Below are 70,002 nucleotides of genomic sequence, written 5' to 3' on the forward strand. Positions count from 1 at the left end.
AGACATTTCCCTGACCTGTGATACGGTGGCCGAGTGGTAGGCTCGTTTCCCACGGTGCGGAGCTTGGTCCTGGGAAGGAGAAGGAGAAGGTTGCTGTTTGCAGAGAGAAGATTTCGTGAGGAGGTTTGAGGGGTTAGCAGTTCCTTGAGGTGGTGGGGCAGGGCCTTTACTGTGGATGCACTGATGAGCTAGTAGGGATATTGATATTCGTATCTCTAAAATAACTGACAGTAACTAAATGCATAAATGTGAGTAACAAGTAAACATTACATTAGAGTCATTAAGCTGACCCTTTTATCCAAAGCGACTTACATTAATTGCATTTAATGTAGGAAAAGCCAATGTACTACTACTTGCCAGAACTCACAAGTGCACTCCCTGCCTCTATCTGGGCCCAGGCACACTCACGCACACAGACACACACCAGTGTTTGCCATGTCTCTCCTATGATGTTTTTAGCCTTTCTCACTCTGAAAATGTAATTTAATGTAATTTATTGCTTTATAAATGCTCTTAGCCGTTAGACAAACATACTCCAGGAGCTTGCTCGATCGCCCAGTTGGTGTTCTGACATCAAATTCCGACGTACGTTTAAAAATCCTAGGGTGCCAGTGAACATTGGCATGTTGTAAACATCCAACACAACTGTGAATTATGTCTTTATTGATATAAAGGGAACACAATGTTAACATCCTCCCGACCTTTCTGGACAGTGCGATTCTACCCAGTTATAACCATTCATATTGCTCAAACTTTCAAGACACCGTGGAATACAGTGAGGTGAACCAGCAGTTAAACCAGACTTGTACAAGGCGGGGAGCTGAGTCAGTGCTGACGTGTACAGATGTTCACCAGGGAGTTGAGTCAGTGCTGACAGGTACAGATGTTCACCAGGGGGTTGAGTCAGTGCTGACAGGTACAGATGTTCACCAGGGAGTTGAGTCAGTGCTGACGGGTACAGATGTTCACCAGGGAGTTGAGTCAGTGCTGACGGGTACAGATGTTCACCAGGGAGTTGAGTCAGTGCTGACGGATACAGATGTTCACCAGGGGGTTGAGTCAGTGCTGACAGATACAGATGTTCACCAGGGAGTTGAGTCAGTGCTGACGGATACAGATGTTCACCAGGGGGTTGAGTCAGTGCTGACGGATACAGATGTTCACCACGGCTGCACTATCGTCAAACACATCTTAAGGCAGCCACTCAGACAGGCAGAAAGACAGATTTCTACACCAAACAGCATCAAATGAATCAGGAATAAAATGCAGTGTTTGTGATTGATTACATTACATAAGCAAGGTCATGCTATAATAAAACTAAGAAGTCAAGACTTTTTTCCTGATTGTGGTGCAAACCAAACAAGTGCTACATTGAACAAACACAGATAGGCTACAAAGTGATACTGAAAAACAATGTGAAACTGGCTTCTACCTGATAGATTGAATGGAGGGGTGGCATCCTTCTACCTGGTAGATTGAATGGAGGGGTGGCATCCTTCTACCTGATAGATTGAATGGAGGGGTGGCATCCTTCTACCTGGTAGATTGAATGGAGGGGTGGCATCCTTCTACCTGATAGATTGAATGGAGGGGTGGCATCCTTCTACCTGATATATTGAATGGAGGGGTGGCATCCTTCTACCTGGTAGATTTAATGGAGGGGTGGCATACTTCTACCTGGTAGATTTAATGGAGGGGTGGCATCCTTCTACCTGATAGATTGAATGGAGGGGTGGCATCCTTCTACCTGGTAGATTTAATGGAGGGGTGGCATCCTCGGCAGGCCAACGCTTTACGTTCACAGTGTCATGTAAGAATATGCTACGGTCCTGGAAGCAGGTGGATGTGGTGTGTTCTTCTAGCTATGTGGCGATAATAAATTGTTAAAATGTGAGGGAGACCGTTGCTCTATGGTGGACTGAGATAGTCAAGTGTGATCTGTTGCACATCCAGTCGACTATGTGGAATGGTAAAGTGACACTGGTTTTTAGAAACAACCAATTACAATGAATAGTTTGATGTTTAGAGTGGTGCTAGATTAATGATCGTCAAGGCAGCTAATTTGCCATCATCCACTATCAGAAATATTGCCACACGTTACACAATGAAAAACGGAGTTACAGGACATGAACTGATATATTAGACAAGCAGGTATCAGAATCTAAAGATCTTCACAGGAGCACCCGAGGGTTGGTCTGGATTAACGGGAATCGTCTGGGGCGCCAATCTTCTCCAGGCTGGGCTCCATTCCCCAGATCTCCCGGGCGTACTGGGCGATGGTGCGATCGCTGGAGAATTTACCACAGCCGGCGATATTATGGATCACCTTCTTCGTCCATTCTTTAGTGTTCTGTCGAGGTGGAAACGGAGGGAGAGGTTGAGTGAGATGATACAAGCAAAACAAACGCTCGTTTTGTAGAATTGAGGGGAAATTGAGAACCGACTGTAATCTGGCACTAGATTATTTTTTTCCGCCCCGACACCGACCTTGTAGAGAGCGCTGACTTCATCCTGGCTTTTGATGTAGTCTTCGTAGTCAGCAAACACCTTAAACCTGCATTGCAAAAAATCAACGTGTCAGGAAAGGTGTGTGTGTGTGTGTGTGTGTGTGTGTGTGTGTGTGTGTGTGTGTTAGCATTTCAGTTCAGTAGTGACGGCAGTTGTCGTTTACCTGTCGTGGTGCATCAGCATGTTGACAATGTCCTTGAAGAGGTCAGGTTGGTCGGGGCTGAAGAATCCTCCAGCTATCTGGTCAACGGCCTGCTTCAGCTCAGGGATGCGGCTGTAGTAGGCATTTGCGTCATATCTGGGAAAGGTCAAGGGTCAAAGTCATTTATATAGCACATTTAACAACCCGAGTTGCACCAAAGTGCTTTGCAATATAGAAACAGACAATTACAAAATACAATATAAGAAAAATACAATATAAGAAAGAGTAAAGATAAGCTTCCTTTGGTAGACACTGACGCTCCTCAAACTACTCATCCTCAAACATCCTCAAAGGTCTTAACTGTCGGGGCGCCTCGGTAGCTCACCGGGTAAGGCGTGCCCCATATGAAGACTAGTTCTTTGCGTGACTGTCCTATCCCATTAATGCTGAAAAGCCCTAAAAAATATCTTTCAAAAAAAAGTCTTAGCTGTCATCCATCTATCTACTGTATCCATACCTTCCTTCGTATTGATAGACACCTTTTTGATCCCGTGAGAAAACAAGTAGAGGTGTAAAACCTGACTTCGTTAATCCAAAAATGTATTAGCTCCAACCAGGTACTAAACCAGCCGATTTCACGGATTCGCCCCCTACCTGGCTAGAGCGTTGTGCTAGTTAGAATCAACTGCTTTGGTGGAGCAAAATTCACAATCAAGAATAAGTAATCGAGTATAATCGAGGATATATTTGCCGTCCGATCGCGTGCCGTCCCATCGACCTCCTCACCCTTTCTGGTCCATCGCCTCCACGTCCTCCACCCTCATGCCGAAGATGAAGAGGTTCTCCTCGCCCGCCTCCTCCGCCATCTCCACGTTGGCGCCGTCCATGGTGCCGATGGTGAGGGCGCCGTTCAGCATGAACTTCATGTTGCCGGTGCCGGACGCCTCGGTGCCGGCCGTTGAGATCTGCTCTGAGAGGTCGGCCGCGGGAATGACTGTAGGAGGGGTGGAGGGAGGGAGGGAGGGAGGGAGGGAGAGGGAGAGAGAGGGAGAGAGAGAGGGGGGGAGGGAGGGAGAGAGAGAGAGAGAGAGGGGGAGAGAGAGAGAGAGAGAGAGAGGGAGGGAGGGAGAGAGAGAGGGAGAGAGAGACTATGAGGAGGAGTAGGGAAGACGGAGGTAAAGAGGGGGATGGATGGATGGATGGATGGATGGCACGGCACCATCACAGAAACGAGAGTTGGATGGGCCACCCTCCCAGATGCAAACCTTTCTCAGCCAGAGTGACCTTGTAGTTCTCCAGGAAGATGACTTTGAGGCGGTCTCCCACCTCGGGGTCATAGTTCACGATGTCTCCGATGGCTGTGATCAGTTTGATGATCATCTTAGCCGTGTGGTAACCAGGGGCAGCCTGAGAGAAAAAGAATTGAGTGACACAAAGCATGTGGTAGGTTAAATCTCGACTAGGATTTCTGCAATGCAATAGAGTTTAGTTTAAATAGGCTAAATTAAAGGTGCAGTGTATCGTTTTTGGCGGCATCTAGTGGTGAGGTTGCAGATTGCAACCAACTGAATACAATTACATGGTGCAACATGGCGCGCTGTGGAAGAGCACCCACTATGTAGATATAAAGGGCTCATTCAAAGGAAACAAAATCACAAAAATTGTGTTTTCATGGAATTATACACTAATTAAAACATACAAACATATTCCATTTCTGCCAAGTCCGTTAATTGTATTCAGTTGGCTGCAATCTGCAACCTCACCACTAGATGCCGCCAAATATTGCACACTGCAATACTTAAAAACTTAACGTAGACCAAAAATACTCATCACCTTTCCTCCAATCATGATAGTCCTGGGGGTCCATGACTTTTTTGGGTCCTTCTTCATGCCTGATTAGGGGGGGAAAACGACTCCAGGTTGACTTTTCTGATATAATGAATAATCATGTCTCAAACAGATGAGAGGGTAGATGAGGGGATGAGAGGAACACTCACGGTTGTAGAGAGTGATGATGTGGAGGCAGTTGAGTAGCTGTCTCTTGTACTCGTGGATCCTCTTCACTTGGATGTCAAACATGGAGTTGGGGTTGATCTTCAGCTTGTACTGCTCCTCAAGATGGACCGCAAACTTCAACTTGTTCTCCTGTTGTCAAGTAGAGATAAGCAGAAGTTGTGATCTAGGCTTATGAAAAGAAGAAGTTGAAAAGTACAAGTAGTACATGCAAGAACTAGACATTTTATGAAATGGAAATGTCCAATGTGTTCGCCTACCTGTTTGACGTTAGCAATATCACGGATGAACGAGTCATCGTCCACAAACTTGAGCAGCTTCTTTAGCTGGTCCAGATCACGTATGTAATCCTCACCGATTCTCTGAATAAAAATAAAAAATACTAATAATCATCACTTACTTACTACTCAAACACAACTGAGACGACATGGGTTCTTCACTCCACGTCGGCGGTATTTTGGGATGATTTTGGGATGACGCACCTCTGCGATGACGTCAGCCAGGCCGGGGTTGCACATGACCAGCCAGCGGCGAGGCGTGATGCCGTTGGTCTTGTTCTGGAACTTGTCGGGGTCGGCCTCGTAAAAGTCCTTGAAGCTGCGGACACAGATCACGCATCAGATTCCCCTCATCATTCCATCCCACATGTTAATGGTAAATGTTATATAGTCTTATATAGCGCTTTTCCACCTTAGCGGCACTCAAAGCGCTTTACAATGGCCTCTCATTCACCCATTCACACACCAATGGCGGTAGCTGCCATGCAAGGTGCTAACCTGCTCATTGGGAGCAATTTGGGGTTAGGTGTCTTGCTCAAGGACACTTCGACATGTGGACAGTCGGAGCTGGGATTCGAACCACTGACCCTTCGATCACTGAACGACCCGCTCTACCAACTGAGCTACAGCCGCCCCAACATGTCACCCGTATCTTGGACGTTTAACAACTAAGCTTGAATTGATTGAGGAGCAGTTTGTGCACATGTCTAGCCTTGTGAGACCATCCCGATTTCGCAAGCTCACATTCTGTTTCTCTCACATTCAAATCAGTCTGGACACTCCCCATAGAGATCCGTTTGTGCCAGATCAAAAAACAATCTTGTCAATCAGCGTTCTATGAGGAAATAGAAGCGGCTACACTGGGCGGGTTTAGGCGCGACGACAGCGAGGAGCGGTTGAAGTTAGCGACTGGATGAACCATCTGTCAATCACATCAACTGCCAAGTATTTTTGAAAGTGCCCGCGCTTTTCCAAACAGTTTCCAATGGAGAGTTCCCAGATGGTTACAGTATGTGAATCAAATAATAATTCCATTATTTTGTCCCGACTCCGCTGTTATTATTTCAATCCATATCAGGGTCAAGTGCTGAAGTAAATAAATGTAATTAGTAAATAATGTTCCGAAGCAATGAAATCGTGATTTTCCTCACATGGAAGCCTTGATGATGTCAGAGTGGATGCGCGCCACGCCGTTGACGGCGTGGGATCCCACGATGCAGAGGTGGGCCATGTTGATCTTCTTCTGGTCGCCTTCCTCGACCAGGGACATGCGGCGGAGACGGTCGTCATCGCCGGGGTAGAGCTTAGCGATACGCTGGGCGAGGAAGTAACAAAAAAGGGGAAAAAAGTTTTAAAACGTGACCACGGTGTTAGAAAGAGAGAGAGAGAGAGGTTAGAAAGAGAGAGAGAGATGAAGTTTATTGTCCTCAATGAGGAAATGCTTTTCCCAGTTCACATTTATTAAAAAGTGAAAAAAACATAACCACACATACTCCGTGTACATGCATAGAGATACACAAAACAATAACTAAGTGGCAAGTTTCAATTCTAGGGCCCTTACTTTTCCGTCTGTACATGTTACCCCTACGCGATGTCATGACAAGGAACAACATTAGTTACCATAGCTACGCTGGTGACCCCCAGCTCTACGTTTCTGTGACACCCCCTGACTACAGCTCAACTGACCGTTTGATAAACAGAGGGTCCTCCCTACCTCCAGGTGGCGCCGGTTGATCTCATAGATGATCTCCAGGTGACGGGGAAGAAGGTTCTGGAACAGGTCGATGGGCCAGCGCTCCAGCGCCTCCGGGAGGACCGTGTGGTTCGTGTAGGCGCAGGTGCGCACACAGATGTCCCACGCCTGACGGAGAGGAGAGAGGGAGAGGAGAGATGGAGAGATGGAGAGGAGAGATGGAGAGGAGAGACGGAGAGGAGAGATGGAGAGAAGAGATGGAGAAGAGATGGAAAGGAGAGATGGAGAGGAGAGATGGAGAGAAGAGATGGAGAAGAGATGGAGAGGAGAGATGGAGAGGAGAGATGGAGAGGAGAGGTGGAGAGGAGAGATGGAGAGGAGAGATGGAGAGGAGAGATGGAGAGGGGAGATGGAGAGGAGAGGTGGAGAGGAGAGATGGAGAGGAGAGAAGGAAAGGAGAGATGGAGAGGAGAGACGGAGAGGAGAGATGGAGAGGAGAGATGGAGAGGAGAGATGGAAAGGAGAGATGGAGAGGAGAGATGGAGAGGAGAGATGGAGAGGAGAGATGGAAAGGAGAGATGGAGAGGAGAGATGGAAAGGAGAGATGGAGAGGAGAGATGGAAAGGAGAGATGGAGAGGAGAGATGGAGAGGAGAGAAGAGATGGAGGGTGAGGACATTTGATTTCTATACCACCTTTCACTGAACAGAGGTCAAAGTGCAAATCATCAAATTATTAAAAACAATGGTAAAAAAAAACAGTAACACATAAAAACAAGGACATAAAGGCGCATGAAAAGACATAGGAGGCTAGACAAAGGCCTGTCTGAAAAGATGGGTCTTTAAAAGATGTGTGGTGATAAAAGGGGGGTAACCTGGTAAATGGACTGCACTTATATAGCGCTTTTATCCAAAGCACTTTACAGTACATACAGTGCACTCATTCACCCACATTCACACACTCACACACTCATTCACCCACATTCACACACTCACACACTCATTCACCCACATTCACACACTCACACACTCATTCACCCACATTCACACACTCACACACTCATTCACCCACATTCACACACTCATTCACCCACATTCACCCACATTCACACACTCACACACTCATTCACCCACATTCACCCACATTCACACACTCACACACTCATTCACCCACATTCACACACTCACACACTCATTCACACACATTCACACACTCATTCACCCACATTCACACACTCATTCACCCACATTCACACACTCACACACTCATTCACCCACATTCCCCCACTCACACACACATTCACACACCAGTGGAAGCAGCTGCCATGCAAGGTGCTAGCCTGCTCGTTGGGAGCAATTTGGGGTTCAGCGACTTGCCCAATGACAGGAGGAGCCGGGATTCGAACCGCCGACCCTACAATCGCCGGACGACCCACTCTACCTCCCGAGCCACAGCCCTGCCAAACGTTTACCCCACGACAGCGCAGCGTGAGGGTGTAGGATGGTGAACGGCTCTCCTGCTACCTTCTCCCACGTCAGCTTCTCCACGTCGATCAGGATCCTCATGAGCTCGGGGATAGCCATGGCGGGGTGGGTGTCGTTCAGCTGGATGGCCACCTGGAGACGGGGATGACGGTTGGAGTTGCAAATACAAAACAATCTAGAAACGGCGCTCGGAGAGCACAGACCGCCACTCGTGAACGCGTTTCGTAGCTCTGTGCACGAGATTGCTTGCCAGCATGTTCGGTATTGCTGTATTTGTTAGGTCAAGAGTTTAATGCCAGTCCAAACCATGTTTCCTATACTGTGACCTTCCAATGTCAAGATATTTTGGCCCAAAAAAGTCCAAAATATGAATGGGGATAATTGGCCGGCCGTGTTTGGGTGGATTGTGGACCCGCCACCGTGATTCTGATCCAATCCAAAATATTATGAATGGGTTCTAAGTTGGACCATGCTACACCCCTCCTCCAAGTTTCATAGAAATCAGTCGTAGTCGTCAGTAATCAGACATGAAAGTCAGTTGTTTTTGTGTAATCCTGCTAAAGAACAAACCAACGCAACGCACGCTACCAAAAACATTACCTCTCGGCAGCTCCTCGCTGGGGCGGAGGTAAACATGCACAAGCTGTACTAGCATCTGGTTGAAAGTCATACTGCTCTGCTAATGTTCTGGGCTGAGTTTCCCAGAGGCATCGTAGCGCTACGTTCATCGTAGCGCTATGATGAACGCCGTAGCTTACGATGAACGTAGCGCTACGATGCCTCTGGGAAACTCAGCCCTGAGCAGTAAAAGGTGACTTGCCTTGTCCGGGAGAGTGGTCAGGTCCATGCGCACCACCTCGGTGGAGCCGAACTTGGAGGACTTGAAGCGCCGGATGATGTCCTGGAGCGTGGCGGCCACCACGAAGTACTCCTGCTTCAGGCGTAGCTCCTTACCCTCGAAGAACTGGGAGTCGCAAAGAATGAAGAATTAAACTTGATTAACTGTGATTCTCACCTGTGTATTTAGGGGAAACGCATCCGTTCAAGTACTGTAATTGGATGGTAGAATTCAAGGTGTAACTCGAAAGAAATGTCAACAATTCCCCTCACGTTGTCGTTGGGGTAGAGAACACGGGAGATGTTCTCAGCCAAGTTTCTGTCCAGTACAGCTTGAATGTAGCCACCCACATTGACTGCGGGGAAAGACAAAATTATTGGTCCTATTAGCAAGGTCCTTCGATTTGTGATACCGTTCCCAACTTCCATCACGTGGATCTCATTGTTGAATTAAATCACTGACAATGCTATAAGAAACGTCTGTGTCTTGCGGCGTTTTCACCGGTTTATCGGTCAAGCACTCACAGTCTTTCAGGTTGAATTCGCAGGGCGCCTTGGCAGACCACAGTCGCATGGTGTTGACAATGTTGTTTCTGTAGCCGGGTACGGGCGTGTCGTAGGGGAGAGCCAAGACCACCTATCGTCCAATAGGGTAAGAAAAGCTCAGTTGTATTCAATACAGTATTGAAAAATGGTAAATGGACTGCACTTATATAGCGCTTTTCCACCTTAGCGGCACTCAAAGCGCTTTACAATGGCCTCTCATTCACACACACATTCACACACCAATGGCGGTAGCTGCCATGCAAGGTGCTAACCTGCTCATTGGGAGCAATTTGGGGTTAGGTGTCTTGCTCAAGGACACTTCGACATGTGGACAGTCGGAGCTGGGATTCGAACCGCTGACCCTTCGATCACTGAACGACCCGCTCTACCAACTGAGCTACAGCCGCCCCCGAAAAAGACAGTTGCTTCTCCATTAGGTGTCGGGATCTGTTGTGTCGTCTGAGGGCGTCTACCTGTGTGTCCACCCATTTCACCCCGTCAGGGTGGTGCTCTGTCCGGCCGTAGAAGTGGACGGGACGCATGTACTCTGGGCGGGCCTTCTCCCAGGGGTTGCCATAGCGCAGCCAATCATCAGCCTCCTCCACCTGGGGGCGGATTGGCGTTCACAGAAACACATTTTTGCAATGAAGAGGAAAAGCCCACCATAGGCTAGGCTCTCTCAGTGATGGGAGAATATTATAATGTGATGGGAGATAGAATATTATAATGTGATGGGAGATAGAATATTAATAGAATAAAAAGACGAACTGCACCCTCTGTCTCCAGGTGCAAAAATTGGTTTAATATGATGACGTTTCTGCCGTTTTGTCTACGACCGAAACATCGTCATATTAAACCACTTCGTGTGCAGTTTCTCTTTTTATTATATTCACGGAAATACAAACAAAAAGTACTGTTTTATATACAGGGCGGTATTCCAGAGAGCGAGTTTTAGTGAAAACTGAGGGGTTTTTTTGTGCCAGTTTTAGTGAAAACTGAGGGGTTTTTGTGCCAGTTTTAGTGAAAACTGAGGGGGGTTTTTGTGCCAGTTTTAGTGAAAACTGAGGGGGGTTTTTGTGCCAGTTTTAGTGAACCCTGTGACTGAATTGAATCAATGGGTTTTCACTAAGCCCGCCCTGGTTAACATGTCATAAAACACGTCATACAAGCATGTGAACTGGAACCGCATGAACTTTGCTAGTCCAACTACCTGCCAGCCATTGACAATCTTCTGGTTGAAGATACCAAACTCGTAGCGGATCCCGTAGCCGTAAGCAGCCAGACCCAGAGATGCCATGGAGTCCAGGAAGCAGGCTAGGGAACAGGAGGGGGAAGGTTTATGAGGTGACACAAGGCTGTGAAGAACACCACTCTGCTTCACTGTCATTAGACAATTTCTAAGGAGGCGGGAGCAGCTCGCTGGACGAATGAGGAGCCAGGAACTCACCGGCCAGGCGTCCCAGACCGCCGTTGCCCAGTCCGGCGTCCTCCTCGATGTCCTGCAGCTCCTCCATGTCCAGACCCAGCTGGAGAAAAACAATTATACCATGGAAGATTGATATATTTATTATATTAAGTTGGAGATAAATATAACACAAACCGTATTGGACACACAAGTTTGCCCAGTAGTTATTCTGTACCGATGTTTAGCGAGTCCCTCACCTGGTATGTGGCCTCGTCACAAGCGTTCTCCAGGGCCAGGTTCACCATCGTGTTCTGGAGCGTGCGACCCATGTAAAATTCTAAAGAGAGGTAGTACACACGCTGGAGAGAGAGAGAGAGAGAGAGAGAGAGGGAGAGAGAGAGAGGGGGAGAGAGAGGGAGAGAGAGAGAGAGAGAGAGAGGGAGAGAAAGAGAGAGAGAGGAGAAAGTTAGATCAAAGAGAGTTGTCTATCAAAAGATCATTCTTCTTACATCAATCATCAACAAACAGAGATCTTTCTTAGTTTCTATATTTCGTGATGCCCCCAAGTTAAACGAGTGCACATGTAAGCATGCTTCCCCCAGCCATTATGCATGTCCTTAGGGTAACAAGCCCCCTGCCTCCCACTGACCGAGTTCAAGCTCAATGTCTCCATCTAGTGGTCAAACAAGCCCATGCACCTGTACGGTCTTAAGTCCTATAATGAATGTTGAAATACAGACATATCTAGAGCTACTAACACCTCAAGCTCTGCTCTCTGCAGATGTAGAAAGTACATGGTTGCCCGAGTAAACTAGTCTAAGACTATACTGAGAAAGCAGGAATAGTTTTAAAAAAATATCTAAATGTAGTTGTCAATGTCAATTCATAGCGTGCCTGCATGTGGTTGCCACAGGAAACAGAACATTGTCTTCTCTACTGAAAGGCAACAGGTGCTGCCAACAACAACAAGAGTGCTACTATTGGCGGAGACATTCTCACCCTGCAGAAGCAGCTCTGGGTTGAGCTCAACACCACAAGCCTGAATGAATACAGCCGGCTCAGCAGATATTAAATATATTGTCCCGACCCGACACTGAATTTTAGTAATTGCTGTTAAGTGTTATGAAATGCACTTATCTATTGCTAAATACTGTTGTCATTGTTCTCATATGAAATCTGATTCGACCTTGCCAAGTGACGAAGGCATGTTGTGGGCAGTATTAATAGCCGTTCTAGTGATCCCTTTCAAAGGTTAGACGGCTACTGCGGAGGGGGCAGCCATTGTTGGGGTTATGAGTTGAACACCACATACTCAAACCAAAGACGTATACGAACGGGCCGAACGGGCCCAGGGGCCCAAGACCTCAGGGGGCCCTTGGCATTTCTTGTTACAGGGACACCGATAGAAATTTTGGGTGAGATTACTTATACGAACATAAAAAAAACATTAATATTTTGACTTTATAGGGGCTCAGGTCTTTTAAAAAAAGAGAAGCTTGTATGGGCTACATATCTTCTATAACCTACTCGTTAATCTAATGGGTGGGAATGTAGGCTACCTTCCCATAGATAAATGAGTAGGCTATAAAACTAGTCTATAGAGGGCACTATTAAAGTTTGTGAACTCGAGACAGATCACACAGGTGCAGGTCACGGAGGATCAATGTTAACACACCGATCTGCATACTGTAAATATTATTTGGCCCACTACTTGGATGGAAAAACACGCTTTTTATAGGCTTGGCATCTGAACACAGTCATAAAACCTAATGTCAGCCAAAGCTTTAAAAGAGGGACATGAGACACGCAACTTTGAAATCAGATCTTTTTTTATTAAGGTTGACTGTCTGTCTTCATGTAGTGTCCCGATAACGGTAGAGCTTTAATACAAAACGTTATTGTTATGAATTCAGCTTAGCTATGCTAGTAATTATCAGTGAAAGGAGTAATCTAATGAGACATGACAGGCCCTCATCTGCTGGAACGCTGTTCATACACTGTGTTCTTTCCAAGTGCCCGGATGTGCTCACAGGCGCAGCACAATGCAGGACAAAACAAAATGTACTCGCCTATTAAACTATATGTTTGAGCTAGATCTGATCTCTGGGGAGCTCTGAGTGCATTGATCAATTATGTTTCGGGTACATATTTAGGTCTGTGGCATTGGTAGATTAGATTAATGTGGATATCAATATTATAGCCTATCCATCAGATGACCCGAAACTGTTGGTTAAACAGGTTGGTTTGTATTATAGCAAAGATCACAGGAGAAAATTAACCTCATGGCAAAATCTGTCGTGTTTACATTTGTTGATTTATGATCAACATGCACTGTCCGTTTTCAAATAAATTGAAAATGTTAGTTAACAGCCTTCACTATCCTGTCATGCATTATTCAAAAACCCATTGAGTGCCCTATAGGTTTGTGACATTCTGCAAGTGTGTAGGCTACAATTTTTAGGTTTTATAAGCTAAATATAAGCTAGCCTACAATTAAATGTGCTTGAAATTCCTATCCAGTCATGCAGTAGATGGATGCACATGGTTACGTAACACAGCAGAAGGGGCTTTGACATCAAGCGCTCAGAGAAATCCCCAGACCAACTTCGCCACACAATAAACCATAGGCTATTCTTCCTATAATAAAATATAGTCCTACAGTTAAATAGCTTACTGTTTTATTTATTTATTTTTTACTCATAATTTTTCATTGAAATACGCCTCAACAGCATCGTTTCACACTTGTTTCCATCATCTCACATATTATACTAGTCTAGTGCGTGTGTTAACCCCTTCCTGCCCGGGGGTAACAGCTGTGTACGTGCAGGGAGGCGGACGGAGATGGACGGACTGCGGCAACCCCCTCTCTTACTTTCGGGTCCTTCTCGTAGTAGTGCTGCTGCGTCCTGATCCATCTCCCCACCAGGTGATCCCGGACCGTGTTGGCCAGGGCGAAGTAGTAGTCCCTTTTGGTCGCCACATTCCTGTCCTTGACCAGTGTGAAGTGGAGGTGCCGGTTGAAATTGGTCTTGAGGTCTGAGACGTTTTCTACGCCTGCGAGACCGCGCACGGATATCTGCTTCCTCTTCTCCTGGTCGGTCAACGGCTTGGGCATCTTAGAAGCCGGATAATTTCAATTAAATCAATAGACTATCGGGATGGCACCGATTAAAGGTGATAGTCGAGCTGGTGTCAATGTGAGCCCGTTACGCACTTTGCCTCCCTCTATCTCACCTACATGCACATCCGCGTTGGGTTATCTGCTCATATAAACTGTCCAGGATTTATTAGGGCGGGTCTTAAAGCTGCAGCCCAATTGAGTTCGTGCCAATCTGAGGTCCCATTTTCATCACAGGCTGTGACTACGAATAGCAGCACTCTTTCCAACCCACATTTACACTCCACAACCAGCCTAACTTCTTATGCCTTAAGCATCTTGTTTGATTGTGTGTTCATAGAACCCCATTTCTATGAATTAGGAGAGGGTGCTTGCAGGATCTTCACAGCTCTGGTGGGAAAATAAATAACTGACCACACATAGTTCAAGATGATCAATTTAATAACAACTGAGCAACATTTCAATAACTATTCAATCAGGCTAGACCCAACACAAGGCTTGACAAACCAATTCCAAAAAGAGTAATAAAAATACAATTGTATAATGTCATCTTATTTTTTCCCCCTATAAAGTGAAACTTAAAGGGGACAGACAGGCTGTTAAGCTGAAGCATTTAAGAACACTGCACAGGTCTGGAAGCAGGGGGTAGGGGGGTGTTTACAGGGGTTAGGGGGGTGTATACAGGGGTAGGGGGGTGTTTACAGGGGACAGGGGGGTGTATACAGACCAAGCATTCAATCAGCCTCCCTTAGATTTCAACGAGTCCAGGGAATATCAAAAGACAGCAGTAGGTTATACAACATACTTCTCTCTGCCCTCCGTGGGTAGTTGGGTTAGCATGTATGGCTAGGGGAAGCTACGTTAGCTGTAATGCAGATAAAAATGACATTCGGACAGTGGGAGAGCTGAAATCATAGATATATATATTGCTCAAACATCCAAAAAATTCTTCATGACAATATCTGGTTCGGTTACAAAAATATCTATCTGATGGAAACCCGAAGCAATTGGGTGGTACTGACGATGAAGGAAACCTATCTGGTACGCCACACTTGAAAACTGGCCACGGAATCTGAAGTATGAAACATTAGATTAAAAAAAAAATTAAAAAGTGGAGAGAGAAAAAAAAAACTGCCTCTTTTTAAAATCGATCACCACCAGTCCAAAAGTTTGAAAACTTTAATTTGAACATGACTGTACGTTCAGTAATTATACCAATCAGGCAGCAAAACAATCAACAGTTTGAGGTGATTTATCTGCCAAATTCAACGTTAAATCAAGAAAGAGGCCCCTGCAAAATAGATACAATGCATACCATACCATACGATGCAAACAACAAGTGTCGCGATCAAAACACTTAACTTTTATGAACAGGATGAACAAAAAAAAAATTAAGTTAATTTACAAATTCAACCACACACGTCTCGCTTCTCATCATAGCGAGACTGTTAAGAGAAAGGTACAGGCTATAGCATTTTCACTGAACAAAACTAGACTTCCTTCCGGTGCAGAACGACGGTCTCAGTCTGTGGATGGTGAGCTGTGGGGCTGGGACAACATTGGTGGGGGGGGGGGGGGGGTTGACAAGGGACCAGGATGGGGGGGGGTCTGTGGTGGGAGATCAATTCTGGGGGGGTGGAGGGGGTGGCGCGGGGGGCATGCCGAAGGGCGGCATCCCCGGCACCCCCATCCCCATCATGGTCACGAAATTGGAAGGGTCCATGGGCGGCGGGGGAGGGGGCGGGGCGTACATCATGCCGGCCGAGCCGGGCGGCGGGGGCGGAGGGGGGGGCGGGGCGCCGGGGGGCAGAGGGGGCTGGACCCCGGGGGGAGGGGGCACCATGGAGGGGGTGCCCATGGGCGGAGGGGGCTGGGCGGCGGAGGCCGAGGAGGGCTGGGGCTGCTGCCAGGGGGGCAGGCTGCCAGCGCCGGGGCTGGACGTGGTGCTGGTATCTGTGGAGGACACTGCTTATGTTAGGACAGGACAGGACACGTACTACAGGCTGAAGACACATAGCGGACGCGGACACAAGCGGCTATTTTTGTGGTGTGTTAAATTACTGAAGAGCTGCACGGCCAACTGGGTGTGTTCACACCTACACATTTGATCCGTTTGGAATCGGACTATCGGACAAAAAAAAAAGTTTGCTCCGCTTCGTTTGGAGAGGTGTGATATATAATGATAGATTTTCCCTCTTAATTTTTCTAGCCAATAGATGAGCAACCTGTACGACCGCATGACATTCGTTTACGTGTTGGTTCGATTACACAAATGACCGTGTGAAAGCGAACCAGACAAAAAAAAAAAACTGCAACAATGTTGCAACTTCGCTCGTTTGGTCTGGTCCTCGGTTCGGACTTTCTGGTGCGATCGCAACCTTACACTCCAAAAGGAACGCGTAGTTAAAAAGCAAGTATACCGCGGGCTCTACGATCCAAGATAAGTCATATTTTATTTAAACCTATATGAAATACTAAAAGGAGAACAGAGGAGAACAGAGTTCCACACACACACACACACACACACACACACACACACACACACACACACACACACACACACACACACACACACACACACACACACACACACACACACACACACACACACACACACACACACACACACACACACACACACACACACTAGACTGAGAACACTAGCCGTGTGTGTGAGCTGCCAAGACCTGAAGAAACAATGACTGCTCAGTGTGTACTTACTCTGTTGCCATGGCAGCTGCGCACTGGTCGCCATGCTGCTGGTCGGAGGGGGGGGCGGGGCCTGCTGTTGCCACGGCGGCAGGGGGCCTGAGGGGGGCGGGGGCGGCTGGTTGTTGGGGGGCGGCGGAGGGGGGGGCATCATTCCCATTGGGGGGGGCAGCAGACCTACGGGAAGGACGGGAAAAAATGTTTTTAGGAGCTGCGTTAAGGACTGGCAGACTTGATAAAAGACTTAATTAAGCACCGTCCTGAATTCAAGTGAACTAATTAACCCTTTTAATACGACCACGTCACCGGCAACATTTTAAAAAATATCTAACAAATATTTAATAATATTAAAAAAAAAATCTAACAAATCTAAAAAATTCCTCACTCCAACACTTGCTGAAAGCTGAGAAACTGCGCTTTCTAGTATTATAGGGAAAATCCAATTAATATTCGAAATGTTGTCACTTTATTTTCAGGGTTAAAAGGCTCTCACCCATGTGGTGCCCGTGGTGTCCGTGGCCCTGGCTCATCGGTGGGGGCGGAGGCTGCATCCACGGCGGGGGCAGGCCGTTGGGGTTGGGGGGCATGGGGGGCCCTCCCATGCTCTGCATGGGCGGCGGGAAGCTGTGGTGTCCTCCGTGTCCTCCGTGTCCTCCGTGGCCCCCTCCGTGGCCTCCTCCGTGTCCCCCTCCGTGTCCTCCTCCTCCTCCGTGTCCTCCTCCTCCTCCTCCGTGCATGTTATGGTAGTTCCTCTCCCCTGACTGACCCGAGTTCATCCATGGAGGACGGCTCTGCAACCGGACAGGAGATTCAGACGCATTAGAACATCCCCCAACACAGCGGTGGTCCATATGTTCAACCTGTGTGTGTGTGTGTGTGTGTGTGTGTGTGTGTGTGTGTGTGTGTGAGACTGACCGGCGGGGGCTGGTTGTTGTTTTGTCCCGAGCCGCGGGGGCCGTGGTTGTTGGAGTGTCCCCCGCCGGAGGAGGGGACCGGGGCCTCGCCCAGCTCAGCCATGAGGGACAGGTACTCCTTGTCCATGCGAGCCTTGTCCTGCGCTGACTGGGGGGGCTCGCCCGTCCTGTGGGTTGAAAATGAACTGGGGGGGACGGGGGGGGGGACGGAGACATTACCAAGATTAATCAGGGGATACAAATAAGACCCTGATTATAAGGAGAGAGACAAAAAATAATAATTGCAAATTGGGATCTAAGCAAAATAAGCTTAATGTTTACCTGGTGAACTTGCAGTCGGAGGAGATGTGTCCCGCTCCGCCACACTTGGTACAGAGGGTGGTGTTGGTGATGCTGCGAGGCTCGGTGCTCTGCCAGGGGCGCAGGATCCTGGGGGGGGGGGGGCAGCGGAGAGAGGGGGGGGCAGCGGAGAGAGGGGGGCGTTTCACTTTGGAACATATGGAACAACGTGGGACGACTGACAGTCAGTCCCCACTAAGTCAGAGGGTTGGAAAAGTCGGGAATATTCCCAAACTTCCCATGGAAATTAATGGGACTTAAACGGGAATAAACTGAAAACAGAATTTATTCCTGTAAATTCCCACAAATAAGTTTAGTTTATTCCCATTAATTCCTGTGGGGAATTCTGGGCGGTTTGTGAATATCCCCTGATCGTGACTGGTCCTGACCTGTTGTCGTCCTCTCTCAAGGTGCCGTTGAGCCGGGCGAGTTCCCTCAGCTGCATCTTGCGCAGGTCGTTCTGATCCTCCGGCGTCTCGATGCCCTGCTTCAGGATGTTACGGATCTGGGGGACGACATGTACATTCCCTCACTGGGCGTTTCTCCACACGGAATTCACAACTTCACCTACTACCGCCAGCGTCGCGTCAGCAAGCGGGTGGGTGCGGGGGTAGGGATGTCACGGTGTGGATTTTTATCCACCGACTAATAAACCCATGACAACGCCGGTGTTGCCGGTAACACCGTCGAGGCCATCGGTCCCCAAATACCGGGCCGCTACCCATTCGCTGCCGGCCCGCACGAAAAGGAACTCGCGAATTCTGCCCACAACGATGGGACTTGGGAGTTTTCATAGTAGCCACTCATTATTTCACCATTTCACAGCACAAACCCCAGCTGGCGTTATCGACCGGCGAGACGGGAGTGTTTTGAATTACATAAACACGGAACATCGTTTTTCCCATCAGCTCGGTTAGAACGTGAACCTGGGAACAGGATATCCCGGATGCCGTCAACACGATCGTTTCCATCGTAATTACCAGAAAAACTCGCTCGATTTGTCGCTGGTCTCTTTTGACTAATTAAGTCGCCAGATATAGCGACAAAGTCACGAAGTTGGCAACACCGGGCTATATCCCATGACCTCCCTCCTCCCTACTCTCTTCACGTGAATTGAAACCAGATTCCTCTCTGTGCATGCGGAGGGGCAGATTGTAACGAGTGGGCGCTGACATGCCAAAGTTAACCAAATAGGAAACACGGCGGTGGGGGCGGAGAACAGCGGTGTTGAGCTGATCTGTCGGCGATCGCGCGGCGCGTGACCGAAAACCAACAACCATGACGAGCCCGTGCGGCGGGGGGGTGTGGGAGGCCTGGGTCTGAACGGCACCAACCTGCTCCACGGCTTTCTTGACGTTGTCCATGGTGTTGGCGGTGACCAGGGCGTGCAGGGGCTCGTCCTCGCCCGGCAGCATCTGGCCGTCCTTGCGGCCCACCTTGCCCTCCTTCACCGAGCCCTTGCCACGGATCATGATCTTGGCACAGCACTCCTTCTCTATGTTCTTCAGGGTGTTACCGCTGCCAGGGGGAGGGGGGGGGGAACAGGGAACAACGTGAGCCTCTGCTACTCTGGCTTCATTCTGGCATTAGATTACACTCTTAGCCACTTGTTTAGAAATTAATTAAATCAACGCTTAACGTTAAGTTAAGTTTTTCACGTTAAACGCAATTACCGTAAGTCTCTTTGGATAAAAGCGTCTGCTAAGTGACTAATGTAAAGTAAATGTAATGTATTGTGAGAGCTTGTCTCACACCGGACTGCAGTAAGTCTCCTGCTTGGGACGAATCCAAGAACATGTCCGCCCAGGGCTATAAACACAGAACCTCAACGGGAGGGAACGATCCATCCGGAGGAACTACTCACCGCGGCCCGATCAGAAGGCCCACAAAGTTGATCTCCGGGTACTCGTCCTGCGGGATCATCACCTTATCATTGACCCTGGTGGCTGGTGGCCTGGATGGGACACGTGACGTTTGGTTAGGGGGAGGGAGACTGTAGCACTGTAGCACAAACAGCTTTGTTTACTCAAGTGTATTTTAAGCCATGTACACAAACGAGGATACGAGGATATTAGGAGAATGGCTGCTCATACTTGTAGTCGGCAGGGGGTTTGAACTCGGGGTTGAGGCCCACCATCTCGGTGATGAGCGAGTGGCGCTCCTCCTCCAGCTTCTTGCGCGTGCGGTACTCGCGCGTGTTCAGCCTCTTGCCCTCGCTGTTGTAGATGGGCTCCGGGGACGGAGACCTGAGGGGAGGGAGCGGGAGCGGGGGGGCGGGAGAGGACATAGAAAGCAAGACATGTTAAAACCTCCGGTTGAACCCGATGGAAGCACACCACAGATGTACACATTCCCTATGTCTAAACTAGGCCTTAAGAATAGCATCTGATTACTTAAGAAACCCACGACTGGGGAAGAGTTGATCAATTTCCCAGAGCCACTTCTCATTAAAAGGGAAGGGGAGGCAAAATACAATATTTACGGTAACAGTTGGTCACTAAGGGGGAAAAACAAATGTCTCATAGGGGCTAGCTATGAGATACATGCCAAAGCAGCATTCTAAATTGTAATTGCAGCTGCTACATTAGATAGTAGCATCTTAGGCCAATTGGGGTCATTAAATTCAAGGTCCATAAAAAATTAGCAACAAGCCAAATGAAGATTGAAACTGCAACCCTCTGATGGTCAGTGACAAGAAGCACAGAGGGGGGGGAATGTAAATAAAACTAATTCTGGAGGGTCAGTCGCCTCTATTTAAATGCAACCTATCCAAAAAAAAAGGCCATTCGCTAAACCTGCATACAGGACGTGGCCAATGAAAAGCAGCGGGAAAAACAAAAAAAAACAAACGCAGTCCTAAAAGGAACCGCTGGCATTGGGAGAACGGTGCCATATTTGGAGTTGCCGTGGAGAGGGGGGTCCGAACCTGCCCCCTGGGATGCTGAAAATCTGCTTTGCTGCGTTAAGGAGGCTCTGTGCTTGAAAAAGGTTAAGGTGACGAGGGGTAATTTGGGTTAGAGAAAAGGAATTGTGATTAGACGTTAACCCTTTCCTGCGCACCCCCCCACACAGAGAGCCACATTTGTCCCTGGGTTGATGGACAATTCAGAGGAGGAAGAAAAATAAATTTAAAAAAAATAAGTTGGTGTTTTTTTTGTGTTTTTTTTTTACGCTCGAAACTTCCAGCGTTGACAACCTGGAACACTCCCCTTAATGGCTTCATATTACAGCGCGGAAGTGTCTATTAAAGACCTGCAATGAGCTTATTGTTGCCGCTGTGGAAATGTCTGATTAAAGATTATGAGAAACTATCATGTACAAAACGCCAGGGGGGTGTGGCCAACAGAGATGTCACACTCTTATCGGGAACAATGACATTTGAAATAGATGCTTATGCAAACGACTACATAGGAGCTGGTGGGTCAATCCGGAATAGTGGGTCATTCCGGAATAGTCAGGTCTCAGAGTTCTCCTCCGAGAGCCCAACAGTCCGCCTGGAATACGGTGAAACTCCGTTGGTGGGAGGAGCTGCAGAGGCCTCATAATGGGGAACCATTAATGACCATGGGAAAACATCCAACGGTTAATAGTTCATTGGACAGGGTTCGAGTGTGGAACCGACTGTAGCAGGGGTTGGACCACTGCATGAGATGTGCCAAGAAAAAGGCAAAACATCATATCAAGTACTGCCAGAAGTAAATACGTTTAGTTTCACCAAAGGTTATTATAAAGACCCTCTGAGACAATATTAAGATCAGAACTAGCCACTCATTAATTTATCCTGAGTATTGAAATATTAAATCTCCTTCCTTCATTAACTAAGACAAAGACTATGAGATTGTTCAAGATCTCGACTGAACCACTAAAATTCATAAGCGGTTAGAGACAGAAAAAAAACCTTCGGACCTGTATAAGAACATCTTAAATTAAAGATGCATGATCCAACAGTTCAACACCAGACGCATCCACACACTGTTCACTCATTCAACCCATCATGACTGCTACACATCACGTGAGGGTTGGACTATTGTTCAAATCTTGGGTTTGAATCACTCATTCCTACATCGATGGAAATAAAATGGATTTACCCCCATCCTTTTAAACAGTATTTTACTGATAAATAAAATATTTCTTATATCTAAATATTTTATATGAGGGTCTAAGTAATTGTCTCATGACAGATGAAACAAACGTATTGCATAATTTATGTACAATGTCATCTGTCAATGGAAAATCTGTTGAGCGTAAGAGAAATGTGATATAATCTAGGGCTGTGCGATATGGACGAAATCTCCTATCACGATATGGGTTACTTCATATCTCACTAATGATATATATCATTAAATAGTGTGCTGTATCTCAGTAATTTTGAATTAAAAAAAAAATTTTGCATGACCTTTTAAACTGCAAAAATGTCCAAACTACAGCTAGTCAGAGACAAAACTAGCACTTTTGAGAAAGTCTGATAATTGCTCTACCACCGTTTTGGTCATACAATGGATGTGGATGGGCATTTTGAAAAATCATTCAAAAACATGTTAAACTCTCCATTTCAAAGACAAGAAGCTCACCGAGGGTTTCGCAGCAAAGTCTGAATCCTGTAGGGTTTTATTGATCATTTTATGAAATCCATTGACTTGTATTGACGCGACCGTTGTAGATATATAGATCAATCCGCAGAGGGGATTCAGGAAGCGGAACTACTTACGGTAGCTTTTGTTATTGTTTATGTTGCTAGGCTGAATGATTTTTCAAGATGCCCACCCACATCCATTGTATGACCAAAATGGTGGTAGAGCAATTATCACTCTCAAAAGTGCTAGTTGTCAACGTTTTGATCTGAACCATTGTATATGATCATAAGTAACCTTAAAACAGGGCTAAACGTGCATTTTCCCTTTACTACTCCTTTAACGTGCTCTGTCTGAACGACGCCTTAACGACGCCTTCGCTCCGATCTCCGCGCACAAGGGTGGAGAAAAAATTCTCCATTCCGTGTCGGTGCCTTTTATACAGAACGGTGAGGCGTGATAAGCTCAGACCGGACGAGAGCGGGATAACCTCAGACCGGACGAGAGCAGGATAACCTCAGACCGGACGAGAGCGGGATAACCTCAGACCGGACGAGAGCGGGATAACCTCAGACCGGACGAGAGCAGGATAACCTCAGACCGGACGAGAGCAGGATAACCTCAGACCGGACGAGAGCCAATAGGAACGATAGAGGGAAATCTGTTGATAGACATTGTTCTATCGTCATATATCGCACAGCCCTGATAGAATCTCATTAAAGAATTTCTTTAGGCTGGACGATTACGGTAGTGAACCGACAGCTAGATACTCAACCTCAAAATCATCTCCACACGAATGTGTGAGGAAACCGTAGAACCTTCGCAGTACCTCTATAACTCAACACTTAAGATACAACTTCTACACTTCTCCTTCCTATTAGCTACTCTCATACCAACAGCAAATTAGAACTATCATAACAGTTTGAGTTTAACATTAAATCATCCTACTAATCAAAGCTAATAACTTAAATCACGTTACTAATCAAAACGAATAACTTAATCTATCTAATCATCCATATTTCATCTTGGCAAATAATTAAGATTTCTGTGCACCAAACTACTACTGTAGTTGTTGTACTACAGGACACATCTAACCTAGTGCCTGTATTGACATCTAAATGTCTAATGTCATCTCAATTATCCTCTAAGAGACTCATGATCAACCAAAAAGACCCAACATTTGGCTTCATAAGAAACGTCAAGAAGGTAGAGAAAGATGTTACTGTTCGTGGGGTTTAAAACTGTATTCCCAACCTGTCCTCAGGGTTAACAGGGATTCCCAGGTCTCCTGTACGCAGTTTACGAGTCAGGTCTTCGATCTGCAGTTGGACTGGAAGAATTCAGGTTAGGAAAGAAAAAAACAAGAGGGATGGAAGAAAAATGGGGTTACCACAATAAGACATCAACTGGGAGACGGTGCATTTTCAAATTAGAGCACTGTCTCATATCTTTGAGAGGCAAAGAAAAAACATGATTACAATGAATGATGAGTCATTATGTTAAAAAAAAAGAAACGAGGGGAATAAAATTAAATTCTGAATTTCAGATTCAACAACATGGAAAACCCTTCCGCATTTCTGGGTAAATGGAAGCGCCGAATTAATCTATATTCATTCTAGAGTCAATATAATCAAAAAGGTTATCAAAGTGAGGTTTTAAGGGCAGGTGCAGGAGAATTTGGCCGCCCAGTGATGGTGGAAGGGTTCAGGTACACATTGCAACATTTGATTGGATCAAGAGACCACGCCTCCGTATAAAACGCCAGCCAATCTTGTACTGTATTTCCAACCTCACAGGTTTATTAAATCACCTTGTACCAGTGGAGGTCTACAGTCAGTAATTAAACATGGCTTTGCATTTAAGGGAGATGCCTGGTTCTTGGTCCGGCAATAAGGCTAATAAAACAGGAATTTCATTCATGTGTTACTCTGCACTTCAGAACATCTAAAGCTGGGGGGGGGGGGGGGGGGGCACTGTAATCACTGAATATCAAGGGGGGGGGGAGTACTCATAACATGCACATAATGAATCACTTAACAAAACATCCCCATTCATACCCCCCTCCCGCCAAGGGTGCTTCACCAAAAGGATTATTCTGGATCCACTGGGAAGCTACACCACAGATGAAGACGGCCCCAGTGAATTGGCACTGCCACTTCCTGTTAATATCCCACAGGGCGTCGGGTGCATCTTGGTGAATACGCAAAGTAAAAGATAAAATGATACAGAACAAAACGAAAGGCAGAGATGAATGTTAACAGACCCCGAGGAAGACCAGCCATTAATATGACTGAACGTACGTCAATAACAGCTTCTGTTATTGACAAGGTCATCAGACATGGACTCGCTTGCTTCACATTAAGAGTGCCTATAAGGGCAGCGTGGTGGTGCTACAGTGCTGCCGTGACACTGGTCAAACTGGCCTTTATCTGTTACCTTTCGTTTGGTCACAGACCAATATTAAAATCAAAAGTAGTATTAAAAAATTATCAGGGTCATATGAGTCTGATGTAGGTAAACCTAATGATGTGTACCCCATGTCAAAGACACAGCTTTCTATAAATGTAAATATAACTTGGGGTGTAATTAGAGGTCAAACCACCACAAGACTAGACTGAAATTGGAATTTGTCGTGCCATTGAAGCAGCATTGCTCACACATTAAACTCATAAGCATTATAATGTGAGAGGCATTTTTGTGCATGTTACAAGGACAATTATGAGTCGACCCCTCCATGCCAGGGGACAGTTGATGAGCTACAGAGGGACAGGCAAGACAGTGACCCGCTACAGCCCAAGACAATGCACAGCAAGCAGTGGATGTCCGACACTACTACTAGCTAATTAGTTTGTTTTAATGTATGTCCAATGGCATGCAAAACCTCGCCACAAAAACATTTGCTACAGGACAAGTCACTACTCCTTCAGCAGGAAAATGACCTTCATACACACTCCACATCAAGAAGTTAGTGTACTCGATGGATAAGAATAATTAATTTCATCAGTTAGAGTGATGCGATGTTGCGCCTGTATCCGTAGACAACAGGGACAGGTTATGAGTAATACTAGTTACACAGCTTCTCTCCAGGTGACATTGAAAGTGCTGTGAAAGCAGGTCAAGTCTAGTTCACATTGCTCTAACTGATGAGATTCAGAATTGGGACAGGAACTGTACATAACACTTCAAAATGTAAAACATGTTTCCACCCGCAGAGCACTGGTTCTACAGTGAGATACAGCTTCAACACCCTCTTGTAAAGCTGCACCTTGTACAATAACTATCAGAAGCATGACTGCAATGAAATAATGGGCAGGTCAGTTACCTATATAGGCCCGTTCCTGATCCCGGGTCAGTCCGGGGGGGATCACAGTGGGCATGCCGGGGATGACAGTCTTCTGGTCCGGGGTCTCACTGCTCCAACGACTCCTTTTCCTGGCCTTTTTCTGGCCGAAGTCTAAAGAAAGGACACATGTTTTTTCAAGGGGGTCAGACTATTTCCTGGAACCAAGTCATTAGGCTAACCTTAGCCTTAGCAAGCTAACTTATATTATAATCGTCACATGCATAAACGTGAAACTCTCTTTAACGAAGCTTGCATCATTACAACTGTGATAAAGTCAATCATTTAAATCGAAATACTGAGCATAACGCTAACAAGATAGCATTCGCGTATCCAATTTAACCAATGTAGCTAGCGTTAGCATTAAGCTAACTATTGCTAGGCGGTCTCGCGTGGTGAACACACAGGAATCAGTTGCGTTATCCACGTTGTTAGTAGCTTGGTGCTAACCGTTAGCTTGGTGGGGACCAGCTAGCTTGGTGCTAACTAGCTAGCTTGGTGCTAACCGTTAGCTTAGTGCTAACCGTTAGCCTGGTGGGAACCAGCTAGCTTGGTGCTAACCGTTAGCTTGGTGCTAACATGCTAACCTCAGCTAGCATAGCTCGTTGTGATCTCACCTGGCTGCGCCTGCATCGCGGCTACTTGAGGGGGTGGTTGTTGAGGAGCCAGGGTGGGAAAACCGGCCGCCGCGGGGAACTGGTTGGGTACCGGGAACGAGACGTTGGGCATCGGCGGCTGGAAGGTCTGGAGAGAGGGGAAGGGTACGGGCGGACCGGGGGGACCGGGGGGACCGGGAGGAGGGGGCATCAGACCAGCACCGGGCCCGGACTCGAAGCCCCGCTTGGCGCCGATGCTGGGGTGCAGCTTCCCGAGGGGAGTCGCGTTCGCTCCCGTTGCCATATCAAACGTACTCAAATATTTAACTGTTTCAAATTTTGTCCGGTTCTAAACTACGGTTTCTTTATAAAATCGGATGTGTGATTCTTCCCAACTCGACGGTCGACGTCAACGTTTTAGTCTTGTCTAGAAGATGGCGCCCGGTGACCGCGGGGAGAACACTAGGGGGAGGTTCAACCGCTATGTGCAGCTCTGCTATTGGCTACGTGCTGGAACGTCCGCAACGAACCCGCTTTTCATTGGCTGCGAAATAAAGTCACTCTGCTATCAGACACATGATTGGCTCCTTCCTTCCGTCAATCACCATTTCTTATCCCTGGTTAGATATTCGTATCCGCGTTTACGGCAGAGCTCTTCGGCCGTCCTTCACTGACTCATGGGGGGGATTTCATGTGCTTATACCTACATAGTTTATGCCAATATACTTATGAAGACAATAATGAATGAAATATAACTACACCATACCTTTGTCAAAGATGTGTTTTTTTTTATTGAGAAACAGATCTACAGAAACATTTGCTGTCATCACTCAGCTCGACAAAAAAAAACTGTTGAATACATTTGTGCACTCATGGCATGGAGCTACAGGTATAAATGAAAGTTTTATATCTGATTTATGTCACATTCACTCACACACTCACATTTGGAGTGCTAAATTCATGCTGTGTGATTAGGTGTCTAATTCATTGTGAATACTTTAACTTCTTAGTTCCTGTTTGACATGAATTTGTCATACCGGGCACAGTTGAAGCACAGGCTCACATGCAGTGCACTACATGCAGTGTACATAATTATCTTATCAAAGGATTCGCACTAACAAAGTGCATGTTTATCTATGCTTCCATTCAACATATTTTCTATTATATTTAAACCACAAACTACACATTTCCGTGATTTAATATGGGTCTCTTAAAAGGAAAAAATGATCAATCAGAAAAGGATTTGTTACACTGCATAAAACTGCTATAAATCTGCTACTAAATCAACTACACTCTGAAAATAAGAGTCCTATAGATCCATTTGTAACGAGAAGAAATCTAAAAAAAAAAAGATTCCAGGTGCTGTTTAGAACCCTAAATGGTTCTTACGGAACTGAAAGGGTTCCATTTGGAATCTTTTTATAGGGTTCTTTTACCCTTACCCTACTACTACACATATATTGCAGAGCTCACATTGAAATTAAACAGCGTGCATTTGATTTGTTACTTGTTAAACAGTACTAAAGTGAATATTCTGCTATCAGTGTGGAAATACAGTATGGATGCTAAATTAAATATTAGTTGGAACACCATACAGATGGCCAGTTTTGAGGCAACATAACTGCAATTAGTCTACGCCGTGCCAAGATCACGCCAAAGCTGAAACGCATCGCGAGAGGCATAAAAGATGGCCGACCGAACACGAGTCTGTCACGCGTGTTGAAGCGACACCTGCGAAGAGAACATACCACAAAGTAATCATGTCATCCAATCACAATATCCCATTTGACAGTTACTTTTGGGAAAGCACGCATGTTGTATGTGTATGTGTTGAGTGTAAGTTACTGAACACCTAGTGTTACATTGTAATGTGCTTCCCATGGGACTATGACCTTCGCTGAGCATTGACCTAACCTCTGACAGCCAATCAGCTCTCACCTGGCAGAGTGGGAGGAGGGTTAGTACGCGTAGCGCGCCCGCTCGTCGTAGGGATTCCGCGGCACGTCGAAAGTCGAGTTCCTAGGGAGGGCGGACCCTGGGGAGAGGCACGAACGCTCGAACCCGAAGCCTTCCCCCTCAGCGGGGATTCTCCGGATCGGGCTCCGATCACGTGTGAAGTATGAGGCGGCGGGGGTAGGTGGAGGAAGGGGGGGACGGCGCTCGTAGGGGTCGAGGCCAGAGGGCGTCAGGCGCTCCCTCATAATGGCCGCCGAGGAGGCGGAGGAGGAGGACGGGGGAGGTGGGGCGGGTAAGGGGACAGAACGGCACTCCTCGAAATAACTGCCACCGAAAGGACGAGCCCGGTACTTCTCGTAGAAGTCCACGACACCATACGGGTCCCGGTCGTCGTAGGACCGCCGCGCCGGATAGCCTGGAACCGCGCCGTAGCCCGCGCCGCCGCTCCCGTACGCCGCCTCGCTGCCGTACATCCTGGCCATGCTATGTTCGGCAGCCGCGGCACTCATGCCGTAACCTGGTGGAACCCCGTAACTCATAGCGCCGCTCTCGTAGCCCGCGCCCCGGCCGTACCCGGGCATACCGCCGCCGTAAGCAGAACCCCTGGCGAAACCGTGCACGGGAGCGTAGCCGCCGGCGAAACCCGGGTCGCCGCCGCCGAAGCCCTGGTGATAACCCCGGCCGCGACCGCCCTCATCGAACCTGATGGCGCCGTATCCGTCGCTGTTTGGCTCTGAATCGTTTCTGTAGTTGCCGTTCTGGTCTAAGGGGCATTCTTTGGACCAGTGACCTTCCTGTCCGCACCGATAACAACCCGTCCTCTCCCCCATTCCGGGCGCAGTACGCAGGCGGCTAGTCGAAAGCTTCACACTCATCAGTTTGCCTTGAAAGAGAGAGACGCAAAATAATTTGCCACGATATTAACAGGCTGGTGAACTAGTGTATATTTGGAATCCCTGCTTTATATAACAGGCTGGTGAACTAGTGTATATTTGGAATCCCTGCTTTATATAACAGGCTGGTGAACTAGTGTATATTTGGAATCCCTGCTTTTGCTCACCGTAATACATGACGTCAATCTAAATGACTAACAAGGGGTTGTACAGTTCAGCCTGAAAAGATTTAGAGTCTGCAATAAGGGTAAGAACTGGGAGCTTTCTTTTCAAGTCAGTGGGTTGTTGACTGTCCTTCATATTTTCTTCTCTTTACTTACCTGAGTCAATGACTTACCTTCCTTACCTTTCTTAGTGAACAGAATGTCACATGTTCAATTAGCAGTGTGAAACTGTTCCTAAACTGGGGGAACTGGCCCAATCGCACCCTGCCTAAAGAGTTCACCTTGGAAGGCCGTGTTGTCCAGATTACTGATGGCTTCCATGGCGTCCTCCACACGCTCCATGTGCACAAAGGCGTAGTCCTTCACTATGTCACACTCCACAACCGGGCCGTACTCCTCGAACTTGGCCCGCAGCTCCTGGTTGGTGCAGCCAATGTTGCCCACGTGAAGCTTGGTGGAGGCTTTGGGTTTCCCCCGGCTGAGCTCCACATTCATGGGCTGCCCGTTCAGCTCGTAGTGGTGGAGGTTGCGGATGGCTTCTTCTGCCTCTGGCTTGTCGTCCATGTGGACGAAGCCAAAGTTCTTAACGATGTCACACTCTGAGATCTTGCCATACTGGGAGAACAGAGAGCGCAGCTCATCTGTTGTGGTGTCTGGTGACAAGTTCCCAATGAATATTTTCACCATGGTGCTTACTTCACTGCAGTGAGAGAGGAAATAAAGGATTAACATTAGATGACACAAAGTCAAATCCATGCATGCATATTGATTCTTGCGTCTGAGTCAATTGATTACAAGGGCATTGTGTTGCCTCTGTGTATGAAATGCGATAAACAAACAAAGTTGATTCATAGTATCCTGTAAGTAGCAAACGTAGGCGTAAGTGCAAATGGCAACGTAAAGGGAAGCAATCTTGCAGCCCATATAGTCACAGGCAAACCACAACAGCCTGCTGCTAACAATAGAATAGCCATCAACACCTGCAGCCTAGATCAGCTGCGACGCCATTTGTTTTTTAGTCAAAATAAATCATATCATTACTTATCATGGGATTTAGACGTGGCTGTATGGCTTCCATTTCAATCACGCTAGCCTAATGTTGCTTTTGTCCACTTAGCCAGATCCATTCGTTCACGGTATGCTATAAAACCGAAACTACACCAACTTATTTCACTCATCCAGCAGCTATATTGTTTCAAAATATAATTTGGTATAAAGCCTCACTAATATGCACTGCTAGAGGCTGAGTAATATAGTCATTTCGTAACGTTACCTTTCACAGGAGGTCTCGGCTCAGCAAAGTCGCAAGCTAATCTGAAATGGCGCGGTGTGCGCATGCGCATGCTACTGACCGGAGTTAGCCTGCTATGCTAACCGTGATGCTAACCATGCTAACACAGCAGCAGGCCGGGCTAACCAGGCACCAGGATGGAGGGTGTGTGAGCCAAGGCTTCCAGAGACTTGAATCATTATTAGAGCCATGAATCATTCTTTACATCTAATATCAATAGTATAGAATCAAAACAACCCAACTGCAATTTGATTGAAGAAAAAAAAAGTATAAAAACGCACGTTTTTGTAAATTAACTCAATTACCTGTAGATTGATTGCACTAATGCTGCAAATTATACGTTTTGAGGGTAGATATTTGAAAGAACAAGCCAAATAAAAAGTCACCAAAATAAGGTTTTATTAAAAACAAATTCAATTAGACATACACGCTTTGACCTTTGTGGGAAGTATGCCTATTTATACAACTCTTAACAAATCCCAACTGAGCTCACAAAAGGCACCGTAAAGTGATAACACAAGCAACCTGTTATCTCGATGATGATGCAAAAGCCCTGAGTTATGCTGCTCCATTTCTCTCCAGACATGCTCCTGCTCGACCCCTTCCTGTCCGGTAAAAGCGCTCAGTAAAACCTGATGGGCGCGGTTGTGTTATATAAACAAGGTTTTAGATATGAAGCTCAAAGCCTTCTGTTGGGGGGTGAAAGACAGGAGGCAGAGAGGGTCCAGTGACACTTTATATTACGGACAAGCGGACTTGCTAGTGATGGTGTGGCTCAAGTTTAGGGCGTGAAAGCACCATAATCACAGTGTGTGATCATTAAGTGTATGATGCGTCCACACAAACCGGGGGGTTTCGTTTTGAGAGGGAAAAGGTCAACACTCGTTGATGAGATGGTAAATTAACCGAATGATTTAGTTACGCTATGCTTCAAATCCACCTAATAGATCTAAAAGTTGGAATGTATGTTTTGGGGTCGTTTCTTAAGAGTTTAGTGTGTGCATCAAGACGCGACGGATGACACAACACTGTACAGAGCGAATACAGATGCTGTAAAACGTGATGCGTTTTGCAAACCACATCAACAGAAAAAAACATTGACTCCACTGACTGTCAATAACATAACCGAGAAATTTAATTGATTAGCTGTACAACTGATTAAATAAGACCTCGCTCATAAATCACTAAATTATCACCACCTTATCCTTATGTATCAAATGTGCTAAAGTCAGAGGATCATACGCTTTAGGTTGAGGATACGCTGGAAGTGAGGGGGGAAAAAACAAACACAGGTTTAAAATGAAATCAAAATAGTGACCAACATGTCTATAATAAAAAGCAAGTGGGGAAAACTGTAGGGCAAGCTAGTATAAACATCACACTGGATAAAGACCGCACAATTAGCGCGGTTCAAAACAGTCAACAACCCTCACAACTGACAACTGTGAAATAAAAGAAATTATGTGCTCGTAAAGAAGCATTGACTTGTTAGTTGAGAAGACAATTTGTCTGCAGGGGGGAGGGAGGGGGACTAGCACACAGGTGCCAGGAAGATGCCGAACGCCATTTTTCCCGAACCCGCGTCAGTCTCGCGACGTCACACGTTCCCGAATCACGAACGGGTTTGTTTGTTTGTTTGTGGCACGTCACGCAGCTGGATGGAACCGTGCAGCTCGGAGGAATGGAGGCAAAGGAAAAGTCCGGCGGTTCACATACACACCTAGGAAAAGAGCAGAGCATTCCCTTTTGAGAAAAACGACGAGGGCCCGCCTCGCGGGTCCGAATCACGGCGTTAAAAGCTGTGCATGATGGGAGACAAAAGTTCCTTCACTCAAGAAATAAATGAAAACCGATTTTAAGGTGCCCAGTCTCCACTGTCATACAGTCTACCTGATTTACAGTAACACTCTCACACCGTAGAGAGAAACCGATAAGGCTAACAGTTCCGTTTGGCTCACCTTGGCAGTGTGTGGCTTTAGTAAGTAGCATAGCGTGCCGCGTCGGCATAGGGATCCCTGGCCCGAGCGACGGTGTAGGTGGCGCTTCTGGAGGACGACCCCGGGGACAGCCGTGAGCGCTCGTAGGTGTAGCTCTCCGAGGCGACGGGGACTCGTCTGATTGGGCTGCGGTCCCGCGCGTAGTACGCCGCGGCGGCGGCGGCCGCGGACACCGGGGGCATAGGCCGGCGCTCGTACGGATCGAGGCTGGAGGAAGAGAGCCTTGACAGGGAGGAGGGGGGAGGGGGTGGGGGGATATAGGAGAGGCGGCGCTCTTCAAAGTAGCTAGAGCCGTATGGTCGGGCCCTGTACTTCTCGTAGTAGTCTACACTGCCGTAGCGCTCACGCTCGCCGTACGCCGATGACCTCTCGGGGTAGGAGCCGACCGCCCTGCCGCCGTACTCGCCGGCGGACCCGTAGCCAGGCCTACGGCCAATAGGAGGAGGGGGCGGTATCCCTCCCGGGTAGCCTGCCCCTCCGCCGTACGCCAACATATAATCAGACGGTCCGGGCATCCCGTAACCGCCTCCCCTGCCGAACCCCGGGGGCCCCCGTGGCGGGAAGCCCCTGCCGCGGCCCCGACCCCTCATGGGACCGCCTCCGGGGCCGTCGCCATAGCTACCGTTCTGACCGATCGGGCAGTCTTTCGACCAATGACCCTGTTTCCCGCAGACAAAGCAGCCGGTTTGGTCTCCCATTCCCGGCGCGGTGCGGAGCCGGCTGGTGGACAGCTGTACGCTCAGCAGCTTGCCTTGTGAGGAGAGAGAAGACACCCATGAGACGGTTGGACTCTAAACACGCAACCCCACTGGTTCTTACATGACTACAGGAAGAAAAAAAATCCTCATTGTGAGGAAACCTCTCATGATCAACTGGTTCAGTGAAGCAAGGCCATCAGCAAACGTGTTACACCACAGGTGAAATGTTTTGTTACGGCTAACGGTTTAAAGCGCCACGAGGAGAATTCTCACCACCGCTCACATTAGCATTCATTCATTTCAGTCCAAGCCGTCAATTAAGTCCTATTAAGTATAAATATTCCCTCCGTGATGGAGAGGACACAGACCTAGAGGCAATTAATCATTGTGTGATCTCTATACAATTCAAAGCCGATCCCAATACACGTATACTAGAATATCTACGTATAGCATCCATTCTGCCCAAAAGTTCACCTTGGAAGGCCGTGTTGTCCAGCTTACTGATGGCTTCCATGGCGTCCTCCACACACTCCATGTGCACAAAGGCGTAGTCCTTCACTATGTCACACTCTGCCACCGGACCGTACTCCTCAAACTTGGTTTTCAGGGCCTCGCCGGTGACCCCATCCGGGATGTTGCTGACATGCAACTTGGTGGTGGACTTGGGTCTCCGTTTGCTCATCTCCACGTTCATGGCCTCGCCATTCAACTCGTGATGGTGGAGGTTACGAATGGCCTCCTCTGCTTCAGACTGACTGTTCATGTGGACAAATCCATAATTCTTGAGGATGTCACACTCGGAGATCTTGCCGTACTGGGAGAAGAGGTTCCTCAGCTCCTCCTCTGTGGTGCTGGAGGCAAGATTGCCTACAAAGATTTTCACCATATTCAAATCTCAACTACAACAATGTAAGTCCTGGGGGGAAAAGAGGAAATATGTCCCGATTAGCCATCTGTCCATCATAAGAATGTAGAGAACACTGCAATAATCATCTAATCCTGGAGATTACACTGTAAAGTGGTCATATTTACATCAGACCAGAATAAAATTTATTGGTCAAGTATGTTAACACACAAGGAATTTGGTTCCAGTTGTTGGTGACTCAAGCAATACTGACAATATACCACATATACTATATACATACATATATGTAGCTATATATATGCATGTATAACTACATATATGTAGCTACAGGGGTCAATGCAAGTGCTCTTCGGGTATGAATTGAATAGAAGTTGTGGAGTTAATCAGATTCCCTAATTTGAACACATTGGTCCACACATTGCGAGCAGACTAGCTGCTGTTAGCTGACTGGCTAGAGGCAGCTGAATAGATGCTTTAGGTCACGTTAGCATCCTAGTGTGCTAGCTAACGTTAGCATAGCATAGTCAGCACAGCCCATCTACCTGTATACGTAGGGCTGTTAAAAAAAGAAAGAAAATTCAGATAAAACCGAACTAAATAGCGAACAGACTGAGCATAATGAGCTAACGAGTGGCTAACTACCCTAGCCTAGCTAGCACTAACGTGCAAGCTAGCCAGCTACCGTCGTTAGCACCAGCTAGCATAGCATAGCATAGCCTAGCCTAGCATCGCATAGCATCGCATAGCCTAGCATAGCATAGCTAGCCTTAACTTGAATAACGTGTAGGCTACATTAACACGCCTACAGTGCATTGTTTGAAGTAGCTATAGCTGCCATAACACGACCATAAGGTGACACGGCCAAGGACAGCAAGTTGTTGAATAATATTTTTGTAATAATCTCTCAGTGTCCCTCCACGTCTCTTACCTGGTGGGTAAATGAGGCCCGCCAATGAATGACTTGTGAAATGGCGCCGCTTGGGATGGAAGTGACGCACTGAAATAATTTAGACACGGAGGAACGAATTGCGCTCCTTATAATCTCTATTTCTAGTGTGCTCGCTGGAAGAAAACACTATTGTGAATTATACACTTGACCCTGCACAACCCTGTAAAGATTCAAGAAGTTGAGTGACAACTGGGCTTCTATAGACTAGATTATAATAACAAAACAATTTCACAAAAGGGCACAATAAGACATAAAAGGCAGCATGTACTGTATACAAGTATGCAATATGTACAGTAAAATGTAGGCTACTGAAATATACAATATGCAACAAAGGGCACATAAGGGGTGGGGGTCAAAGTTTGGGTCAATTCTGTCAAATCAGGAGTATGCCATGTTAATAATAAGTGAACTGATTTGTTCCTATCGGAGACCGAATTTTCTAATATTTACTACGAAACCATTTCGGCGAAGTTATCAAAACAAAAACGTGTGAGTGTTTTTACATTAATAATCTACCAACTGTGAGATTTTAAAACAGTATTTCACCTTCTTTCAAATTTTCGAAATTGCTCCATTCCTCCAGTCAAAGTCAATGGAATTTAAGAAAAATATTTTCATAATTCGGATTGTGATTGAAAATCAACTATAATCACCAGAATCAATAAAGTTTGTCTCCAAGATATAATTTTTCAAAAGACGTGTCTATGAGAAATCCCATTCATTCTCTCGGCATTAGGAACGCCACCACTAGGGGGCGAAGAGATTACTTTCCCTCCCTATAATAATAATAACTGTCCTGTCCAAGAAGTGACTGGCACCAGAGCAAGCTCTCTCCAAGCTGGCTCAGGTCCATAGTGCCCAGCCAGTCCCTGGTCAAATTCCTATGTTTGAACCACATAATTAGATATGTATATATATAGATTAGCAATAGACAGATCTTGAGTCAGGGGATGCATTGAACAGTTAGATGGCGGCAGGTAGGAAGGACCTACGGAAGCACTCTAGAGCACCACGCCAGAATCAGTCTGCTGCTGAAAGTGCTCCTCTGTCTGAGTGTCATGAAGAGGTTGACCCTCAGTTTGACCAGCATTCTTCTCTCTGCAGCGCTGCCATTGCGTCCAGGTTGACTCCCCAGTACAGAGGTCGCCCACCTGATCAGTCCATCCTGTTAGCGTCCGCTGCTTCGATACTGCTATCCCAGCACACCACCGCGAAGATGCTCAAGCTCTGCACTCTGTGGATGTACAGTACATGGTCTCCCAAGTAAACTTGTACTAGACTACACCGAGACACCAAGCATAGTTTATGTAAAAATCAAAATGTACTTATCAATGGAAAAATGAGTTGAAAAGGCGCCCCTTTTGTGGTGGATTTTGGTACTACGGTACTTGTCAATGAAAAAATGAATCGAAAAGGCACCCCTTTTGTATTTCTGGAGGGATTTTGATACTATGGGGGGACTGACGCCAACTAGGCTATATTAAAAAGTGTGTCAAAAATGTTTGGGAGAAAACCTGAATAGGATGGCGAGACTATCCCATCAGTGCCACAAAGGAATATGCATAATGAGCAGCGTACAACAAGCTTACTGTGCGCTTTAGAGTGAGGACATCAAAGTACGCCACCAAAATGTTTATTTCCACTTTTTACAACTCAGTTGTTTGACTTAAGTGTTCAGAACACATTCAAAACTCTGAAGTGCATCTTATGCTTTCCCTAAAAGAAAAAAAACAAACATGCATATTGCACATCTCTTTCAAGTGTTTCAGTTGTCATGACTTGCATGATAGCCCATCTCTCCCATGCAAAGCCAACCAATGCAAACAAAAATAAACCAGTATCATAACTAAACAGAACCACTGCAATGTATTTTACCTTTGAACTTGATCAACTTCAGTAAGAAATTCAAAGCAATCAGCATCTTTAGCACTCTGAACTTTTAGTATTTGAATCAGATAACAGTAACAGAACAGTAACAGAACTAGCACAACCCATAGAATAGCCACCCTGCTGGGCTGAGCAGCCATTCTATCCGTGTTAGTTCAGTTTCCACTTCCTTGTGTTGGTGTATACGGATCAGTCAGTGGTTTAGAAGTCATCAGTTAGTGTTATCCCAATTCTATACCAGTTAGAGACAGAACATAGGTAGATAAAGTAGAGATGTTAAAGTAGTATGCACATTTAGTTTATTATTCTTGTTTTTTCTTCTTCTTTGGGACACCCCCGGGCCGTCACCGTAGCTACCGTTCTGACCGCTCAGGCAGTCTTTTTCCCCGCATTCTTTTTCCCCGCATTCTTTTTCCCTGCAGGCTCAGCAGCTGGTTTGGAACCGGACCCAGCAGCCGGTTTGGAATTGGACCCAGCAGCCGGTTTGGAGCCGGACCCAGCAGCCGGTTTGGAACCGGACCCAGCAGCCGGTTTGGAGCCGGACCCAGCAGCCGGTTTGGAACCGGACCCAGCAGCCGGTTTGGAGCCGGACCCAGCAGCCGGTTTGGAGCCGGACCCAGCAGCCGGTTTGGAACCGGACCCAGCAGCCGGTTTGGAGCCGGACCCAGCAGCCGGTTTGGAGCCGGACCCAGCAGCCGGTTTAGAATTGGACCCAGCAGCCGCTTTGGAATTGGACCCAGCAGCCGGTTTGGACTTGGACCCAGCAGCCGGTTTGGAACCGGACCCAGCAGCCGGTTTGGAGCCGGACCCAGCAGCCGCTTTGGAATTGGACCCAGCAGCCGGTTTGGAACCGGACCCAGCAGCCGGTTTGGACTTGGACCCAGCAGCCGGTTTGGAACCGGACCCAGCAGCCGGTTTGGAATTGGACCCAGCAGCCGGTTTGGAACCAGACCCAGCAGCCGGTTTGGAACCAGACCCAGCAGCCGGTTTGGGACCGGATCCAGCAGCCGGTTTGGAACCGGACCCAGCAGCCGGTTTGGGAACGGAACCAGCAGCCGGTTTGGGAACGGAACCAGCAGCCGGTTTGGGAACGGAACCAGCACCTGGTTTGGGAACGGAACCAGCACCTGGTTTGGGAACGGAACCAGCAGCCAGTTTGGGACCGGAACCAGCAGCCGGTTTGGCAGCAGCCGATTTGACATTACCTCGCATGATATGACCTTGCATTACTGGCTTCTTGTGACGCCGACTTTTGGCCAGCTCCACACTCAGATGTTTGCCTTGTGAGGAGAGAGAAGACACCCATGAGACGGTTGGACTCTAAACACGCAACCCCACTGGTTCTTACACGACTACAGGAAGAAAAGAAAAAAAATCCTCATTGTGAGAAAACCTCTCATGATCAACTGGTTCAGTGAAGCAAGGCCATCAGCAAACGTGTTACACCACAGGTGAAATATTTGGTGACAGCTAACGGTTTAAAGCGCCACGAGGAGAATTCTCACCACCGCTCACATAAGCATTCATTCATTTCAGTCCAAGCCGTCAATTAAGTCCTATTAAGTATAAATATTCCCTCCGTGATGGAGGACACAGACCTAGAGGCAATTACTCATCGTGTGATCTCTATACAATTCAAAGCCGATCCCAATACACGTATACTAGAATATCTACGTATAGCATCCATTCTGCCCAAAAGTTCACCTTCGAAGGCCGATTTGTGCAGCTTCTTGATGGCCTCTGCGGCGTTCTCCAGGCAGGCCATGCGCACGAAGGCGTAGTGCTTCACTAGGTCACACTCCAGCACCCGACCGTACTCTTCAAACTTGGCTCTCAGGAGCTCGCTGGTGCAGCCATCCGGGAGGTACCGCACCTGCAGCTTGGTAGCAGAGGGCGGCTTGGGCGGTCTGGGTTTGCTCATCTCCACGTTCATGGCCTCGCCATTCAACTCCTTCTGGTGGAGGTTACGGATGGCGTCGTCCGCTGCGGTCTGATTTTTCATGGTGACAAAAGCAAAATCCTTGACGACCTCACACTCCCGGATCTTGCCATATTGGTTGAAGAGGTTCCGCAATTCCTCCGTCGTCGTGGCAGAGGCAAGTTTGCCCACGTAGATTTTCACCATATTCAAATCCCAACTAGAACAATGTAAGACCTGGGAGGAGAGAGTAAACGTCAGTTAGACATTAATCCATCATTAAAATGGAGACACTATTAAGGCATACTCTAATTCTGGAGACTGCACTGTAAAGTTAGGTGGTCAAGTTTACATCAGAATCAGATTTATTGACCAAGTAGCCCATGTTAACACACAGGGAATTTGGTTCCAGCCTGGTGACTCTCAAACAATAGACAACTTATAGCCTACATACACATAGTAGCAAGGGTCAATGCAAGTGCACTTGGGGTATGAACTAAAGATAAGATTATAAAACTCCACAACTTATTATATTAAATTGACTATTTAGCAAGGTCCACACATTGTTAGCAATGCATTTAAAGCTAGCTAGATGTTTCAGCTAGGACTAACTAAACTTAGCACTATAGCCTTATTGGACAACCTGTACATCAAAACGATTTCGAAGATTAAAATCGTCATTGCTTGGTTTGAACTAGCTATACCATACAGATACATACATAAGTTGATACAGCCCAAAAGACCAACTTGTGGAACTATTTTTTGCAGTAATTTATCAGTGTTAGCTACTCCACGCGTACCTGGTAATGTAGGATAATTGAATTCAGCTGCTGCCGCCAATGATTGACTTCTGAAATGGCGCCGCTTGGTTTGGAAGTGACGCATTCAAATCATTTAAAAAAGGACCCTTTATATCGTACTTTCTATTTTCAGTGTGCTCGCTGAAAGAATAATAATTTTTTTTAAAATATATTGTTAATGTGCATGTTTTTATTACACAATTTGCATGACCCTGTATTAGAAAAAGTCACATCACTGTAGAATTATAGGCTGGCCCTCAGGTAGCCTAATTGATTAATTGCTCTTTCACGTTATAGGGTACGACGTTTACTTCACGTCTGCTTTTAGTTATTTTGCACATGGAACAACCTCCAGAATGCTTTTAAGTTGGACGCTCTATCAGGCTACCATTAGGACTGATCAGGGTCTTCTCCCCTGGTGACTGTAATTGCTTTCATTAGGCTTAAGTGTAGAGCAACTTTTTTATTTTATTTATATGCTAGTAGAGGGGTTACGGCTATTAACTTGAAATCATGATGCAAAGGTCCCCTTTGGTATGGAAGTAGGACAATAATTCATTCATATCCATGTAAAAATCTCCTCAACAATGTAGTCTACCACTGTGGTTGTGTTCTGGTTGGGGATGGCATAGGCTTCAGGCCAAGTACGCCATCACTGTGAGGATGTAACGGTTCCATCATTGCCACAACATGCATCCTGGGTGGAGGAACACGGAGAATGACATTCAGTACAGTACACCACCAAAATGTGTTTATTTTCACCTTCTACAATTCAGTTGTTCGGCTTATGCGTTAACAATATACACAATGAAAACTCTGAAATACATACATCATATATGCTTTCCCCAAAATAAAAAACAAACATGCATATTGCACATCTCTTTCAAGTGTTTCAGTTGTCATGACTGTGTGTTACGTGATAACCCGTCCCTCCCAACCAATGCAAACAAAAATAAACCAGTATCATAACTAAACAGAACTACTGCAATGTATTTTACCATTGAACTTAAGTCTTATCAATTTCAGTAAAGAGGTTCCAAACAATGTCAGCATCTATTAGCAGTCCAACTCTTTGGCACACACATCAACGTCACGGTACTGAAGCAGTAGTCTTGCAATACCAGACTTTGGACGGAAGCGGAAGTAGCACATTCCATAGCATCACCTCACTGCTGGGCTGAGAAGCCACTGTATCGGGGGTGTTTGTTCAGTGTCCACTTCCTTGCGTTGGTTTAGGCTTATACGGCATCAGTCAACGGTTTAGAAATCATCAGTTAGTGTTATCCCAACCAGAAAAAGAGACTAATTCAACAGAGATGGAAAAGTAGTGTGTGCACATTCAGGAGTTAAAAGTCATAGTTGAGAGTCTTTTTAAAGGCCCTTCATCATACAGCACAACACTCCTCCAGTGGCTACGAGATGCCGTGAGGCTGCGTTCAATAATCCATGTGACATATTGCAGGTAGAGAGAAATGGGTTCAGTTTGGAGTAGAACTAGCCTGCGCCACATCTCCGTCACTGGCCGGTTCATCGTCTCTGTCCCTCATTTTGAGTTTATTAGATGGCAAGAAAAAGAGTTCAAATACTAGATTTAAAGAAAAGAGCACAAACACTAGATTTCTTTTGATCTGTCTTGTCTTTCAGTAGCTACTTTCGTGGCCTGTGAGGATGTACAGGTTGCTCATAGCTGAGGGGTTCTCTGTTGGGGTACTCTGTAGAACGATATCCCTGTGTGGAATACAAAAAAAACAACATTTGGTTTTCGAGTGTGTACATTTTGGTTTTCTGGGGCCTCATTTATCATTGTGGATACACCCTTTTTCATTTACACCTGATTTTTGTACTTGCGTTTCTCTGCAAATAATGTGATGTATCATGCCAAAACTCGATGGGAAATAGTGTGTATATATCTCACACTATTTCCCATCGAGTTTTGGCATGATACATCACATTATTTGCGGAGAAAAGCAAGTACAAAAAGCAGGTGTAAATGAAAAAGGTTGTATCCACAATGATAAATGAGGCCCCTGGTGTGTACAGGACGACCTTTCACCTTTTTGTGAGGGTATAAATACAGTGGGGGAAAAAGCAAGCGAAGTAGAGACTGCTAAAAAAATATGAACATACCTGTTTGTCCCCAAGACCTTGAATATTCTACTTTCGTCTGCGATCTCCTGTGTGATCTACAATAGACACAAGCATGACTTGGTTGGTTTAGGCATCATTATTCACTGCTGAACCAAATCAATAATTTAGAATTGGAATGAATGCCAGTGAACAGCACTAGAGGTACGAATGACAAGCAGTTACCAAATATGGTAATCACCTCATTTGAATGGAGACTCCTCCCTCTGAGTCCGTGCTTCCAGAAAGCCAGAATGCTGTCCTGTAAACAAACTTTGCACAGAAGTGATTTATTTTATTTATTTTAAATGGACAGTGCACATTAATCATCATCATTTCAGTTTCCACATCAATGTAAACTACTAGAGTAGCTAGAGTTAGCTAATGAGCTAATTTTCATCTGTAGTCTCAAGGCAGGTTCACAAATGTCACTCATAGATCATTCAAAGATCTCATATCAGCTGCAGGCACTGACACATACAAAAACACAAGATTTGATTGGGAGTGATCTAAAACTAGATTTTTACCGAATGTTTCAATGGGGAAGTCAAAACCCATTTCAGATGTGAACTCCTTGGAAGGAAGCCCCTGTAGGTTGACGATCTGAACAGTTTCTACGGAAACGAGAGCGAAAACAAAGCTGAAAGTTGGAGAAGCCTTGATAGGAACGACGTGTAACGCTGTCAGGTGACATCAGACTCACTTTCTAGTGCAACTAGGACTGTGTCTCTGTCAAGCTGCGTCACCTGCACTGCTCCAACGGGCCCACGTTCTACACACACACACACACACACACACACACACAGACACACACACACACACACACACACACACACACACACACACAGACCGAGAGAGAGAGAGAAATAGCAACATTTATATCTACATGGGCTAAACAATACCAAAAAAATCATGTTAGTCTAAACTGTGAAGTCTCACTGGTAGCTACTGTATGTCCTAGAAAAAAGAAAACGCACACTGTGGACAGTCTTTGAGAGGTGCCGGTTACGGGTCATATACTGACTAAAAGAAAGAAACCACACACTCTAACTCTCGATCAAGATGATTTAATCAGTAACATATCCGTTTTTTAAATCACCTTGCATCAAATGGTAAATGGACTGCACTTATATAGCGCTTTTCCACCTTAGCGGCACTCAAAGCGCTTTACAATGGCCTCTCATTCACCCATTCACACACACATTCACACACCAATGGCGGTAGCTGCCATGCAAGGTGCTAACCTGCTCATTGGGAGCAATTTGGGGTTAGGTGTCTTGCTCAAGGACACTTCGACATGTGGACAGTCGGAGCTGGGATTTGAACCACCGACCCTTCGATCACTGAACGACCCGCTCTACCAACTGAGCTACAGACGCCCCTCAAGAGCCAGAGTGTGCGATGTCTTACTTCTACTCAGCTACTGTATATCCCTCATACCTGAGGGAGAGTTGGGCGCGCCGTTCAACTCTATAATCTCAAACTTCAGCCGCTGGTCAGCCGGCGGTCTCCCGTCGTCCGTGGTCCGATCCCTCACCCCGATACACAGCTGCGGAAACTCGTCTGTCACGATGACCAGGAGCTCGAAGATCGGGAGCGGATCTGGGAGGCTTATTGCTATATGCTGAGAGAGGGAGAGGGAGAGAGTGAGGGCAGAGGTACAGTACCAGTGCACATATATACACAATTAAACGGTTAGTTCTGGTTCTTTATTCTTATTGGCTGGAAGCCGTGTTAAAATACTTTGTAACACACACCTGGGACCGCATATCATTCCATTTTCAGTATGAACGCGCCTCCCATTTGATCCAATGCATTGTAGTTGTTGTTGTTGCTTGGCAACCCTTTTGTTAGGGGAACTATTTTGCTCGGCGGAATTGAGGGAATGATGCTTCGTTTTGAATAAATGTTCATATTTGACATTGCTGTGTGTTTATTTTACACTAATAGCTGTAGTAACCGTTGTATAAAAGCAATAAACCACTCGAGGCCGTGTGTTATAGTGATTTTATAACAGCTAGGGGGGTTTTAGGCACTCCGCTTCGTGTCGTGCCTAACAACGCCCCCTAGCTGTTATAAAATCACTATAACACACGGCCTCGAGTGGTTTGTTGCTTAAATAGTGTATAGCAATTTATAATCTTTCATCTTTTTAAAATATCGATGCAAACCTTGAGCTGCATGAACTTCTGTAGGGGCTCGTACCACAGCAGTAGGACCAGACCCGATGGTACAGCCCCACACAGGAACGTACTGTCTGTGTACGGGTTCCTCGCTGAACGAAGAGAGAGAGGAAGTAAGAGAGTGTGTGTGTGTGTGTGTGTGTGTGTGTGTGTGTGTGAGAGATATGCACATCATCATCATCATCATCATCGACTTGCTTGTTGCGATCAAACCGACGGTTGGAACGAGCGTTACTTGCCTACGCTGCATCTACGACAGGCTTTAGTGTCTGGGATCTTCACAGATACGGCATATTTCCTCCTGAGGGGTCAAACAAGTTAGACGTCCGGTCAGGTGACGACGACTGACCGCTTCGTAAACGAGCGTTTTGTATGAAAGCATAGCAAGGCAAGAGGCTATTCACACTTCCGTGGACCACGCGGCACTTTCTTGAGGCTGCGAAACGTGCTCTGTATCAAATCTAAACAATGTCAAACAAAATGGCGGAATCCAAACACTATCATGGCTGCCTCCGTCGCTCCACTGCAGATGAATCCCTACCCTTCCCTCTGGAATATGTAGGGGTGGGACCTATGCCCACCCTCCAATTGCTCTCTGTAAAGCACATTGTGTTGCTTCTGTGTATGAAATGCGCTATACAAATAAAGTTTGATTTGATTTGACTACCTGGGGTCGATCCTGTCAGTGAGTCGGTTGGTACCGAGGGACAGGTGCTTCTTCTGCAGGTGACCTCTGCGCTCAAACAGAGCCGTCAGACTGTGGGAGTAGAGCTGGGAAGACTTCCCTAGCAGAACAGGGGGGGGGGCGGTTAAAAATAGAGGTGAAGTGTGAATAAGAGAGGTCTCATTACCTGGAAATGCGTTTTTTTTTCATGCAGGTGCTGAAATGGAACGTGACAACGTGTGATTGCTGAACGTAGGCCGGACATACGGTACCTGATACAGACATCAACACGTTATTCATGACATAAAGCCAGGTGCATCGTTGAGGGAGCAACTGTGAGTGCGAGAGAAAAATCGGACTCAATATATTTTTCCATTATGTTTCCAAAGAATATTCCAAAGTGTATGGTATACAAATAGACATTACGCTAAATCCTCACCTTCTCTAGCGTGTCCTCGTGAAGCTCGTTGAGGTTGAGCGTGTAGACTCCTTCCTCAGCCCCGAGAATGAGGTACTGATCTAAGACAGACAAAATACAGTACATAAATAATGTGTGTAATAACTTTTTACCAATCTGAGCCGCGAGTGTAGCCAGTCTGCGCGCTGTGCACATGCGTGCTGGAGCAAGTGGGGAAGCTATTTCGTTTCTAAAGACGTTTCTAAAGATCATATTACAGAGGCATGTGAAAAACCACAACAAGCCCTCGCTCTATGTAAGCACAACTAGCGATTCATAAAGACAGATTGATGAAAACAACCGTTTCGCTGCAGAAAATAGATTTTTTAGAAGCTGCATTCTCAGTGCCCCGTCCGCCGCCATTACATGGATATACTTGGCTCGCGCTGGATTTAAAATTTCTTCTACAGGCCTCCGAATTACACCAAAGTTATCTCGGTGAGTGAAACGTCTTATAATATGCCTTATAAATATAATATATTTTAATTAATTTAAATTTATATTTTAATAATGATATAATATATATATAATATGGCTTATAAATAAGGTCCATGTTGTCAAAAACGAGCATTCTCCTTTAACCCTTTCTGCGCCCCCCACCTCTTGTCTTAGGCAGAATCCAGGTCACAGCACAATGGATCTTCAGGGGACAACCGTTGAAGACTTTGGAGAAGCAAGCCCCCATCTACAGCGTGGAAGAAAACACACAGTGCGTTTCAATATTCGATTGTTTTGTTCTAATCTAGAGCATCATGATGTGTAGATGGTTTAATTTTCCACCCCTCCAATAGCGTTCAAGCGTTCACGAGAGGAAAGCCACGGTGTGTGTGTGCGTGTTCTTGTGCGTGTCTGTCTGTGTGTGTGTGTGCGTGTTCTTGCGCGTGTCTGTCTGTGTGGACGTTCGTGGAGTTAGTTAGTCATTGTGTGTGTTCGTGGAGTTATTGTGTGTGTGTGTGTGTGTGTGTGTGTGTGTGTATGTGTGTGTGTGTGTGTGTGTGTCGGTGTGTGTTTGTGTGTGTGTGTGTGTGTGTGTGTGTGTGTGTGTGTGCGTGTTCTTGTGCGTGTCTGTCTGTGTGGACGTTCGTGGAGTAAGTTAGAGTCATTGTGTGTGTTCGTGGAGTTATGGTGTGTGTGTGTGTGTGTGTGTGTGTGTGTGTGTGTCTAGGTGTGTGTGTGTGTGTGTGTAGGTGTGTGTGTGTGTGTGTGTGTGTGTGTGCGCGTGCGTGCGTGCGCGCGTGTGTGTTAGTTGTCGGAGCAGAGCGAGCGGTCAAGTCCCTGTAGGCCACATGCTGTTACACCTCAGAACTTACATGGACTTGGGGGGTAGGAGGGAGTCCATGATAACCAGCTCTCTAAAAATTAAAAAGGTTATATAAAGACAACAACAGAAAAGGGGTAACAACTGTGTAATTCAAATGCATGGGTTCTGGCGCTCGCTGTTGACTGAATTCTCCCCTCCTACTTAGATGTTATCAAAATAGCTGTTTAAAAGGGATAGAACGGGGTAAATGGAACAGGTTATTAGGTTAACAAACAACATTGGTCAATAATGTACTATTGATATGTTGTTGTGAGTTTGGCAAAGTAGCACAGAGTGCCTTGTCCCAAATCAACCCCTAAGCCCTGTCCCTTTCGTGCTAGTGGACATTTGGCTGGATTGGGTAATGAAACTGGACAGTCAGCCAACCAGCCAATCAGAGGGCATGTTATTGAGAATATTTCTCATCACTGTTAAATCTCCTTAGATTTTCTTTAGGAGGGGGGAGGAGCTTGGGGGGTTTATTTGGAGCGAGGCTGAAATGTCGACTCACCGAATTCTCCGTCTTCTTCCTCAGGGTGCTCCACTCCGGAGAGAGGGGCGTGTGCCTCGTCGGAGAGATCTCCACCCCAGGCTTCTTCTCAGACGATGGGTCGTCGCCCTCAGAGACGCAGGGGTCACTGCTCGACTGCCTGATGTCCTGAGAGGCTGAACACCTGGCCAGGCCTGGCGAATCGCAAGACAGGACAGGGGAGGGGCTACGGTAAGCACTACTGCCGAGATCGGGGCATGCACACAAAACATCCCGGCATATGCCGTCAATGGCCATGTTTCCATCCACACGTTTTATGCGAATTAAGTTATATCGAATTAAAAATGCCTTATGGAAACAGTAAAATTTGATTAAAAATCATGAAAATCAACAAAAAGTTTGTACTGTCGATCTCATCGGATTTTTATCTTGTTCGATAAAAGTCTTTTGTGATAAATGCTTTATCCGATTTAAAGCTCTAGATGGAAACGCACGTTCGCCGGCTTTATTCGCATTCCTATTTTTAGCGATCCTCACACAATTCGATTGACAAGTGGATGGAAACATGGCTAATGGCGATTGCTGAATATTTAGTGACTACTGTAAGAACAGTATGTGTATGACCTGAGGAGGAGGTGGAGTTGGGGGACAGGGAGGTGTCGGGCCCCAGGGTGGAGCTAGGTCTCAGTGTCAGGTCCTGTTCGTCCACGTTTGGAGAGAACGAGCCGCCAGCTGGCAGAGAGGCGGTGGTGAGACTGAACAGACCGCTCTTTCTTCCTCCTTTACCCCCCTACGGAACCACAGATAATATCAAAGTATTACCATTTATTCGATTGGGGATAAACAGCTTGTACTATCACAGTGTAAAATCACAGGGTGCAGTTCTCACTTACGTCAGTAGATGGCACTCTCTTGATGGTTAAACTCCTGTGAGAAAGAGCAAAGGGTCTGAAACACTCCGTAAATGGTCAAATAAATTGTATTTTCATACAGTCAACAAAGAAGCATATTGAACACACACATCAGGACTTTTCTTCTAGTGTCACCAGATGGATAAATACTTAGATAGTATTTTAGTATAGTATTTGTTTGCGATCACAGAGGGAAATTGCATTATTACAGCAGCAGCACACAAGAACAAACACATATTCACAAAAAAATCTAAATCAAAAACAAAGCCAGTGAGATAAACCCAAAACCACAAGCGAAAACCCCAAAACAAATCCAAAACATCCCAAATCAAACTTCTATTGTGTCCTTTATGAGGGGAAGTGACATACGGGAGGGTTAGGGGTTCGAGGGGTGGGGTTCGGTAGGGAACATTCCGGCCTACCTCAGCTGGAGAGCCTGCTCCACACATTCCAACAAGCTCCTGCAACAGGAAGACCTGATGTTAATCTAGCTACGGGCTAATCTAGCTATGAGCCCGCCTGGACTGTTTACACCACATGTGACAGTAGGGGAAACAGGCCTGTGTTCCCTCACTGATGTATCAAAGCTCCTCACTGTAAATACACGACTATAAATATCGCTGTTGTTATGAATCCCGGTAGCCTAGTCAACCAGACAAACCGCTGCACTCGGAGCTCACGAGATCCTGCCTGTCCAACGATCTGGTGACTTTTATTAATGTCCTAATCTCAACTTCCCCATCAGGTGTGTGTGTGTGTGTGTGTGTGTGTGTGTGTGTGTGTGTGTGTGTGTGTGTGTGTGTGTGTGTGTGTGGGTGTGTGGGCGTGTGGGCGTGTGTCGAATGTCGTAGAGGAAAAACAAAGATCCTTCTTCCTGGCGTGACGCTGCTGACTCGGGGGGAAAACGGGCGAACCCGGGAACAGGTGCAACTTACGGTGACTCATCTTCATCTCCCGAGAGGCTCCAATCGTCGTCATAGGAAACCGGCTGCAGTGTGACAAGAACATCATCAACAACAACAACAACAACAACAACAACAACAGCAGCAACAACATGATCATTACATTTACTTTTTCTTCTTTTTTTTTTACAATAGTCATTACATTATAGTCCATTTTTTGATTTTTTGGTGCAAGGTGTGCCTAGTGACACAACAGTAGGCCACTGACAGCGGATGACGTCCCTTGCTCAGAAAGGATGTTTGAGGCACTGGTGAAAAGCCAGCGAGCCACTATACAGAAGGACATTGTACGTGAGATAGTGGAGAGAGAGAAGGTTTCAGTACGTGATAAAGAAACGAGTTTCCTTTTTTGCATTTCGTTTTACGACCTTTTATGTGTTGCACTTTGTCTTGATGCTTTTAATGTCTCGTGTAAAGCACTTAAATTGAATTGCCTTGTTGCTGAAATGTGCTATACAACTAAACTTGCCTTGCCATTTGTGAAGAGTAATTGAACCGACTGTACATCCGTCATCGTCGGTACTGTATATAGCCTCACAATGCCAGACTTTAGAGAGTGACTCGTGAGTCATCAGCAGTCACAAGGGAATTTTTCATACATATACTGTACCAAAAGTTGAAGCAACATTGGATAACAATGAAACAATCATCCCTCTCGCACAGCGCCGCCCCCCTACCCCCGCGCCCCTTATATTGTCACGGCTTCTGTGACCTTTCACCCCGGCATGGTCCCATGCTTGTACACCGCCATGTGTCACGCACAGGAAAGACCTGTCACTCACCATGTCCGGGTAGGGCTCCGTCACCTTCCTTAACGGGGGCCCGAACTTCACTTGGTCAACTAAAGGAAACACACAGTTAATCTTGGGTGAAGTCCTGGTAGAGTAAAGCAGGGTAGAGTGACAGGAAACAGACAGTCTGTGACAGCAATGTCCCCCGTTACGTAATCGATCGGTAGACTCCAGCGCTTGCGGGTCAACGCCCTCGCCCATCAGAACGTCGATAACGAGTTACCCCCCATGGCTCGGGGGCGGTCTGCTGTAGCACACGGTCGCTCAAGGTGACCCCGGGAAGCCCGGTTTATTCGGGGGACCCGCACGTACGAGAACGGTCACCACATCTCGTTCCGCTGACCGCCGGACGGGTATCCGCGGGGCTAAACGCCCGAAGAGGGCCGTCCGCGCTCCGTCCCCCGACGGACATCATAATTGCGCGTCTAAATATTACGCGATGTGTCACCGCAGTGGAGCGGGGCGCATTGTCACGCGGGGCGCATTGTCCCCAACGAACGCGGCGATCTGTCTCTGATATGAGACGTGACAATAGTTCCTCAGTCACTCCTCCGTGTCCCCCCCCCCCCCCCCTGCCCCCCACGCCCACGCCTCGCGGGCGTCAGCGAGTGGCAGAGATGACATGCCATGTGCGTTCGCGGGACAGTGCCACCTCTATGTGTGCCGGGAGAGCTGGTCGGTGACTTCATCCCCACACCGGCCACCGCTGTCAATGGGATTCTTGTGACGAGGACGCCGGAGAGAGCTGCCCAGAGGCCGGGCGGGGGGGGGGGGGCTCTCCTCGTCCCCTCCCCCCACCCCTGCCCCACTTCCATACATTAAGCTGCGGTAAGATGTTGTGTGACGCGACTCTGCGATACAGTGTGTGTGTGTGTGTGTGTGTGTGTGTGTGTGTGTGCGCTCACATTGCTCTTCAGAGAGGGTCCTCTCGACAGGCAGGTGTTTCGCCGCTGACTTGATTTTATCAGGCGTAGCATCGCCTATCTAGACACAAGGATACACAGATAATAGATCAGGAAACAACTCATCCCGAGTGACCTTGGTAAAGATCGTATCCTCAGTGATCAGTCGGTCAGTCGGTCGGTCGATCGGTCACTCATCCTCCAGGCTGTCAGGAAGGCAATCAGTCAAGTCATCCATGAGTCCAGACACCCAGGGAGACAGTTCCCAGATAGCAAGCGGATGTGTAATGATTCTGGGCCATATATGGGCCCGAACTAAGCCACAAGGGCCAGATCCGGCCTGTATACGGCCCAGATCCGCTTGCTATCTGGGTTAAAACCCTCACTTCCAGCTCGTTGTCCTCCATGCTGTGAGTGGAGTGGACGTCGGGGTTGTTGGCCATGTCCAGAAGTTCTATCACCAGGTTACGTGTCAACAGCTGGGTCACGAACGGATGCTACAGAGACAAGGAGAGAGAGAGAGAGGTTGTGACCTTGCTATTCCTATCTACAGTACAATATACGGTATACTATACTGTATATAGGCCTTTTGACACCATCAAAAGGCAGTGTATCTAAAACGCCTTGGTTTGCCCTGATCTCCAGGTGTGAAACAATTTACCCCCCCGCCAGTCAAAGCGCGGAGGTTCTAAAGAGATCATCGATATTTCAGTAACTTTTCCGCCTTGTTCTAGAGAGGGAACCTGGTTAGAACCTGTAGGAGGGTCTCAGCTGAAGGCCTCTTGCGAGGGTTCTTGATAAGAGCCATCTTCACGAAGCTGTGGAACCCAGCAGACCTGGGAGGAGAGAAGAGGGCGGGTCCCAAAATAAAGCCGGGCGGAGGTGTGAACGTTTCAATCGGAGTGAACGTGAGCTAATAGCGGGATTATCATCAGCTCGTTTTTACCACTTTGTCTTGTCTTTGAGCTTGGGGGGCTGGAAGCTGCTTTTGGACATCAACATCAAGGCTCTAGAAAAATAAAATGAATGTTTGCATATCAAATGTCAAATACAGCAACAACCTCCCTGAAATGCCGTTCATTTGCCATCCGGGATCTGTATATAGAAATTACCCATAACCCATTTCAATCCATCCACATCGGCTCTCTTTTACCCTTAGTTTTTAGGTTTTAGTTCAATTGCATTTTGTCTACATTACTGTACATTGCAGTCATTTACCAGATACTTTTATCCAAAGCGACTTACAATAATTGCATTTAACGAAGGTAGTCGGTTTACTGCTTGCCCGAACTCACAAGTGCATCTCCTTTCTAAACAAGTGACTAAGAGCATAATCTAGTGCTTAAGCCATGGTGCAAGAGTTGCAAAATAGGGATATAATAGATACATATAATAGGTGCTTAAGAGGGAGGATTCTGGGAGGATTTCTTGTAGAGGTGAATTTTGAGCCTGTGGCGAAAGATGGGCAGCGATGGAAGATTCAGAGAGTCTCTCTGTCTGTCTGTCTCTCTGTCTGTCTGTCTGCCTGCCTGTCTGTCTGTCTCTCTCAGTCTGTCTGTGTCTGTTTCTCTGTCTCTCTGTCTCTCTCAGTCTGTCTGTCTGCCTGTCTGTCTGTCTGTGTCTCTCAGTCTGTCTGTGTCTGTTTCTCTGTCTGTCTGTCTGTCTGTCTGTCTGTCTGTCTGTCTGTCTGTCTCTCTCAGTCTGTCTGTCTGTCTGTCTGTCTGTCTGTCTGTGTCCCTCAGGCTGTCTGTGTCTGTTTCTCTGTCTGTCTGTCTGTCTGTCTGTCTGTCTGTCTGTCTGTCTGTCTCTCAGTCTGTCTGTGTCTGTCTCAAAATCTGTCTGTGTCTGTGCCTCAGTCTGTCTGTGTCCTAGTAGTCTGTCTGTGTCCTAGTAGTCTGTCTGTGTCTCAGTAGTCTGTCTGTGTCCTAGTAGTCTGTCTGTGTCTCAGTAGTCTGTCTGTGTCTCAGTAGTCTGTCTGTGTCTCAGTAGTCTGTGTCAGTCTCTCGGAGCTGGTCTAAAGTCCTCCTCACCTCATGGGATGGAGGTCAAACATGGGAGGCTGGAGCTCGGCCAGCTCGATGGCCGTGATGCCCACCGCCCAGATGTCACACAGATGGTTGTACCCGCCTTTCTTTTCCACCGCCGCCACCTCGGGCGCCATCCTGACGAGCGCCGACAAATATTACCCGTGAAAAGCGGACAGATGAGAGAGAAAGAGAGAAAGAGAGAAAGAAACTACATGGTTTCTCTCTAAATGGAAAAAAAATCCATATCTCAAGGTTTGTTTAAACCAAAATAAGTTTAGCCGAAAATCTCTCCAAAGAAGGAAAGGTATGCAGTGTCAAAGCTCGCATGAAAAGATGTGTATTGATATAGTGAGACGAGGGTGTGGATCATGTTTTCAACGGGAGTCGGTCACATTGGAGGTCATGGGTCGGGTCCGGTCAGCTCACCAGTACGGAGTGCCTATAAAGGACTTCCTCTTGGCCACAGAAGCACTGATCTCAGCGGCCACGCCGAAATCCGCTGGGAGAAGCAAGCAGACAGAGACAGAGGACATGGAGGTGATGTTGAGGGCAGTATCAGCATTAGTGAATCAGCATTATTAAGTGTGTGTGTGTGTGTGTGTGAGTGTGTGTGTGTGTGTGTGTCTCTGTGTGTGTGTGTGTGTGTGTGTGTGTGTATATGTATGTGTGTGTGTGTATGTGTGTATGTGTGTGTGTGTGTGTGTGTGTGTGTGTGTGTATATGTATATGTGTGTGTGTGTGTGTGTGTCTCCCTCTGTGTGTGTGTGTGTGTGTGTGTGTGTGTGTGTGTGTGTGTGTGTGTGTGTAGGGGGGGTAGAAAGGTATAGTAGATTCTAACTAACCCAGCTTGACGTCTCCTCGTTCAGTGAGAAGGATGTTAGCTCCCTGTACAGTAAACACACACAGTAAACACACACAGTAAACACACACAGAGACAATCAGCATATGATCACGAAGATCAATACCGGAGTGTGCGCACTTACGAAGATGCATTATGCACTGTAGAAAACAGCACGTCATCATAATTACACAGTTGCACGGTCACAAGGCAGGGCTCGTTCAAACATCTTACCTTTATGTCTCGGTGCATTTTACTCGTCTCATGTAGATGATACAAGCCCTGAAAAAAATAATAAAAATAACTGACTCGGTACCAGAATCAGCATCTGTTTGCCATATCATACAGTTCATACCGTTTTATCAGGGCCAAACCACATGTTGAACAGCAGCTAGCAGAAGTTTCTGCTGAGGTGATATTCTGTTGTGAACCACTGTCAGTTTGTCCTATAGTGTGTGTACTGTAGCGGTTTGGGCAGGTTAAATGCTGCTTTGCTATTCTGTGGTCGGAAAACAAACATGATTCACCGTCTATGTAGCTGTAGAATACATGTTGTCGTCTATCGATGTGCACTTGTAACAATTGTAACACTGCGTCTCTATAATAGTACTGTAATACTAATACTATTTGTGAGTAAACCTGATAGTTTAGCAAAGTGGGAGGATTCGAGAGAGTCGCTTCGCTATTCCATGGTTAGAAACTCAGAAGATCAGCTGTAGCATGTGTGTTATTGTGTTATTGTATGTGTTAAATGTGCGTACTCTTATTTCAATTACGGCAAAGAATTTATTTCCGAACCGGTAGCGATAAAAGGCGCAGTCCTCACACCGCGCCGGCTTACCTGAAGGGTCTCTCTGCAGACGTAGGCCGTCTGTTTCTCCTTTAATGGGCCCGTCACTGTGGAGAGAGGGGGACACTGATGAATGGCGCACAAGACCGAGGAGATGGAGAATAGAACAGGTGCAGCGCTGAGAATAGACCTTGTATAGTCTCATTTGAAAAGCTGGAGAATGGTGGAGATATCATCTGATGGTTTTGTGTTCTCTTTAGGCAGGAAAATAAACATTTTTTTTGTCAGGTATTGTGTTTGGGTACCGTGATAAATGTCTTGCAGTGATCCACCTCCACAGAACTCCATGCAAATCCACAACTTCGTATTCCTGGGAAATGAAACAGTTATATTATCTATTCAGCGTGTTCTGTTCAACCTCCTGGTTGTGAAAGGTAGATTTATAGATTACAACCCAATATTGGTCACGTGTCATTTTTAGACAGATATCAACTAGGGGTGTAGGACAACAGTATGATTGAGACGGCTGGACTCAAAGCAATCACAATCATCTGTCCTCGGAATGCAGAAGAGACAAACATTCAGGCCGTTTCTGTTTGGAAAAAGCTCAAGAATGCGAGAATTCTCCATTATAGGACTGAGATATTTGGCATTCTGAGTGCAGGGGTGTGAGGGATAAGATATATGATGATCTAGACACATCCAAGTCTGCTAAAAAGCCAAGGAATCCCAAGGATTATTGGAAATCTGACAAGTTCAAACGTGAAACACCTGTGGTAGCTGCCAAAATAGGCCACAATGTTCTTGTGCTTGCATTCCTTCATCATGGTGATCTCCTGCTGGATGGATGTGATGTCATCACCTGAAGAGAGTTTCATTGACCAATCAGAACAATAGACATCAGGTACTTCTCTAACTTCTGAACACGTTTTTGCTAAGGTGGGTGCAAACAGGTGGGACTGGGTACAGAACACACATATGGCGGGACACCATATCCAGAATTCTGTCATGTTGAGGACAAATTGAGTTCTGAGGCAGAGTTGGGGTCAATTCTGACTTGAGCTGAGAATTGCTGTGAAATTTGACATTTTGTTTACATTCATCCATGTTAAATATCAAATTTCCCTGTATGCACGGTAGCAGAGTAGCAATGCCTGTGATAAGAAAACCATGATTTTTTCCCCCTGGTTAGAAGGTCATGTGGAACAATAACAATTAAATAATGTGTTCTAGTGGTTAGATGGTTGAGTTCCCAAGTGGAACATTTATGGTTTGAGCTCTCTCTTGAGGAAACAATGAAACACATACAACATCTAATCATCTGTTTGTCATTGTTTATCATCATTGATATGATAAAGTTAGCATTTGAACATAGTTTTAAGATTGTGTATTGATATACTGTAGTGATATAGTAGGTGGAATATGTTTTTGGGAAGTATTCAATTCAGCGGAATATACGTATGTAGTAGCCTGTAATTTTGGAATTGGATTGAATTCAAATAGCAACTCAAAATCCAATCTGCATCCTGGGTGTGTGTTCGATTCAAGTCCATTTGCAAGCCCACACTTTGATTTCCCTCTAATTCCAAAATTCTGAATTGACCCCAACACTGGTCTGAGGAAAAACCTTTGAACATACCAGGATCCAGCTTCACCATTTTGATGGCGGCCATCTCAGACGTTCTGATGTTACGAGCCTGAGAGGGAAGAGGGACATTAGTCGTGAGTTTTTTGTGGACTCAGGATACAGAATTAAAAGTCTGTTGGCAGCAGTTGTTATGGACTCAGGGTACAAAATGATGTCTGTTGGCAGCAGTCAACACTCTGACTGTCATGAACTCTTTTCAATCTTGATGGCATCACAGAATTTCGGCTGAATTCTCTTCTGTACAAAATCTGCCATAAACGGACAAAACGTGTCCTGCTAATTTGACTGTCTTGGAGGTCTGCCATGATCTCAATGATCACCACAGGAGAGATTCTGGGCATCAGCCCATCTTCACGATAAAAAATCCCAGATTAAGGCTCGTCTGCCGGCTGACCGACAGCGTCACCTTGATGTCGCAGGTTCCAGGGGCAGACGGATGGGTAGTTAGTTACGGGGCCTTGAGTGCCAGGATGTTATCTCTCAGAAGAGGCCGTCTATTAAACCTGACCAGGGAGAAATTCTCTGGTCTCTAGAATCCAAAGAACGGCCAGAAGACGTCACAGTCCGTACGGCCATCACGTTATGTAAGAAGAGTGGAGGAAAAATCAGTTGAGTCAAGCACAATATTACAAAGAATATGAAAATAGAACTACCATAAAAACATGCCTACTTCCTAGGATAAAAAAAATAAAATAATTATTTTCGTCTTTTCATCTTTTGGTAAAACAAGTGCACCTCAAATATTTGCACCGGAGCAACACGACTAACTAAATAAAATCGAATGGAAAAAAACCGAACTAAAAAAATAAAACTAAAATAACTGCAGGTGGATGTTGTTCACAACATCCGTCCTGGTCATCGTTTCCCTGCTTTATCTCCTAGCATCCCCCAGACAGGTCAAATGTCAAACGTGATGTCAGGCTGTAGAACCGACTATGATTTTCGATCCACAACAACCAAAGTAGCGACCAATGGGAGACCAGGATCCCCAAACACAACCTAGCTTAGCTACATTGACTTCCTGTTTTTTTTCCTGTTACACCACAGGACGTCCTGCAACTTAAGTGACATTAATGTCTCTGAGAGCCTGAAACAACAGTGTTTGGGATTACAGACAAGGGCACAAAGGGAAACTTGGTAGCTCTTTGATCAGAGATGCTTGGAATGCTGTTTCTCAAAGAGATTTGATTCACTCACAGTGGAATTTGCATACAGTGACATTTAGCTACATTTCTATGTCATTGTGGAGGTATGCTGCATGAAGGCCTTGAAGGATAGGTTCACTATTTGTGAAATGTACCACAATCCAATTATTTGTACATGCTTGGCATGGCTTGCACCTAGTCCTCCATCGGGGTGTGTGTGTGTGTGTGTGAGAGAGAGAGAGAGAGAGACCTCCATCGGGGTGGGTGTGTGAGAGAGAGAGAGAGAGACCTCCATCGGGGTGTGTGTGAGAGAGAGAGAGAGAGAGAGAGAAAGAGAGAGAAAGAGAGAGTGTGTGTGTGTGTGTGACACCGCCTTGTTCATGGGTTAGTAGTTTCATGCTCACATTCAACTTTGATTTCCGCCCTTCTACGCAACATCCCACTGATGCTTGTCTTGATGTTATTTGTCTGTGACTCCTGAGTGGTGATAAAATCTCTAGTTCTTTATTTACTGACCGTGGTGATAAAAGCCCTAGTTCTTTATTTACTGACCGTGGTGATAATAGCTCTTTATTTGTGTAGCCACTCTCCAGGGTCACACACTTGTGCACTGAGTTCAGCTCGAGCGGCAGACGGCTTCCTTAGAACAATAATGGCGTCTAAGGACTCTACGGTGAAGCCCACGGTCACATGCTCGATGGTTTGACCCTTGACCCTTGCCAGGCCACTAGCTCCAGTGGAGAGGCTGGAGGAGGATAGTGGAGGAGGAGAGAAGTAGTGGGAGGTAATAATGGACCATTGTCCGCTAGGAAGGACAGGTTCTCTATTCACAGCAGGGAGGCACATAAGGCAGCGATATCTAGCAGTGCTCTCCCAGGGCAGGGATGGTACGAAGCTCTTGGAAGGGATGGTACGAAGCTCTTGAAAACGAGAAAGGCTTGGGAATAATTCCTTGTTGTGTTGTGTTTCCATTTGTGCGATAATAGTGTCAAACAGTGTCAAACATGCTTTATGTTGTGTCTGTTTTCACCTCAGGAGGGGGCCATCAACTCTCTCTTTCTCTAGTAGAGCGCATGAGGTGCAGGATGGGTTTTGGATGTTTACATCCTGGAGCTCGCGTCATCATGTCAAAATAGAGCTTCCAACATTGACCCCCCCCCCCCCCAGAAGGAAAGAAAGAGTAGCTGTAATAAAATAAATTGGCAATGCGCCCATGTGACACTTTGTACCATCTTTCTTCATCTAGACCTACCTGTCACTGTGATGAATTGAATAGGCTTGAAGTGCAGTTTAACACGAGCGTTTTATAGCTTTATAGGTAGTGGATTATATTGTGCCCTGATCCATTTATTTTTTTAATGGAATGACCTTGATGGATAAGTCTAGTGGTCCAGCGGGGACACCATACCTAATTAATAGCCCTACATTAGGTTATGAATTATGATCCTTTGTCCCCTGCCACTCGCATAGGCTATTTCAATTTCAGCGGTCGAGGGGGAGACGCAGGGAAAGAAAGACTGTTTCAAATCTCTGCTCATGAGTCGTGACCACAGTTATGCCTAAAAGTTGAATTCTCTACATTAATCGGAATGAAAAGCCAATGTCTCATTTAGTGACGAAAATGGGCAAAAACGTACAACAGCAAAGCCATGCCCTTGTTCTATCAATATGAGACTGTTATAAGACACAGTTGCAAATTCAGCGCAGTTATAGGCCTACAAGTCGACTTGATAAAGGTCATTAAAAAGAATTAGCACATCACACATACCTTGTACACATCTCCGTACGTGCCACACCCGATCCGGTGAATTAATTCATAATCATCCAACGGGTCCAAAAACGATACTCCGATCGTGTCCATCCTGCTGGGAGACTGTCGCCTACAGCGTCTCTCACGCGTCTAACCGCGCATGTTAATACAGTAGCTACAGTATAACCCTCTGGACAGGACAAGGACTCGTTTGAACCGGGAACCAATCTTGACTCAATAAATAAAAATGTATTCAGTTTGGCACGATATCGACGTATAGATCCGCACTATTACGCACTGCTTTCCTACCGCACTCTCCCAAAAGCCACAGCGAGTGCGTAACGAACCCAAGTGTCTCCAAGTCGTCCGATATTTTTTGCGCATGAGCGAATCGCTTGGACATTCCCAGCGGTGTCCATTTATACTGTCCTTTAATGAAGACACATCCCAACCACATTTTAACTTGTTTATTTTTAGCAGATAAAACACACAAGTTATGAAGCAATACTACAGGGGGTGTGTACTACAGTAACCCCATTTTAAACAGTGCATGGTCTTTCTGGTCACTCTATTCTCTAGTCAGTAGAAATACTTGTTAGCCGCCTATGGCCGCTACTCTCCAAAAAATTACCTGAATTACAAATACAGAAGAAGTAAGGCAACAAATAGCAAGAGATGAGCTGATGGAAAAAAGCAGAGACTGTTACACGGTAACTATCCCATTCACTTAACTTCAGTTCCCATTCACTTAAATGAACTTTAGTCGATGACAAATTCAAAGACAGAAAAGAATGAAACGAGCCCAATTGGATCTTGACCCACTTCTAAAAAATGTCATGTTTTCTAATCAACTCCTCACTTTGGCTTCTTGTAACATCAACATACGCGTCAATGCGAATACGTCATATATTAATGGACTAAATCACTCGGATGAGAAGTATTATGATCATGATGAAAATATATAGCGCAGCAACTGAAAGTCGTCACCAATTCTGTCCAAACAATCATGATGGGAATTTACACTAACAAAAAAAACTCATAATCATCTATGTAAACACATGTGCAAGGAGACCTCATCCGGCTTATGATTCATCTTCTAGAAGTGGAACCTTCAGATGGTAAAACCAACACTTGTAGACGTGAGCGGAGTAGATGGGGAGTTTGTGTCCGACTTGCCTCTCACAGTATAACTGACCTTCCTACTAGTCTCGTTCTCTCTCCTATCAAAGGGTCAAAGGGTCAGAGTTCAGAGAGATTTGCGCTGGCGCTTCATGAAGGACATGGTGTAGTCCCCCGACGGCGTGCTCTTCTGCCTCTTCATCTGCACCTGCGACTGGGCGGTGAGCTGCAGCTTGATGGCGCTGGAGTTGACCTTAGCCGCCGAGAGCAGCTCCTTCATTCCCTTCATCTTCTCGCTCTGGAACGCCACGACGGGACCGCCGGCGGGCGGCGGCGCCTGAGGGGACGGCGAAGGCACGGGGCTGGGGGACTTGGCCTTCGCCTCGGGCTCGCCGCCGCCTCCCCGGAGGTTCTGGGAAGACCGGCGGCGACCCCCGCCCTCTCCTCCCCCGCCCACTTTCTTGGGCTGGACGGCGGCGGCGGGCTGGGGGGGCGGGGCCGGGGCGGGCGCCTGCTGGGTCGGAGGACTCGGCTCCTCCGGTTTGGACTCGCGCCGGGGGCCCCGTCTGCGGCCCTCGCGGGGGTCGTCGCTGGACTGGTCGTCATCGTCCTGAGGCTCGGGCTCTTTGGTCACGATCGACACCTTCTGACGCACCTGCGTAGGAGGAAATCGATAAGGTGCGAGGGTCAAGAACAGCCTAATCCATAAAAGACACTACAGACGCCGTTTACGAGCGCAGTCTGGAGTCAGAGAGGCTGAGTCAGCATATTAGCTTACCTTTCAAATCCAGCTGCTTTTGAGCATTATTTCATCGAGAGCATATAGTCGGGACTAAATGAAAAACTAATTTAGGTACAGTAATACACTTTACCGTTTGTGTAATAAGAACCTCTGTGAACTGAAGACTTGGAAGAAAGTCCAAGTAAATCCCACCTTGAGCGCCAGATATGCTACTGACAGCTCGCTAGACTATCTCGTTAGCAATACTGACCAATCAGAGGGAAAATCAGCCTCTCTGCACAGCCCCGCTATCCGCGCCGGCCAATCAGCATCTGGTTCAAAATCCGATCGGATTCTCATAACGAGGTGTCCGAGAATAAGAATATCATAGCTTGTTCCCAGATGATGTTTTCTAGCGAGAGCTTCGGGGAGCCGGGGGTCCGTACCTGGGCGTCGAAGCGGCTCAGGGACTGGACCAGGTAGGTGGCCCAGCCCACGTGGAGAACCGGGGTGGGGCTCCCCTCCTCCCACTTACAGATGCCGTCGTAGAAGCGCAGCAGGAAGGCAAAGCATTCTGGGTCGTGGAGGGCCGACAGGGCCGCGGTCTGCTTGGGCTGGTCCTGAGAGAGAGAACAGGAGGAAGAGAGGGAGAGAGAAAGAGATTGAACAGAGATGGGTGGATAGAAAGGAAGACAGGAGGTCGTGTCAAAGTGAGTTGAAGACAAAGTGAGTTGAAGCTTCAACGCCTCATTGTGAAAGCATCTACTGGAGATAAGAGATATCACGAACAGAACATTTTCAAAGGGGATTTTTTTTTTTTTTAAAGGAAGAACGAGAGAAAATAAAAGCTATGCCAAACGCCAGATTCCACCGGCGCCTCGACTGGGCCGCAGCCAATCACCTTCTCCGATCCCTCGCCCCCCTCCCCTCCGTTCTCGGCGGCCGTCTCCTTCAGCAGGGTGGGGATCACGTCGTTGGCGATGTCGAAGAACTCCTTGTAGATCTCCTCGTCCTCTCGGAAGTAGTTGTAGCTGGGGAGAGGGAGGGACGGGAGAGGAGGAGAAAGGGAGGAGGTGAGAGGAGGAGAAACAGGTGAGCGAACGAGGAAAACGGCTCTGGGTGCTCTGATCGACCGAGTAACCGACAGCAAGATAAACAGCACCTTTATTAACTGTGGTCCTTGGTGACTGTATGCTTCGCAATCAGAGAAGCCATGCTTCTTTTAAGCCAAGCCACTACTACTTTTTTTTAGGGCTTTTCAGCTTTAATGTTATAGGACAGTGTAGAGAGACAGGAAATGTGGGAGGGAGAGAGAGAGGGGGGAGGACATGTGGCACAGGACCCGAGCCGGGAATCGAACCCGGGTCCCCCGCGCGAACGACTAGCCTTCATATGGTGCGCGCCTTACCCAAAGTCCAAAATAGCACACACCACTCCTTTAACATCACAATGTTTGTGTACACTCAGTAGTACAACACCACTTCCCTTCTGAGAGGGGGAGAGAGAGAGAGAGAGAGAAGGGAGATAGTGTGAGATGGGGAGAGAGAGAGAGAGAGAGAGAGAGAGAGAGAGAGAGAAATAGAGAGAGAGAAGGGAGAGAGTGTGAGAGGGGGGGGGAGAGAGAGAAATAGAGAGAGAGAAGGGAGAGAGTGTGAGAGGTAGAGAGAGAGAGAGAGAGAGAGAGAGAGAGAGAGAAGGGAGAGTGTGAGAGGTGGAGAGAGAGAGAGAGAAAGAGGGAGAGAAACTGAACGGGGCCGGATATGAAGAACGCGGAGACAGGAAGAGGCACGGAGGGGAAGAGGAAGCCGAGGGGAGGGGAGAGAGGGGGCGGGGGGCGGACGCCCCGGTCCTCTGGGCGCGCCCCACACACACATCCTTCAAGGCGGAGGACGGAGGGAACGGAGGGGACAGGCCTGTGTTCTGCCGGGGCTGTATTTTTAGTCCCGGCCAGGCAGACGGCCAGTCACGTCAACAGTGTGTGTTTAAGTGGGAGGAAAGTACAGGTTTTACTGCGAAGCTGAGCCAAGGGCTGGGAGACAGAGGCTTCCTGCCCAGCCTGACGACTGTCTCTGAGCCACACACACACACACACGCACACACACACACACACACACACGTTAGAAAACCTGTCAGGGAAGCCTGATATTAGTTTCAGGATGTCTTGTACCAGATTTGAGGTGTAAGAAACAATTGCCTGTGACAATGCATGATGCACATTGTTCTTTACGCCACAGTAGAGGGAAGTTGTTCGAACAGCTTTAAAGCTTTGTATTTACTGCCCTCTACCGTCAACACCACCTATAAAAACATGTGGCTGACAACCTAACCAGCTGGCCTGTTTATACTACTAATAAGTACTGTTTACTCATCCTTGCTAGCAAAATAAATGTTAAACGATGGAAAATAAAGTATCTGGATGAACAGAAAGGCAGTTGAAAGGTTGGTATATAGAGAAGTGTGTGTTAGAAGGTTGGTATATAGAGAAATGTGTGTTAGAAGGTTGATATATAGAGAAGTGTGTGTTAGAAGGTTGATATATAGAGAAGTGTGTGTTAGAAGGTTGATATATAGAGAAGTGTGTGTTAGAAGGTTGATATATAGAGAAGTGTGTGTTAGAAGGTTGATATATAGAGAAGTGTGTGTTAGAAGGTTGATATATAGAGAAGTGCATGTTGAAAGGTTGGTATATAGAGAAGTGTGTGTTAGAAGGTTGATATATAGAGAAGTGCATGTTGAAAGGTTGGTATATAGAGAAGTGTGTGTTAGAAGGTTGATATATAGAGAAGTGTGTGTTAGAAGGTTGATATATAGAGAAGTGTGTGTTAGAAGGTTGGTATATAGAGAAGTGTGTGTTAGAAGGTTGATATATAGAGAAGTGTGTGTTAGAAGGTTGATATATAGAGAAGTGTGTGTTGGAAGGTTGATATATAGAGAAGTGTGTGTTAGAAGGTTGGTATATGAGAGAAGTGTGTGTTGGAAGGTTGATATATAGAGAAGTGCATGTTAGAAGGTTGATATATAGAGAAGTGTGTGTTAGAAGGTTGATATATAGAGAAGTGTGTGTTAGAAGGTTGATATATAGAGAAGTGTGTGTTAGAAGGTTGATATATAGAGAAGTGTGTGTTAGAAGGTTGATATATAGAGAAGTGCATGTTAGAAGGTTGATATATAGAGAAGTGTGTGTTAGAAGGTTGATATATAGAGAAGTGTGTGTTAGAAGGTTGATATATAGAGAAGTGTGTGTTAGAAGGTTGATATATAGAGAAGAGCGTGTTAGAAGGTTGATATATAGAGAAGTGTGTGTTAGAAGGTTGATATATAGAGAAGTGTGTGTTAGAAGGTTGATATATAGAGAAGAGCGTGTTAGAAGGTTGATATATAGAGAAGTGTGTGTTAGAAGGTTGGTATATAGAGAAGTGTGTGTTAGAAGGTTGGTATATAGAGAAGAGTGTGTTGAAAGGTTGGTATATAGAGAAGTGTGTGTTAGAAGGTTGATATATAGAGAAGTGTGTGTTAGAAGGTTGGTATATAGAGAAGTGTGTGTTAGAAGGTTGATATATAGAGAAGTGTGTGTGTTCAGGTTGGTATATAGAGAAGTGTGTGTTAGAAGGTTGATATATAGAGAAGTGTGTGTTAGAAGGTTGATATATAGAGAAGTGTGTGTTGGAAGGTTGGTATATAGAGAAGTGTGTGTTAGAAGGTTGGTATATAGAGAAGTGTGTGTTAGAAGGTTGATATATAGAGAAGTGTGTGTTGGAAGGTTGGTATATAGAGAAGTGTGTGTTAGAAGGTTGATATATAGAGAGAAGTGTGTGTTAGAAGGTTGGTATATAGAGAAGAGTGTGTTGAAAGGTTGATATATAGAGAAGTGTGTGTTGAAAGGTTGATATATAGAGAAGTGTGTGTTGAAAGGTTGGTATATAGAGAAGAGCGTGTTGAAAGGTTGGTATATAGAGAAGTGTGTGTTAGAAGGTTGGTATATAGAGAAGTGTGTGTTAGAAGGTTGATATATAGAGAAGAGCGTGTTGAAAGGTTGGTATATAGAGAAGTGTGTGTTAGAAGGTTGATATATAGAGAAGTGTGTGTTAGAAGGTTGGTATATAGAGAAGTGTGTGTTAGAAGGTTGATATATAGAGAAGTGTGTGTTAGAAGGTTGGTATATAGAGAAGTGTGTGTTAGAAGGTTGATATATAGAGAAGTGTGTGTTAGAAGGTTGATATATAGAGAAGTGTGAGTTAGAAGGTTGGTATATAGAGAAGTGTGTGTTAGAAGGTTGATATATAGAGAAGTGTGTGTTAGAAGGTTGATATATAGAGAAGTGTGTGTTAGAAGGTTGGTATATAGAGAAGTGTGTGTTGAAAGGTTGATATATAGAGAAGTGTGTGTTGAAAGGTTGATATATAGAGAAGAGCATGTTGAAAGGTTGATATATAGAGAAGTGTGTGTTGAAAGGTTGGTATATAGAGAAGTGTGTGTTAGAAGGTTGATATATAGAGAAGTGTGTGTTGAAAGGTTGATATATAGAGAAGTGTGTGTTGAAAGGTTGGTATATAGAGAAGTGTGTGTTAGAAGGTTGGTATATAGAGAAGTGTGTGTTAGAAGGTTGATATATAGAGAAGTGTGTGTTGAAAGGTTGATATATAGAGAAGAGCATGTTGAAAGGTTGATATATGGAGAGAGTGTGTGTTAGAAGGTTGGTATATAGAGAAGTGTGTGTTAGAAGGTTGGTATATAGAGAAGAGTGTGTTGAAAGGTTGGTATATAGAGAAGTGTGTGTTAGAAGGTTGGTATATAGAGAAGTGTGTGTTAGAAGGTTGATATATAGAGAAGAGCGTGTTAGAAGGTTGATATATAGAGAAGTGTGTGTTAGAAGGTTGATATATAGAGAAGTGTGTGTTGGAAGGTTGATATATAGAGAAGTGTGTGTTAGAAGGTTGATATATAGAGAAGTGTGTGTTAGAAGGTTGGTATATAGAGAAGAGTGTGTTAGAAGGTTGATATATAGAGAAGTGTGTGTTAGAAGGTTGGTATATAGAGAAGTGTGTGTTAGAAGGTTGATATATAGAGAAGTGTGTGTTGAAAGGTTGGTATATATAGAGAAGTGTGTGTTAGAAGGTTGGTATATAGAGAAGTGTGTGTTAGAAGGTTGATATATAGAGAAGAGCGTGTTGAAAGGTTGGTATATAGAGAAGTGTGTGTTAGAAGGTTGATATATAGAGAAGTGTGTGTTAGAAGGTTGGTATATAGAGAAGTGTGTGTTAGAAGGTTGGTATATAGAGAAGAGTGTGTTGAAAGGTTGGTATATAGAGAAGTGTGTGTTAGAAGGTTGATATATAGAGAAGTGTGTGTTAGAAGGTTGGTATATAGAGAAGAGCGTGTTGAAAGGTTGGTATATAGAGAAGTGTGTGTTGAAAGGTTGGTATATAGAGAAGTGTGTGTTAGAAGGTTGGTATATAGAGAAGTGTGTGTTAGAAGGTTGGTATATAGAGAAGTGTGTGTTGAAAGGTTGATATATAGAGAAGTGTGTGTTGAAAGGTTGATATATAGAGAAGAGCATGTTGAAAGGTTGATATATAGAGAAGTGTGTGTTGAAAGGTTGGTATATAGAGAAGTGTGTGTTAGAAGGTTGATATATAGAGAAGTGTGTGTTGAAAGGTTGATATATAGAGAAGTGTGTGTTGAAAGGTTGGTATATAGAGAAGTGTGTGTTAGAAGGTTGGTATATAGAGAAGTGTGTGTTAGAAGGTTGATATATAGAGAAGTGTGTGTTGAAAGGTTGATATATAGAGAAGAGCATGTTGAAAGGTTGATATATGGAGAGAGTGTGTGTTAGAAGGTTGGTATATAGAGAAGTGTGTGTTAGAAGGTTGGTATATAGAGAAGAGTGTGTTGAAAGGTTGGTATATAGAGAAGTGTGTGTTAGAAGGTTGGTATATAGAGAAGTGTGTGTTAGAAGGTTGATATATAGAGAAGAGCGTGTTAGAAGGTTGATATATAGAGAAGTGTGTGTTAGAAGGTTGATATATAGAGAAGTGTGTGTTGGAAGGTTGATATATAGAGAAGTGTGTGTTAGAAGGTTGATATATAGAGAAGTGTGTGTTAGAAGGTTGGTATATAGAGAAGAGTGTGTTAGAAGGTTGATATATAGAGAAGTGTGTGTTAGAAGGTTGGTATATAGAGAAGTGTGTGTTAGAAGGTTGATATATAGAGAAGTGTGTGTTGAAAGGTTGGTATATATAGAGAAGTGTGTGTTAGAAGGTTGGTATATAGAGAAGAGTGTGTTGAAAGGTTGATATATAGAGAAGTGTGTGTTAGAAGGTTGATATATAGAGAAGTGTGTGTTAGAAGGTTGATATATAGAGAAGTGTGTGTTAGAAGGTTGGTATATAGAGAAGAGCGTGTTGAAAGGTTGGTATATAGAGAAGTGTGTGTGTTCAGGTTGGTATATAGAGAAGTGTGTGTTAGAAGGTTGATATATAGAGAAGTGTGTGTTAGAAGGTTGGTATATGTAGAGAAGTGTGTGTTAGAAGGTTGATATATAGAGAAGAGCGTGTTAGAAGGTTGATATATAGAGAAGAGTGTGTTGAAAGGTTGATAGAGAAGAGAGTGTTGGAAGGTTGGTATATATAGAGAAGTGTGTGTTAGAAGGTTGATATATAGAGAAGAGCGTGTTAGAAGGTTGGTATATAGAGAGAAGTGTGTGTTAGAAGGTTGGTATATAGAGAAGAGCGTGTTAGAAGGTTGGTATATAGAGAAGTGTGTGTTAGAAGGTTGGTATATATAGAGAAGTGTGTGTTAGAAGGTTGGTATATAGAGAAGTGTGTGTTGAAAGGTTGGTATATAGAGAAGTGTGTGTTAGAAGGTTGGTATATAGAGAAGAGCGTGTTGAAAGGTTGGTATATAGAGAAGTGTGTGTGTTCAGGTTGGTATATAGAGAAGTGTGTGTTAGAAGGTTGATATATAGAGAAGTGTGTGTTAGAAGGTTGGTATATGTAGAGAAGTGTGTGTTAGAAGGTTGATATATAGAGAAGAGCGTGTTAGAAGGTTGATATATAGAGAAGAGTGTGTTGAAAGGTTGATAGAGAAGAGAGTGTTGAAAGGTTGATATATAGAGAAGAGTGTGTTGAAAGGTTGATAGAGAAGAGCGTGTTGAAAGGTTGATATATAGAGAAGAGCGTGTTGGAAGGTTGGTATATAGAGAAGTGTGTGTTAGAAGGTTGATATATAGAGAAGTGTGTGTTAGAAGGTTGATATATAGAGAAGTGTGTGTGTTCAGGTTGGTATATAGAGAAGTGTGTGTTAGAAGGTTGATATATAGAGAAGTGTGTGTTAGAAGGTTGGTATATAGAGAAGTGTGTGTTAGAAGGTTGGTATATAGAGAAGTGTGTGTTAGAAGGTTGGTATATAGAGAAGTGTGTGTTAGAAGGTTGATATATAGAGAAGAGTGTGTTAGAAGGTTGATATATAGAGAAGTGTGTGTTAGAAGGTTGATATATAGAGAAGTGTGTGTTAGAAGGTTGGTATATAGAGAAGTGTGTGTTAGAAGGTTGGTATATAGAGAAGTGTGTGTTAGAAGGTTGGTATATAGAGAAGTGTGTGTTAGAAGGTTGATATATAGAGAAGTGTGTGTTAGAAGGTTGGTATATAGAGAAGTGTGTGTTAGAAGGTTGGTATATAGAGAAGTGTGTGTTAGAAGGTTGATATATAGAGAAGTGTGTGTTAGAAGGTTGATATATAGAGAAGTGTGTGTTAGAAGGTTGGTATATAGAGAAGTGTGTGTTAGAAGGTTGGTATATAGAGAAGTGTGTGTTAGAAGGTTGATATATAGAGAAGTGTGTGTTAGAAGGTTGATATATAGAGAAGTGCGTGTTGCAGACTCACTCCTGCATGACGGAGGCGGCCTCAGCCCAGGCCCCCAGGGCCTCGCGCACCTCCTTGTGTCGGTAGTGGTACCCCGCCAGGTACATGAACGGGTAGATGTGCTCGTTGTTGTAGTACTTTTTTGCAGAGTTAACAGCCTGGAAGACACACACACACACACACACACACACACACACACACACACACACACACACACACACACACACAACAAATGTTTCATGTGTCAATATACATTTGGGAGTGAAAGCAATCATGCACAAACTAGTTATTGATTAAATGAGCTCGTTAGTGTTGTTCTGAACCAGAGGACCATGTTAGAAACCCGTGTTCTGGTCCTTAAGTCAGCGGTCCTCAAAATGCGCTAGCGATCCAAAAAACTTTACGAACAACCCGCTCAATATGACAAACAATACTGACGTCAGGACAGCAGCCCATCTTTCGCAGACTCAAAACTCATCTCTTCAAGAAGTACTACCAGGATCCTCCCTCTTAAGCACCTATTGTATTTTTAGATTGCTATTCTTGGACTTTGCCTTCAGCACTAGATTATGCTCTTAGTCACTTGTTTTAGAAAGAAGATGCACTTGTGAGTTCTGGCGAGTAGTAGTACACTGACTTTTCCTACGTTAAATGCAATTATTGTGAGTCTCTTTGGATAAAAGCGTCTGCTAAATGACTAATGTAATGTAACAGTTTTAGGATCACTAAATGTGATATTTTGTCAACAAAGTTACCTGGCTGTGAGAAGTGTGAACAACAAGTCTTTGAGGCCCTTTTTCTCTGCATAGCGATTTCAGGAATACCAACATTCACAGAAGCATATCTTCTTCAAATATTTTAATGCATGGCACGTCATTTGAAAATTTACACTTACAAAATCTGTAAAAAATAATAATACAAAAAACTGAAAAATTACCTTGCCTGACTTCAGGACCAAAACACTGGACTCTTTGTCACTTATACACTTGTCACTTTGTCCCTCTATGTCACACTCACTTTGAGGTGGATGCCGTAGGGGCTCTCCTTCCCAGGGATGGGCTCCTGGTCCTCCAGGTCCGCCAGCGTCCCCATGGCCATCGGGTATCTGCACACGCAGGAGGGGACGACACAGTGATTTGGGGTGGCATTTGGGAGGTTCTTGATCGTATATTTTGCCAATAAAAACACCAATAAAGCTGATAAAGACGGCAATAAAGACGCCGAATCGAACCTTTCTAGGTCTCCGCGCTCGTATAGCAGCCACAGAAGCCTCTGAGAGAGAGAGAGAGAGAGAGAGAGAGAAAGAGAGAGAGAGAGAGAGAGAAAGAGAGAGAGCGAGAGAGAGCGAGAGAGAGAGATGAAAACGAAGGGAGGATAGAGTGACAGATTAGGCTGAGCACATCAGACTAC

General features: G+C 45.8%; 6 protein-coding genes across 9 annotated transcripts in view; all 6 read right to left on the reverse strand.

Moving 5' to 3' along the window:
* Positions 1-2,175: 2,175 nt before the first annotated feature.
* Positions 2,176-14,020, reverse strand: pygmb (phosphorylase, glycogen, muscle b; the record flags this gene model as incomplete). Of its 2 annotated transcripts, XM_084461186.1 has the most annotated exons (20): positions 2,176-2,350; positions 2,488-2,554; positions 2,672-2,806; positions 3,437-3,644; positions 3,916-4,057; positions 4,484-4,542; positions 4,648-4,795; positions 4,924-5,025; positions 5,146-5,260; positions 6,093-6,256; positions 6,656-6,802; positions 8,157-8,249; positions 8,938-9,081; positions 9,228-9,310; positions 9,480-9,591; positions 9,974-10,105; positions 10,711-10,814; positions 10,948-11,026; positions 11,163-11,264; positions 13,778-14,020. In XM_084461186.1, the coding sequence occupies 20 exons, from the start codon at positions 14,018-14,020 to the stop codon at positions 2,201-2,203; spliced, it is 2,529 nt and encodes an 842-aa protein (XP_084317312.1). In that variant the 3' UTR covers positions 2,176-2,200. The 2 variants fall into 2 exon arrangements, with proteins under 2 accessions (XP_084317312.1, XP_084317313.1); XM_084461187.1 differs by lacking the exons at positions 10,948-11,026; positions 11,163-11,264 and having other exon boundaries at positions 10,711-10,731.
* A 1,558-nt stretch (positions 14,021-15,578) lies between these two features.
* Positions 15,579-30,789, reverse strand: sf1 (splicing factor 1; the record flags this gene model as incomplete). Of its 3 annotated transcripts, XM_084461200.1 has the most annotated exons (13): positions 30,779-30,789; positions 29,755-30,205; positions 25,879-26,047; positions 23,811-23,886; positions 20,079-20,231; positions 19,850-19,939; positions 19,320-19,503; positions 18,375-18,490; positions 17,968-18,075; positions 17,648-17,831; positions 17,226-17,523; positions 16,745-16,909; positions 15,645-15,976 (listed from the first exon to the last, which is right to left on the reverse strand). In XM_084461200.1, the coding sequence occupies exons 2-13, from the start codon at positions 30,190-30,192 to the stop codon at positions 15,645-15,647; spliced, it is 2,313 nt and encodes a 770-aa protein (XP_084317326.1). In that variant the 5' UTR covers positions 30,193-30,205; positions 30,779-30,789. The 3 variants fall into 3 exon arrangements, with proteins under 3 accessions (XP_084317324.1, XP_084317326.1, XP_084317325.1); XM_084461198.1 differs by lacking the exons at positions 29,755-30,205; positions 30,779-30,789 and adding an exon at positions 26,514-26,927 and having other exon boundaries at positions 15,579-15,976; positions 25,879-26,010; XM_084461199.1 differs by lacking the exons at positions 15,645-15,976; positions 16,745-16,909; positions 17,226-17,523; ... (6 more) ...; positions 23,811-23,886; positions 25,879-26,047 and adding an exon at positions 27,378-29,331 and having other exon boundaries at positions 29,787-30,205.
* Positions 30,790-31,210: 421 nt separating this feature from the next.
* LOC311328081 (RNA-binding protein 4.1-like) lies at positions 31,211-34,377 on the reverse strand (the record flags this gene model as incomplete). Its single annotated transcript, XM_084461202.1, has 3 exons — positions 31,211-32,516; positions 32,755-33,544; positions 33,966-34,377. 2 exons carry the CDS (start codon positions 34,375-34,377, stop codon positions 32,772-32,774), a joined length of 1,185 nt encoding a protein of 394 aa, XP_084317328.1. The 3' UTR covers positions 31,211-32,516; positions 32,755-32,771.
* A 4,159-nt stretch (positions 34,378-38,536) lies between these two features.
* LOC311328038 (RNA-binding protein 4.1-like) lies at positions 38,537-39,317 on the reverse strand (the record flags this gene model as incomplete). Its single annotated transcript, XM_084461154.1, has 2 exons — positions 38,537-38,544; positions 38,897-39,317. 2 exons carry the CDS (start codon positions 39,315-39,317, stop codon positions 38,537-38,539), a joined length of 429 nt encoding a protein of 142 aa, XP_084317280.1.
* A 1,497-nt stretch (positions 39,318-40,814) lies between these two features.
* Positions 40,815-59,032, reverse strand: map4k2 (mitogen-activated protein kinase kinase kinase kinase 2). The gene is made up of 32 exons (XM_084461193.1): positions 58,911-59,032; positions 55,989-56,046; positions 55,121-55,211; positions 54,655-54,719; positions 54,401-54,456; positions 53,794-53,841; positions 53,564-53,606; positions 53,148-53,220; positions 52,725-52,856; positions 51,641-51,703; positions 51,449-51,530; positions 51,081-51,191; positions 50,698-50,776; positions 49,784-49,842; positions 48,975-49,027; positions 48,462-48,500; positions 48,022-48,055; positions 47,753-47,918; positions 47,150-47,322; positions 46,649-46,690; positions 45,939-46,023; positions 45,321-45,400; positions 45,154-45,214; positions 44,885-45,002; positions 44,453-44,518; positions 44,206-44,305; positions 43,475-43,658; positions 42,738-42,806; positions 42,562-42,648; positions 42,237-42,307; positions 42,038-42,093; positions 40,815-41,638 (listed from the first exon to the last, which is right to left on the reverse strand). Exons 1-32 carry the CDS (start codon positions 59,001-59,003, stop codon positions 41,551-41,553), a joined length of 2,625 nt encoding a protein of 874 aa, XP_084317319.1. The 5' UTR covers positions 59,004-59,032; the 3' UTR covers positions 40,815-41,550.
* Positions 59,033-59,458: 426 nt separating this feature from the next.
* men1 (multiple endocrine neoplasia I) overlaps positions 59,459-70,002 on the reverse strand; it is a 12,858-nt gene continuing 2,314 nt past the window's right edge. Inside the window, exons 5-10 of the mRNA XM_084461195.1 lie at positions 69,824-69,864; positions 69,610-69,697; positions 68,614-68,750; positions 61,634-61,763; positions 61,179-61,352; positions 59,459-60,666 (exon numbers count right to left, since the gene is read on the reverse strand). Of these exons, the coding sequence (XP_084317321.1) occupies positions 60,139-60,666; positions 61,179-61,352; positions 61,634-61,763; positions 68,614-68,750; positions 69,610-69,697; positions 69,824-69,864 (1,098 nt within the window). The 3' untranslated portion in view covers positions 59,459-60,138. The remainder of the gene's footprint in view (positions 60,667-61,178; positions 61,353-61,633; positions 61,764-68,613; positions 68,751-69,609; positions 69,698-69,823; positions 69,865-70,002) is intronic.

Source organism: Borostomias antarcticus (genome assembly GCF_949987555.1).
Source record: "Borostomias antarcticus genome assembly, chromosome: 37".
NCBI classification, from domain to species: Eukaryota; Metazoa; Chordata; class Actinopteri; order Stomiiformes; family Stomiidae; genus Borostomias; species Borostomias antarcticus.

What these genes read in the sequence shown, in the direction of transcription:
- map4k2 (XM_084461193.1), bottom strand. Translation starts at nt 59,003, where the DNA reads ATGGACACGATCGGAGTATCGTTTTTGGACCCGTTGGATGATTATGAA. An exon ending in AATGGTGAAGCTGGATCCTG is followed by an intron (nt 55,212 to 55,988) that starts GTATGTTCAAAG and finishes AACTCTCTTCAG; the next exon opens with GTGATGACATCACATCCATC. An exon ending in GACCCTCTCTGAAGAGCAAT is followed by an intron (nt 49,843 to 50,697) that starts GTGAGCGCACAC and finishes TGTTTCCTTTAG; the next exon opens with TTGACCAAGTGAAGTTCGGG.